Source organism: Coregonus clupeaformis, chromosome 31, assembly GCF_020615455.1.
Source record: "Coregonus clupeaformis isolate EN_2021a chromosome 31, ASM2061545v1, whole genome shotgun sequence".
Lineage (NCBI taxonomy): Eukaryota > Metazoa > Chordata > Actinopteri > Salmoniformes > Salmonidae > Coregonus > Coregonus clupeaformis.
Genome location: NC_059222.1, coordinates 33,053,900 through 33,125,988, shown reverse-complemented (window position 1 = coordinate 33,125,988; position 72,089 = coordinate 33,053,900).

The following is a 72,089-nucleotide window of genomic DNA, read 5'->3' as shown; positions in this document are numbered from 1 at the left end:
CACTACTGAGCCTCATTTTGACTTGTTGTAAGGACATTACATCAAAGTTGGATCAGCCTGTAGTGTGGTTTTCCACTTTAATTTTGAGGGTGACTCCAAATCCAGACCTCCATGGGTTGGTACATTTGATTTCCATTGATAATTTTTGTGTGATTTTGTTGTCAGCACATTCAACTATGTAAAGAAATAAGTATTTAATAAGATTATTTCATTCATTCAGATCTAGGATGTGTTATTTTAGTGTTCCCTTTATTTTTTTGAGCAGTGTATATTTTTACTGCTCTAGTTATGTTGATAACCAGTTTATAATAGCAATAAGACACTTAGGGAGTTTGTGCTATATGGCCAATATACCACTGCTAAGGGCTGTATCCAGGCACTTTGTGTTGCGTTGTGCATAAGAACAACACTTAGATTGGTATATTGGCCATATACCACACCCCCCACGGGCCTTACTGATTCATTATATATTACTTTGCCTTTCAACATCCCTAATGAGCCCTATTTGTATTGAGGGAAGCCAAGGCTTTGGTCTAAAGGCCCGAGGGCCCCCACTGGGCATTGGTCTAAAGGCCCGAGTGCCCCCACTGGGCATTCCCAGTCCAGTCATATCTACTTTACTGTAGGTGAAACACAATTGCCATGGCCAGTCCACTACTATGTGTTTTACTGACGAACAGACCCATGGGGTAGTTATATATTAACCATGGCCCCATGGCTAATAAAGGCCTTCCTATCTACTCCCCTATTCTACAGTGTCTGCCTGTCAGGTCCTACGGGACTAGTTTGGGAGAGTCAGTGGGGGAGTGAAGTAGGCCTTTTAGGTGATACATCTTAATTCACCGTCTCCCTGTCCTTAGCAGTTAAAGAGGCATTAAATGTGATTAGTTTGATTTTATTCTGCTGAGTCGGCTGAAGGTGTGTGCTTGTGCTTATCACAGTGTCAATATTGCCAGAATTACCAGAATTATGAATAATGAACACATGCCTTCACGGCAGGGAGCTTTTGTCTGAGGTGGTTATCCTATTTTTAAGGAAATGTAAAAGTAATACAGAATGTCAATACTACTTCTGATTTATTCTGATTAGGAACAATGTTGATACTCTCTCACTCTCACTCTCACATAAAGGCAGTCGGGCAGACAGATACAAAGGCAGACAGAAAGACAGAAGGACAGAACCAAAGACAGACAGAAAGTTTCAAGTTTCAAGTCAATCTAAAAACATTGAGACAAATATCCTCTTCTGAATACCCTTATTAGAAGTAATTCTGAAGAGAATATTGGTCACTTTTTTTTTATTGACTTGAAACTGTTAGCCTCCCTCTCTCTCTCTCTCTCTCTCTCTCTCTCTCTCTCTCTCTCTCTCTCTCTCTCTCTCTCTCTCTCTCTCTCTCTCTCTCTCTCTCTCTCTCTCTCTCTCTCTCTCTCTCTCTCTCTCTCTCTCTCTCTCTCTCTCTCTCTCTCTCTCTCTCTCTCTCTCTCTCTCTCTCTCTCTGTGTGTCTGTCTGCTTTCCTGTGTTTGTCTGCCCGCCTGCCTACCTGCCTGTCTGTGTCTGTCTGCCTGCCTGTCTATCTGTGTCCGCCCGTCCATCTGCCTGTCTGTTTGTCTGCCTGCCAGCCTGACAGCCTGTGTCTGAATGTCTGTCTGTCTGCCAACAATTTACCCATTGCAGCTATCACCAACTGTTTGCCTTTAATGCAATGTATCAACCTACTGTATGTATCAATGCCCTTGACTCATTTATGCATCAATATCTTGTCTGTGGAGGTGGGAGAGTGGAGGGAGAGGGACAGAGAGATGAGAAGAGGGGGAGGGAGGGAAAAAAGGAGGGAGAGAGAATGGAGTGGGCAGGAGGGAGAGAAAAGGGTACAAGAAGGGGGGAGTGGGTGAGGGGGAGAGAGAAAGGGAGAGGATGAAAGAGGGAGGGGAGAGAGATGAGGATGGGTAGAGAGAAAGTCAACAGACTGAGCCCTGTGTTAAGAGTCAGTGTAGAGGAGGTGTTGTTGCCAATCCTCACAGCCTGTGGTCTGCCCGTCAGAAGGTAGTTTCCAGACCCAGGGCTCTGAGCTTGGTGACGAGCTTAAAGGGAACAATAGTGTTGAGTGCTGAACTGTGGTCAATGAACAACATTCTCACATAGGTGTTCCTCTTGTCCAGATGTGTTACGGCCGTGTCAATAGCAATGGAAATGGCATCTTCTGTGGATCTGTTGGAGCGGTAGGCAAATTGGAGTGGGTCCAGTGTGCCTGGCCTCTCAAAGCACTTCATGATGACAGGAGTGAGTGCAAAGAGGAGATTGTCATTTGGGCATGTCACCTTGGTTTTCCTGGGCCCTGGGAGTTGCACCCCTCCTCAAAAAACCTACACTCGATCCCTCCGATGTCAACAACTACAGACCAGACCTTCTTTCTTTTCTCTCCAAAACTCTTGAGCGTGCAGTCTCTAGCCAACTCTCCTGCTATCTCTCTCAGAATTACCTTCTTGATCCAAACCAGTCAGGTTTCAAGACTGGTCATTCAACTGAGACTGCTCTTCTCTGTGTCACGGAGGCTCTCCGCACTGCTAAAGCTAACTCTCTCTCCTCTGCTCTTATCCTTCTAGACCTATATCCTGCCTTTGATACTGTGAACCATCAGATCCTCCCCTCCACCCTCTCCTCTCCACCCTCACCCATCTCCGGCGCTGCTCACTCTTGGATTGCGTCCTACCTAACAGGTCGCTCCTACCAGGTGGCGTGGCGAGAATCTGTCTCCGCACCACGTGCTCTCACCACTGGTGTCCCCCAGGGCTCAGTTCTAGGCCCTCTCATATTCTCTCTATACACCAAGTCACTTGGCTCTGTCATATCCTCACATGGTCTCTCCTATCAAGCAGATGACACACAATTAATTTTCTCGAATCACATATCTGCATGTCTGGCAGACATATCAGTGTGGATGTCGGATCACCACCTCAAGCTGAACCTCGGCAAGACGGAGCTGCTCTTCCTCCTGGGGAAGGACTGCCCGCTCCATGATCTCGCCATCACGGTTGACAACTCCATTGTGTCCTCCTCCCAGAGTGCAAAGGACCTTGGCGTGACCCTGGACAACACCCTGTCGTTCTCCGCTAACATCAAAGAGTACGACCCTACCTTACACAGAAAGCGGCACAGGTCCTAATCCAGGCACTTGTCATCTCCCGTCTGGATTACTGCAACTCACTGTTGGCTGGGCTCCCTGCCTGTGCCATTAAACCCCTACAACTTATCCCAGAACACTTCAGCCCGTCTGGTGTTCAACCTTCCCAAGTTCTCTCATGTCACCCCGGTGCTCCGCACACTCCACTGGCTTCCAGTTGAAGCTCGCATCTGCTACAAAACCATGGTGCTTGCCTACGGAGCTGTGAGGGGAACGGCACCTCCTTACCTTCAGGCTCTGATCAGACCCTACACCCAAACGAGGGCACTACGTTAATCTACCTCTGACCTGCTAGCCCCCCTACCTCTACGGAAGCACAGTTCCCGCTCAGCCCAGTCAAAACTATTCGCTGCTCTGGCACCCTGCTCTGGCACACTGACCACCTTCTGGAGACACTTGAAACCCTACCTCTTTAAGGAATACCTGGAATAGTATAAAAGTAATCATTCTACGCCCCCACCCCCCTCCCCCAACCTCCCCATAAAAAAATGAAAAAAAGTGGTTGTCCCACTGGCTATCATAAGTTGAATGAACCAATTTGTAAGTCGCTCTGGATAAGAGCGTCTGCTAAATGACGTAAACGTTAATGTAATGGTGGTCTCCTTGAAGCAAGTGGAGACTACAGCCTGGGACAGGGATAAGTTGAAGATGTAAGAGCAGTAGCCTTTGTGAATATTCACTATTTTTAAAGTTTTCCTCACGTCAGCCTTAGAGAGGTTGTCCTGATCAGCAACATCCTTCCTGGATGGCTCGGTACTGTCTGCCTCGAAGCAAGCATATAATGTGTTAAGCTCGTTTGGGAGGGTGGCTTCAGTGGGCACCACACAGCTGGATTTGCCTTTGGAGTCTTTGATAGCCTATAGTCCTTGCCCCATGCGCTGCGAGTCTGAGTTGTCAAACATTGATTCAAGTTTGAGTTTGTATTGTCTTTTTGCGTCCCTAATGGATTTGCAGAGCTCGTACCTGCTTGCCTTGTACGTGTTGCGCGCCACTGAGTTGTCGGGGTTCGTTCTGCTGACATTGAATGCTGTAGTATGGGCTCTAGAGCGTGGTATGTATTTCTCAGTTCATCTAGTGTTTTTGGTTGGAGTATGTACGGATTGTTATTATGGGTAAAACATCATCAACACATTTTCTAATGAAGCCTGTGACTGACGATGTGTTAATGGATGAGTCCTGGGTGGATGAGTCTTTGAACATATTCCAATCAGTATTCTCAAAACAGTCCTGCAGCATTGAGTCTACCTCCTCTGTCCAGTGCCTCACTATTCTCTGTGTTGTTGGCTCCTTCTTGAGTTGCTTCTTATAGGCGGGGAGTAGAAACAGAGAGACGTGATCAGATTGGCTAAAGTGGGGGCCAAGGATGGATTTGCACGCGTCAAAGTTGTTTGCGTACACATGGTCCCGCACATTGTTTCCTCTCATGGGGCAGGATACATTTACATTTTAGTCATTTAGCAGACGCTCTTATCCAGAGCAACTTACAGTTAGTGAATGCATACATGTTTTTTTTTTTTTTTTTCATACTGGCCCCCTGTGGGAAACAAACCCACATCCCTGCCGGCCAAACCCTCCCCTACCTTGGACGACGCTGGACCAATTGTGCGCCGCCCATGGGTCTCCCGGTCGCGGCCAGCTGCAACAGAGCCTGGACTCGAACCAGGATCTCTAGCGGCACAGCTAGCACTGCGATGCTGTTTCTTAGACCACTGCGCCACTCAGGAGTAGGATACATATTGATGATACTTTGAAAGAATTTGTTTTAAATTTGCTTGGTTAAAATCTCTTTCCACAATAAAGTCTGCTTCTCGGTGAGAGGATTCTTGCTCGCAAATGTTATTGTTCAGTTCGCTGAGTGCCTCCTTGATGTTTGCTTGTGGTGGTATGTACACAGCTGTGATAATAACACATGTGAAGTCCCTCGGCATGTAGTGGGGTACCCATATTAGCATCAGAAACTCCAGGTCGGGTCAAAAGGAGCTCAAGATGTTTTCAACTTCGGTACACCAGGAAATGTTGATGAGGAAGCATACACCCCCCCCCCACTCTTACCAGAAGCCACCGTACGATCCATACAGAAAATCGAAAAGCCATCTGGTTGAATAGCAGAGTCGAGTGAATTGTCTGTAAGCCATGTCTCTGTAAAAACAAAGACACAGCATTCCCTGATGTACCTCTGCGATTGAAGTCTTGCTCTGAGTTCACAAAGTTTATTTTCCAGCGATTGGACATTAGCCATCAGGATACAAGGAACAGGAGGCCGTGTAGCCGTCTTTTCAGCCTAGCTTGGAGTCCCCCTTTTCTTCGTCGCCAGCATTGATTTCGGTCATCTTGGCCAAGAGAAACAGGTAAGCCCACTGTGCGGGGAATAAAGGAGTGAATGCATTATTCCAGATCTGGGAGGCTGAGAGATAAGTGTGTAGCTTCCGATTCATGATCCAGAAGTGCTTGGCTGTCATAGGAAATTATTGCGCAAACATTCTGAGCAAACAAAGTAATAATTAACGCAAAAATAGTCGAGCAGGAATCGGGAAGACGTGCACCCTCCTCAGCGCCGCTATCTTATCCCGAGAGAGAGGGAGAGGGTGAAGGAGGGAGGGAGGGAGAGAGAGAGGAGGGAGGGGAGAGAGATAGAGAGGTGGGAGATAGGAAGGAGGGAGGGAGGGAGGGAGGGAGGGTAAGCGAGAAGAGGGAGAGAGAGGTGGAGAGGCTGGAGGAGGTCAAAGAAGAGGGGTGGAGAGAGAAGAGGAGGGGAGATAAAGAGGAGGTAGAGAGGAAGTGACAGGGGGAGATAAAGAGGAGAGAGACTGGAATGTATTGACATAAGTGCAAATTGGTTGACACTCATCTTTTCCCATTGAATGCAACATATTGACATACACATCAATTGGTTTACCCTTATCTTTTCCCATTGAATACAATGTATTGACAGAAGCATCATTTGGTTGATGTTTCTCTTTTCCCATTGACTGCAATGTATTGACTTAAGCATCAACCCTTTGACACTCATATTTTCCTATTGACTGCAATGTATTGACATAAGCCTCAACCTTGTGATACTCATCTATTCCCATTCAATGCAATTAATTGACATAACCATCAACAACGTGCTACTCATCATTTTCCACTGACTGGAAATGTATTGACATAAGCATCAACCCTGTGACACTCATCTTTTCCCATTGAATGCAATGTACTGTATCTACAGAAGCATCAATTGGTTGATGTTTTTCTTTTCCCATTGACTGTGATGTATTGGCATAAGCATAAACCCTGTGACACTATTATTTTCCCATTAAATGCAACATATTGACTTAAGCATCAATTGGTTGACACTCATATTTTACCATTGGCACCACAAAGCCTGCTGGGAGCACGACCAGTTGACATAAGCTTAAATTGCTTGACCCAAAGCTTTTTGCAAAAATGTGACAGGATGACGTTTTGAGGCTGATAATGGGCAAACGACAGTCAGATCATCGTGATCGAAACGGTCAACTGGAATTACATTATCCTTCCTTATTCAAATCTCTTCCTCACATTTCTCTGTGTGTATTTATTCAGGTCTTACCAGGATGCACCTATACAGCCTCCAAGCATCTCCAGCCCTCCCAGAGTCAACATGGGTGATTGTTGAGGGATTTAAACAGGCCTCCAAGCTATTTGTTTCCTAGGATTAAGTAATCTAATGAAAAGCACTGAGTCAATTAGTGCCTGCGCTGGGTTTCTTTGTCTTTCTCGATTGGCGGGCCGCAACCTAAATGCACACCTTGACAGGCCATGTCATTAAATGGCAAACGGCAGGGGAAAAGAGAGGGAATAAATAAGAATGGGGGACTTCTCTCTCTATGCACACGCCAGTGTTGTATTATTCTGTCGGGTCTGAAAAACAGATGACTGTGTCTGTATTATGGTGATTGATGGCTCACCCCTCACAGTTCTGGGTGCCTTTAACCTCCCTACGTCTGCCTTTGACTAATTTCTCTCTGCCTCCTTTCCACTCCTTTCCTCTTTTGACCTCACCCTCTCACCGCCCCCCCCTACTCACAAGGCAGGCAATACGCTTGACCTCATCTTTACTAGATGCTGTTCTTCTACTAATCTCATTGAAACTCCCGTCCATGTCTCCGACCACTACTTTGTATCCTTTTCTCTCTCGCTCTCCTCCAACACTACTCACTCTGCCCCTACTCAGATGGTATTGTGCCGTTGCAACCTTCGCTCTCTCTCTCCCGCTACTCTCTCCTCTTCCATCCTATCATCTCTTCCCTCTGCTAAATCCTTCTCCCTCCGATCTCCTGATTCTGCCTCCTCAACCCTCCCCTCCTCCCTTTCTGCATCTTTTGACTCTCTGTGTCCCCTATCCTCCCGGCCGGCTCGGTCCTCCCCTCCTGCTCCATGGCTTGATGACTCATTGAGAGCTCACAGAACAGGGCTCCGGGCATCCGAGCGGAAATGGAGGAAAACTAGACTCCCTGCGGACCTGTCATCTTTTCACTCCCTCCTCTCTACATTTTCTTCCTCTGTTTCTGCTGCTAAAGCCACTTTCTACCACTCTACATGTTAAGCCTCTGCCTCTAACCCTAGGAAGCTCTTTGCCACATTCTCCTCCTTGCTGAATCCTTCTCCTCCTCCCCCTCCCTCCTCCCTCTCTGTGGATGACTTCGTCAACCATTTTGAAAAGAAGGTTGACGACATCCGATCCTCATTTATTAAGTCAAATGACAAGAGAGCGAGAGTTGCACCCCTCCTCAAAAAACCTACACTCGATCCCTCCGATGTCAACAACTGCAGACCAGTATCCCTTCTTTCTTTTCTCTCTAAAACTCTTGAGCCTAATCTAGCCAACTCTCCTGCTACCTCTCTCAGAATGACCTTCTTGATCCAAACCAGTCAGGTTTCAAGACTGGTCATTCAACTGAGACTGCTCTTCTCTGTGTCACGGAGGCTCTCCACACTGCTAAAGCTAACTCTCTCTCCTCTGCTCTTATCCTTCTAGACCTATATCCTGCCTTTGATATTGTGAACCATCAGATCCTCCTCTCCACCCTCTCCGAGTTGGGCATCTCCGGCGCTGCTCACTCTTGGATTGCGTCCTAACTGACAGGTCACTCCTACCAGGTGGCGTGGCGAGAATCTGTCTCCGCACCACGTGCTCTCACCACTTGTTTCCCCCAGGGCTCAGTTCTAGGCCCTCTCCTATTCTCTCTATACACCAAGTCACTTGGCTCTGTCATATCCTCACATGGTTTCTCCTATCATTGCTAGACGACACTCAAATAATTTTTATCCTTTCCCCCTTCTGATAACCAGGTGGCGAATCGCATCTCTGCATGTCTGGCAGACATGGATGTTGGATCACCACCTCAAGCTGAATCTCGGCAAGACAGAGCAGCTCTTCCTCCCGGGGAAGGACTGCCCGCTCCATGATCTCGCCATCACGGTTGACAACTCCATTGTGTCCTCCTCCCAGAGTGCAAAGAACTTTGGCGTGACCCTGGACAACACCCTGTCGTTCTCCGCTAACATCAAAGCGGTGACACGATCCTGCAGGTTCATGCTTTACAACATTCGCAGAGTACGACCCTACCTTACACAGAAAGCGGCACAGGTCCTAATCCAGGCACTTGTCATCTCCCGTCTGGATTACTGCAACTCGCTGTTGGCTTGGCTCCCTGCCTGTGCCATTAAACCCCTACAACTTATCCAGAACGCTTCAGCCCGTCTGGTGTTCAACCTTCCCAAGTTCTCTCATGTCACCCCATTCCTCCGCACACTCCACTGGCTTCCAGTTGAGGCTTGCATGTACTACAAGACCATGGTGCTTGCCTACGGAGCTGTGAGGGGAACGGCACCTCCTTACCTTCAGGCTCTGATCAGACCCTACACCCAAACGAGGGCACTACGTTCATCCACCTCTGGCCTGCTAGCCCCCCTACCTCTACGGAAGCACAGTTCCCGCTCAGCCCAGTCAAAGCTATTCGCTACTCTGGCACCCCAATGGTGGAACAAGCTCCCCCACGACCTCAGGACAGCGGAGTCACTGACCACCTTCTGGAGACACTTGAAACCCTACCTCTTTAAGGAATACCTGGAATAGTATAACAGTAATCCTTCTACCCCCCCATAAAAAATAATAATAATAATACAAAAAAGGGAGTGGTTGTCCCACTGGCTATCCTAAGTTGAATGCACCAATTTGTAAGTCGCTCTGGATAAGAGTGTCTGCTAAATGACTTAAATGTAAATGTAATATGGGGCACAGAGAGAGAGAGAGAGAGAGACAGACACACAGAGAGAGAGAGAGAGAGAGAGAGAGGTCATACAGGGTGTGGAGGGACATACCACATAGATCCTCTCACTCATCTAGCCATGAGAGACGATAGACTAAACAGACCTCTGGCACCTCAATCACCTCCCTTGCTGCAATCCCGTGGATGGATCCAGACAGAGCCTCACAGAAAATTAGCTTGTCTTCCCATCCATTTATCCACATTTAGCTGGCAAAAGGAAAGGTTAGAGCTTCAGGTCAATAATTGAAATGTCCCACCATGGACCCGGTAGCAGTAACAGCTCCTAAAGCAGCTCCTATTGCGCGCAAATATGGTTGTATACTGCTGGTATAGCGGAGGTGGTTTAATGTATTATATATGTGTGGTGAGTCACCTTGCCTGAGACCTGAGTACTTCCAGACTAATGCAATCTGGAGTCGTGCGACAAAATCAGATAGAATTTGCTGGTGTTCGTGTGTGTGTGTTTCTGTGTGTGAGGGGGCACGTAGGGATCAGACAGGTGATCAGGCCAGGAATTTTGGTGGACTATTTATCATTAAAACAGTGAAATGGAACGACCCCGTAGCTACAGGCCCAGACTACGGGAGCGGAGAGACTTGACTATGATTGGTGCCAAGCTGAGAGCAGCTCTCAGAGCAATCTAGTGGAGCTGCATTGTTCCACAGTCTCCTTGTTTCAGGGGTTCGTTCTCTATTCCTCCCTCTTGCGTTCTTTTTCTCCCTTTCTATATTTCTCTCCCCCTCCCTCCCTCTTTCTCTCCCTCCACCTCTCTCACCCCCCTCTTTAGCTCAGTGATTGCCTGAGGCCCTGGCCTCTGTGTTGTACCGTAGCGGCAGTGGGGTAGCCACTTGCCTCAGTGTGTGTGTTTGGCCCCAGTACCGGTCCCCGGTACGCTGAGGCAGGCTGCTGGTGGTGCGGTGTGACCGATTTCACTGATAAACAGCCTGTTAGAGGAGCAGGGAGAGAGAGAGAGAGAGAGAGAGAGAGAGAGAGAGAGAGAGAGAGAGAGAGAGAGAGAGAGAGAGAGAGAGAGAGAGAGAGAGAGAGAGAGAGAGAGAGAGAGAGAGAGAGAGAGAGAGAGAGAGAGAGGGAGGATTAGGGAGGGTTGGGGAGAGAGGCGCAGAGAGATGGGAAAGGAAGGGCCGTGTCAGGGAAAGGCAGGGCAGGGAAGGTCTCAAAACAGCAGCTTATAGAAGTCAAAAGGGCAGACAGCTGCCTGTTCTTTAATGATATCTAAGTACAGTGAAGAACAAGGTCACTCATGTGTCCCTTATACAATCCATGCTGTTCACACCAGACCTTGGAATCATAGACTACTAACTCAAATGTATCCTACATATGATAAAATAACATCGTTCTAAGTTTAATACAATCCTGAAATGAAAAATGAAAATACTTTATAATACCAAACAAATTATAACTTAAATCAACCCAATATCTCAGAACCAGGGCGTTGTAAGAAAGAGCTCATTCATTTTAAGTTATAAAATGGTGATAGGTGTTTAGCAAAGTAATAAGGCCTGAGAGGCTGTGATATATGGTAAATATTGATGATACTCTATATCCACCAATACATCACTGCCTCATGTGACTCTATGCAGGGGCACAATTTTGGATTTAGAATTGTTTTGGCATCTAAAGCTAATTTACTGTATTTCTACAAAATCTATATGACCCTTTTGGGGTCAGTTTGGGGTCACTTTCATTGTAAATAAGAATAAAATATGTTTCTAAAAACTTTTACATGAATGTCGATGCTACCATGATTATGGATAATGAATAATGATGAGCAAGAAAGTTATAGACGCACAAATATCATACCCCCCCAAACATACTAACATCCCCTTTTAGTGTAATGGTGAGAGGTTAGCATGTCTTGGAAGTATGCTATTTGTGCGTCGGTAACTTTCTAACTCATCATTATTAATGATTCATTCAGGGTTATCCGTAATCATGGTAGCATCAACATTAATGTAGAAGTGTTTAGAAACATACTATATTCTTATTTACAATAAAAGTGACTCCAAAATGACACAATACATTATTTACCATTTATTTATATTGGACAGAAAATAATCTGAAACACAATCAAAACAAACAGCAAATGCATCCAACAAATTTGTAGAGTCACAAGCTTGATGTAGTCATTGCGTGCTATGAATATGGAACCAAATATTTAACGTTTTACTACTTTAATACACATATAAGTGAATTTGTCCCAATACTTTTGCTCCTCTAAAATGGGGGACTATGTACAAAAAGTGCTGTCATTTCTAAACGGTTCACCCAATATGGATGAAAATACCCTCAAATGAAAGCTGACAGTCTGCACTTTACCTTCACTGATTTCAAATCAAAGCTTTTGGAGTATAGAGCCAAGAGAATAAATAATGCTTCACTGTCTAAATAATTACAGAGGGCACTGTAATTCATATTATAAACCTAATAGTACTGTAGAGCTCTTTTTACTTGCACACGATATGGCTGGATCGCCCCATCCTGCCCCTAGGGGTCCACCACCTTGCAGCGCACCAACCCAACACACCCAACTCAGCTTTAGGATCTTAGTGAAACATGCATTATTGTTTTCGGGTGTGTTAGGCCAAGGCCAGAGTGACAACCAACCAGGAATGAGCAGCCCAGCAGCTAGGGATTGCCTAAATAGGTATCTACCTTGACATGGGCATGTTTTCATTACAGACTCCTTTTGTCGTACAGTATTCCATATATAAGGCATCCAGACCTTATGAAAGTTTCACAGTATACTCTTAATCTTGTAATAAATCAAATCCAGTGATACATAACTTGACATTTCTGCCATTCATTGGGAGGATAACCTACTTTCCAATGAATGGCAATGCATTTATTAGCCACTATAAATGCTAGGTTACACAGTTTATTCTGATAAGTCTCCAGTATCAACATTTCCAAGCAAATAAAAACAGGGAGAAGGGAGAATCTGTAGACATGCTGAGGTAAAGGAACATACTCCTTGCCAGAATTCAGCCAGCCTTCACAAGAGCATAAAATATGCAAATATGTCCCCTTTTGTGTTTTACACCTCCAGCAGAGGTATTACATTTCCGAGTGCATGATATTCAGTTTCACTGGCATATAGTAAGTTCTATGGATGGTCTTAAACTGCAGTAATTTATGTCTGATATTATATGAACATGACTGGGCATTCAAACATATCTGTATCCATTCATCATCATCATCAAAAGTGTCTCCCAGGTCTTCCTCACATTTTTGTTTTACATGTTTTGTCTCATCGGGTAAAGCCTCTATCAACCCTTGATATAGTTTGGAAATCAACTTTAGAGGTTTGTCAGACTGCCTTAAAATAGTTTCAATCTTTGAAGCATCTGGACTGATCTTCCCTGGTTGCCTGACCCTGCTGAGACCCCTGTCACCATCTGATCCTGCTCAGATGAGGCATGACAAAGAATTTCCTTGGTTTACATTTATACGTTATATTATCCAAGAATAGAATCAATGGTTCAATAATTAAAATGACCATTATTCCCAGATCCCAGACTGTAGCCTACCCATCAACTCAAGATGGAACTTTGTATCCATTCACTGATTCTTATAATACAGAATTCACTGGTCTTCCCTGGCTGTCTGACCCTGCTGGGACACCTGTCACCATCTGATCCTGTGTACTGACTGTGCACCATGACAGTGAAGCCTGTAGAGCTGTTTATACCGTGTCAATGTGAAAAGTAGGAAATTAGCTAGGGAAACGGACAAATCAATAACGTTACATTGCTATACTGACTCTAATAAAAACTCTAATTGCGCTGTCAAAAAATATCAGAATATCAGTATTCAATCGTTTGACCGCTGGTTTCATCATTTGATTCAGGTGTGTGTGATTGAGGCCCAAATAATAGCTAACGTTAGCCAACTTTTGGCTAGCTCTAATGGTACATTAACTGGCGAAAAAGAGCCAAGCTCATTTACTTCTGTTGAAACGGGAAAAAACAAAGGCTACAAAACATTTCCATACACACAACAGCTGTTAGATACTGCTACCTAACATACAGTGGGGAAAAAAGGTATTTAGTCAGCCACAAATTGTGCAAGTTATCCCACTTAAAAAGATGAGAGAGGCCTGTAATTTTCATCATAGGTACACGTCAACTATGACAGACAAAATGAGATTTTCTTTCCAGAAAATCACATTGTAGGATTTTTAATGAATTTATTGGTAAATTATGGTGGAAAATAAGTATTTGGTCAATAACAAAAGTTTCTCAATACTTTGTTATATACCCTTTGTTGGCAATGACACAGGTCAAACGTTTTCCGTAAGTCTTCACAAGGTTTTCACACACTGTTGCTGGTATTTTGGCCCATTCCTCCATGCAGATCTCCTCTAGAGCAGTGATGTTTTGGGGCTGTCGCTGGGCAACACGGACTTTCAACTCCCTCCAAAGATTTTCTATGGGGTTGAGATCTGGAGACTGGCTAGGCCACTCCAGGACCTTGAAATGCTTCTTACGAAGCCACTCCTTCTTTGCCCGGGCGGTGTGTTTGGGATCATTGTCATGCTGAAAGACCCAGCGACGTTTCATCTTCAATGCCCTTGCTGATGGAAGGAGGTTTTCAATCAAAATCTCACGATACATGGCCCCATTCATTCTTTCCTTTACACGGATCAGTCGTCCTGGTCCCTTTGCAGAAAAACAGCCCCAAAGCATGATGTTTCCACCCCCATGCTTCACAGTAGGTATGGTGTTCTTTGGATGCAACTCAACATTCTTTGTCCTCCAAACATGACGAGTTGAGTTTTTACCAAAAAGTTCTATTTTGGTTTCATCTGACCATATGACATTCTCCCAATCCTCTTCTGGATCATCCAAATGCACTCTAGCAAACTTCAGACGGGCCTGGACATGTACTGGCTTAAGCAGGGGGACACGTCTGGCACTGCAGAATTTGAGTCCCTGGCGGCGTAGTGTGTTACTGATGGTAGGCTTTGTTACTTTGGTCCCAGCTCTCTGCAGGTCATTCACTAGGTCCCCCCGTGTGGTTCTGGGATTTTTGCTCACCGTTCTTGTGATCATTTTGACCCCACGGGGTGAGATCTTGCGTGGAGCCCCAGATCGAGGGAGATTATCAGTGGTCTTGTATGTCTTCCATTTCCTAATAATTGCTCCCACAGTTGATTTCTTCAAACCAAGCTGTTTACCTATTGCAGATTCAGTCTTCCCAGCCTGGTGCAGGTCTACAATTTTGTTTCTGGTGTCCTTTGACAGCTCTTTGGTCTTGGCTATAGTGGAGTTTGGAGTGTGACTGTTTGAGGTTGTGGACAGGTGTCTTTTATACTGATAACAAGTTCAAACAGGTGCCATTAATACAGGTAACGAGTGGAGGACAGAGGAGCCTCTTAAAGAAGAAGTTACAGGTCTGTGAGAGCCAGAAATCTTGCTTGTTTGTAGGTGACCAAATACTTATTTTCCACCATAATTTGCAAATAAATTCATAAAAAATCCTACAATGTGATTTTCTGGATTTTTTTTCACAATTTGTCTGTCATAGTTGACGTGTACCTATGATGAAAATTACAGGCCTCTCTCATATTTTTAAGTGGGAGAACTTGCACAATTGTTGGCTGACTAAATACTTTTTTCCCCCACTGTATTCTAGAGCTGAACTGGCTGTGGTAGCTACTAGCTAGCTAGCTAGTTCATTCACTTCAGACCGAACTGCAGGTCGAGAGGAGATGGAACATTAGCTAACGTTACATGTCAGTTATACTACTAGCTTAGCACTGGGAATAAAACATTTTTTTTTCTGTTAAGTCAAACAGCAATTACAGTGCATTCGGAAAGTATTCAGACCCATTTACTTTTTCCACATTTTGTTACTTTACAGCTTGATTATAAAATTAATTTAAAAAAAAATTTTTTCATCATCACTCTACACACAATACCCCATAATGACAAAGCAAAAACAGGTTTTTAGACGTTTTTGCAAATCTATTATAAATAAACAACGGAAATACCACATTTACATACGTTTTCAGACCCTTTACTTAGTACTTTGTTGAAGCACCTTTGGCAGCGATTACAGCTTCAAGTCTTCTTGGGTGTGACACTACAAGCTAGGCACACCTGTATTTGGTGAGTTTCTCCCAATCTTCTCTGCAGATCCTCTCAAGCTCTGTCAGGTTGGATGGGGAGCATCGCTGCACAGCTATTTTTAGGTCTCTCCAGAGATGTTTGATCGGGTTCAAGTCCAGGCTTCGGCTGGGCCACTCAAGGACATTCAGAGACTTGTCCCGAAGCCACTCCTGCGTTGTCTTGGCTGTGTGCTTAGGGTCATTGTCCTGTTGGAAGGTGAACCTTCACCCCAGTCTGAGGGCCTGAGCGCTCTGGAGCACGTTTTCATCAAGGATCTCTCTGTACTTGTCACGGTTTACTACGCCAGAACCCAGAAGCAGACCAGGACAAGGTACTTAGAGAAAAAGGTGAGTGTTTATTAATTGACTCCCGAGTGAGGCTGAATAATCCAGGGACAGAGCGGGTGGCGTGGATGGGTTGTTGAGGGTGCAGTGGTAGGTCCAGACATGGCTCGGCAGCCGCCGACCATCAGGCAGAGGTTGGGTGAAGGTTCCGGGTGAGAGACTGCAGACAGAACAAAACGGAGGTGAGTACACAGCAAATCAACAAGGTGCAAAACAACAAAAACTAACGCTAGAACTCAAGGCTGATACGCTGACAAACATACTGTTCAAGGCTAACGATCCGGCAGGAACTGGATGTTAGGCCAGAGCCTAAGAAGGGTGATGATCAGGACCAGGTGTGCAGATTGCTGATGGGATGCAGGTGCGGAAAACAAGAGCGCTCCCGGAGCGTTCCCGAACCCTCGGGAAACTGGAGATTACGAACAGGAACACTAGTCACCAGCCAGGACCCGACTCAGACAGCCGGGATCGTTACAGTACCCCCCCTCCGACGAACGCCACCGGGCGGACTCCCGGAGCGCCAGGATGGAGGCGGTAGAAGTCACTGATGAGATCCGCATCTAGGACCTGTCGCCGCGGAATCCAACTCCTCTCTTCAGGGCCATACCCCTCCCAGTCCACGAGATACTGGGAAACCCCGGCCCCGCCCGTCTGGAATCCATGATGCGACGCACCGTGTAGGCAGGACCACCTCCGATCATCCGAGGAGGAGGAGGAGGAGGCGGAGGAGGCAACAGAGGACTGAGGAAGACAGGCTTGAGGCAGGAGACATGAAAGGTGGGATGGACTCTGAGCGTCCTCGGTAGTTTGAGTCGAACTGCCACTGGATTGATCACCTTCTCCACCACAAACGGACCAATGAACTTCGGTAACAACTTCCTGGACTCAGTCCGTAACGGAAGATCCCGTGTGGCCAACCAAACCCTATCTCCGATGGTATAGGTGGGAGCGGGGATCCGGCGACGATTCGCCTGGAGCTGATACCGGTCCGAAACTCTAAGGAGTGCCTTTCTGGCCCGATGCCAGGTCCGGTGGCAACGACGAATATGGGCCTGAACAGAAGGCACAGAGAGCTCCTTCTCCTGAGAAGGAAACAGGGGAGGTTGGTAGCCATACAGGCACTGGAAGGGAGACATCCCAGTGGCAGATGTAGGAAGAGTATTGTGGGCATACTCAACCCAAGGCAACTGAGAGACCCAGGAGGTGGGGTTGGAAGAGACCAGACAGCGTAGCGTGGATTCCATCTTCTGGTTGGCTCTCTCCGCCTGACCATTGGATTGGGGGTGAAAACCAGATGTGAGACTGACTGTAGCTCCAATGGCCAAACAGAAGGACTTCCAGACAGCAGAGGTAAACTGAGGACCACGGTCGGAAACGATATCACTGGGCAAACCGTGGACCCTGGAAACCTCCCTAACCAGGATCTCGGACGTCTCCGAGGCAGAGGGAAGCTTGGCAATAGGCACAAAGTGGGCGAACTTGCTGAATCTGTCCACGATAGTCAGAACGACCGTGTTCCCCTCAGAAGCGGGCAACCCAGTGACGAAGTCCAGGGCCAGATGCGACCATGGTCGCCGGGGAATAGGAAGGGGGTGAAGTAGTCCAGAGCTGGGCCGATTGGTACTCTTATTCTGCGCACACACTGGACAGGCAGCAACAAAACCCCGAGTATCCTCGGCCATGGCAGGCCACCAAAAACGTCTGCGAAGAAACGCCATTGTCCGAGCCACGCCAGGGTGACAAGCCATCTTGCTGGCGTGGGACCATTTGAGGACAGCAGGACGAACCGCCTCAGGCACAAACAACCGACCGGGTGGACCGTTACCGGGACCGGGCTGAGTCCGAAGGGCCGCCAGCACCTCCTCCTCAATCTTCCACATAACTGCTCCCACGACGCAGTTCCGGGGAAGGATTGTCTCGGTCTTGGACCCACTCTCCTCCGTCTTGGAGAACATCCGGGACAAGGCGTCCGCCTTGCCGTTCTTAGATCCAGGTCGGAACGTCAGGGCAAACTTGAATCGTCCGAAAAACAACGCCCACCTGGCCTGACGGGAGTTGAGACGTTTAGCCGATTGCACGTAAGCAAGATTCTTGTGGTCAGTCCAGACAATAAACGGTTGCTCCGCCCCCCTCCAACCAGTGGCGCCACTCCTCCAAGGCAAGTCTCACCGCGAGAAGCTCCCGGTTACCCACATCGTAATTCCTCTCCGCAGGCGAAAGGCGACGAGAGTAGTAGGCGCAGGGATGGAGTTTACTGTCCGTGGAGCATCGCTGCGACAGGATGGCGCCAACTCCCACATCAGACGCGTCCACTTCAACGACCGAACTGACGGGCCGTGTCCGGTTGAGAGAGAATCGGTGCGTTGGTGAATCGCCTCTTCAAATCCAGAAACGCTCGATCCGCCTCCGGATTCCACTTGAAGGTCCTGATACTGGAAGTCAAGGCAGTTAACGGAGCGGCCACACGGCTGTAATCCCGGATGAATCTGCGGTAGAAATTCGCAAACCCCAAAAATCTCTGGAGCTGCAATCTCGTACCGGGCTGGGCCCATTCCAGAACCGCTCTAACCTTCTCCTGGTCCATCCTAATCTCTCCCCTGGAGATGATGTACCCGAGAAAGGATGTCGTGTGGGGCGTGAAACTCGCACTTCTCGGCCTTCACGAACAGGCGATTCTCCAACAATCGCTGCAGAACCTGCCGGACATGCTGGACGTGGTCGGAAGGTTCCTTCGAGAAGATCAGAATGTCATCCAGGTAAACAAACACAAAGAGACCGATCATATCTCTCAGGACGTCGTTCACCATACTCTGGAATACCGCTGGAGCATTGGTCAGTCCAAACGGCATCACCTGACACTCGAGTGACCCATCGGTGTATTGAAACCCGTCAACCACTCGTCCCCCTCTCTGATCCGGACCAGGTGATACGCATTGCGTAGGTCTAGCTTGGTGAACACCGTAGCACCCTGTAAGGAGTCGAAGGCAGAACTCATCAAGGGCAGGGGATACTTGTTCTTGACCGTGATGTCATTCAACCCCCGATAATCAATACACGGTCGAAGAGAGCCATCCTTCTTACCCACAAAGAAGAATCCTGCCCCCAGGGGTGATGACGAGGGACGAACGAGACCAGCAGCTAGGGACTCCTTGATGTAGGTCTCCAACGCCTCACGTTCAGGTCGGGAGATACTGTATAACCTTCCCTTGGGGTAGACCGCTCCAGGGACCAGGTTGATGGCACAATCATATGGTCGGTGGGGAGGGGAGTGACAGAGCCTTCTGCTTACTGAAAACTTCCCCCAAATCGTGATATGTCTCGGGAACCAGGGACAAATCTGGGGGGTTTAGCCTCAATCACCTGACTGGGAACCGCATGGGGGCAGGCAGTCTTGAGACAGTTAGCATGACAATCAAGGCTCCAACTTCGTTACCTTGCCCGTCACCCAATCGAACGTGGGATTGTGTTCCTTCAGCCAGGGGTATCCAAGGACCAGAGGAACATGGGAAGACGGCAGAATGAAGAATGAAATCATCTCAGAATGATTCCCCGACAACCGCATCTTAACCGGTTCAGTCCTCATCGTGATACGTGCCAGACTACTGCCGTTCAGAGTGGTCGCTTCAATGGCTTCCGGCAATTGCTCCTTGGAAAGCCCCAGCTGTTCCACCAACTCGGCATCAAGAAAGCTTCCATCGGCACCTGAATCGATAAAAGCGTTAAGCGCTAAGCTCTGATTCCTGTTCACAAGGGTAGCCGGGAAACGGGGTCTGACAGAGGTACTGAGAGGTTGAAACTGGCTCGCTAAAAGTCCTCCCAACTTTAGCGAGCCGGGCAGTTTGACGACCGCCGGGAACAGGTGGAGATGTAATGTCCCGAGCTACCACAGTAGAGGCAGCAGTTGGTCTGACGTCTATGTTGACGCTCCTCCTTGGTTAACCCGTGCCGCCCCACTTGCATGGGTTCAGAATCGGGAGAGAGGACCTCTCCACTAATCCATTGTGGTGGAGAATGATCGACGTGTTCTGGTCCACCACCCGACCCGACTGGGAACTGAGAAGCTGATCGATTGGACGGACCCCATTGCTTCTCCCTCCTTCGCTCTCGGACTCGATTATCCACCCGAATAGACAAGGCTACCAAGCTGTCCAGGTCACTAGGCTCCGGATAGGAGATCAACTCATCCTTGAGCTGCTCCGACAGACCCTGGTAAAAGGCCGCTTGCAGAGACTCCTCGTTCCACCCACTCTCCACAGCCAACGTCTTGAACTCGATCACGAAGTCGGCCACGCTGCGAGTTCCTTGGTGAAGCGAAAACAGGCGCCTAGCTGCGTCCCCTCCCTCGGACGGAATGGTCGAAGAGCTTCCTCATCTCGGCCGTGAACCCCTGGTATGAAGCCATGCAGGGGTCTTGTCGTTCCCAAACGGCTGAAGCCCACTCCAGCGCTCGACCACGCAGCAACGCAATCACAAAGGCTATCCTAGCCTTGTCTGTGGCATAAGAGTAGGGCTGTAGATCGAACACTAATCCACACTGCATAAGGAAGGAACGGCATCTTCCCAGCTCCCCTCATATCTATCCGGCGTCGGAACCTCGGGCTCACGGAAGGACACCGCTCCCGAAGCGGCAGGCGAGATGGGTGAAACCGGTAGTGGATCCTCCACCGGAAACTTGCGTTGGTTCTGGACCTCCGTCAGACCGGTAGAAAGGTTCCGAACTGACAACGCGATCTCCTGTAGTACCGTGCTATGATGGCCCAACATCTTCTCCTGATGGGTAATGGCATGGCGAACAGAGTCCAGGTCCGCTGGGTTCATTACTGGCCGGATCGTTCTGTCACGGTTTACTACGCCAGAACCCAGAAGCAGACCAGGACAAGGTACTTAGAGAAAAAGGTGAGTGTTTATTAATTGACTCCCGAGTGAGGCTGAATAATCCAGGGACAGAGCGGGTGGCGTGGATGGGTTGTTGAGGGTGCAGTGGTAGGTCCAGACATGGCTCGGCAGCCGCCGACCATCAGGCAGAGGTTGGGTGAAGGTTCCGGGTGAGAGACTGCAGACAGAACAAAACGGAGGTGAGTACACAGCAAATCAACAAGGTGCAAAACAACAAAAACTAACGCTAGAACTCAAGGCTGATACGCTGACAAACATACTGTTCAAGGCTAACGATCCGGCAGGAACTGGATGTTAGGCCAGAGCCTAAGAAGGGTGATGATCAGGACCAGGTGTGCAGATTGCTGATGGGATGCAGGTGCGGAAAACAAGAGCGCTCCCCGGAGCGTTCCCGAACCCTCGGGAAACTGGAGATTACGAACAGGAACACTAGTCACCAGCCAGGACCCGACTCAGACAGCCGGGATCGTTACAGTACTTTACTCTGTTCATGTTTCCCTAGATCCTGACTAGTCTCCCAGTCCATGCTGCTTAAAAACATTCCCACAGCATGATGCTGCCACCACCATGCTTCACCATAGTGATGGTGCCAGGTTTCCTCCAGACGTGATGCTTGGCATTCAGGCCAAAATAGTAAAATCTTGGTTTCATCAGATCAGAGAATCTTGTTTCTCATGGTCTGAGAGTCCTTTAGGTGCCTTTTGGCAAACTCCGAGCGGGCTGTCAAGTGCCTTTTTCTGAGGAGTGGCTTCCGTCTGGCCACTCTACCATAAAGGCCTGATTGGTGGAGCGCTGTAGAGATGGTTGTCCTTCTGGAAGGTTCTCCCATCTCCACAGAGCAACTCTGGAGCTCTGTCAGAGTTCCTTTGACCTCATGGTCTGACATGCACCGTCAACTGTGGGACCTTATATAGACAGGTGTGTGCCTTTCCAAATAATGTCCAATCAATTTAATTTACCACAGGTGGACTCCAATCAAGATGTAGAAACATCTCAAGGCTGATCAATGGATACAGGATGCACCTGAGCTCAATTTCGAGTCTAAGAGCAAAGTTACTGCATACTTATGTGCAAAAATTTATAAAGAACTGTTTTCGCTTTGTCATTATGGGGTATTGTGTGTAGATTGATGAGGATAAAAAAAAAATACATTTTAGAATAAGGCTGTAATGTAACAAAATGTGGGAAAAGGGAAGGGGTCTGAATACGTTCCGAATGCGCTGTACCTTGCCAGCTATATCAGTCAAATAAAGAGTAGGCAGTTTCTGCCCTGCTTGCTTTTACAACTCGGAGAAAAAGCACAACACACACAGACAACAGCTGCCTCTAAGTCTGAAACCAGCTGAAATCAATAAACAGCCTAGCTGACCGCTTTGATGTGTCCACATGGTCCTAAAGCACACCGATACCGCTTTTGTATCACAGTGCAATGATAAAACTGGGGGGGGGGTCATGTCCCCCCCATTCCCAGTGAAAGTTGCGCCCCTGATTATGTTTAATCAACACAGGAGAGGTACAATAGCATTCTCCTTGAGGGCTGTGTACTGTATAGCCCTATGAATAGGCTGCTATGCTCCAATACGCTCCAATAGGATTCACAAAGAGGAAGCAATAAAAGCAACTCTAATTCAGAGTCAAAATGAGAGATTAAAAATTATTAAGAGGAAAACATGATGTGAATGATGGAGGCTGTATTGCCATATTGGGAAGAGATATTTTAAAATGTCAATGTGTGTGTGGATGGAAAAAAATGATTTTCTCTGCTCTCCTTGTTGTCTCCCTCAGGGTGTGTGTGTGTGTGTGTGTGTGTGTGTGTGTGTGTGTGTGTGTGTGTGAGTGCGTGTGCGTGTTTACCCCCAGAGTATGCATAATGCTGTTGATTAGCATAGAACAGACTACTTCTTGGCGGTGACTGATATCCCCATACTGACATTGGAAAATATTGCCAGAACCTTCCCAAAGCCTACAAATCTGGAACTTTGCACATATATATATTATTTTCTTTATATTATATTGAGCCTGACTTACTTAGCTTGGGGCTAGTTTTGTATTTGACTCTCACAGCAGGGAATTTTATTCTGTCCCCAAGTCTGTGTGAGTGCATGCGTGTTTATCGTCAATCGTATTCAGCACAATACCCAGGTAGAGTTCACAGGTTATAGTCTGAAGTAAAATTTTATTCAGAAAGTGGAACTCTGAGTTCATAGAAACAACTGAGTTACATTGACTCCAGAGTCTACTTCACAGCATTTTGTGTCTGGTCTTTAATGATATCTGAGTACAGTGAAGATCAAGGTTACAGTAACATGTGTCCCTTATACAAGCCATGCTGTTCACACCAGACCTTGGAATCACAGACTACTAACTCAAATCTATCCTACATATGATAAAGTAACATTGTTGTAAGTTGAATACAAACCTGAGATGAAAAATTCAAATACATTATAATACCAAACCAATTGGAACTTAAATCAACCCAATATCTTAGAACCAGGTCATTGTAAGAAATAGCTAATTAATTTTAAGTTTTTGAATGGTGATAGGTGTTTAGCAAAGTAATAAGTCCTGAGAGGCTGTGATATATGGTAAATATTGATGATACTGTATATCCACCAACACATCACTGCCTCATGTGACTGTATGTTTCATCAACACAGGAGAGGTTATGTAGCATTCTCCTTGAGGGCTGTGTACTGTATTACCCTGTGAATATACTGCTATGCTCCAATATGCTCATATAGGATTTACAAAGAGGAAGCAATAAAAGCAAAATCTCTAAATCTGTTTTGGAAAACAGCGAGTCAAAATGAGAGATTCAAAATTATAACGAGATAAAGACGTGATGTGAACGATGGAGTCTGTATTGCCGTATTGGGAAGAGATATTTGAAAATGTCAATGTGTGTGTGTGTGCATGCGTGTTTATTGTCAATGGCATTCAGCACAATACCCAGGTAGAGTTCACAGGATATACCACTGAAGTAAAATGGAATTCAGAAAGTGGAATTGAGTTACATTGATTACAGAGTCCATTTCACAGAATTTACGTGTGACATTTTTGTTTAAGTCACATACATTGTGTGGAATATGTAAGCCTTAGACTTGATCCACTGCAAACTTTCATAGCAAGTTAGTTTACTTTACAATGTCATCATTGTCAGAGAGCACTATCACCCTTACGAAAAAAAGATTGCAGTCAGAGTGCAGTATAACTGCAGTATGCTGAAAATTGTCACGATCGTTTACAGACGGGACGGACCAAGGCACAGCGTGATATGCATACATGTTTATTTATATTGAATAAACACCACGACAAAACAACAAACGAAACGTGAAGTCCAAGGTAGTCAAACAACATACCTCACACGGAACAAGATCCCACAACTAACTAGTGCCAAAAGGCTGCCTAAGTATGGTCCCCAATCAGAGACAACGAGCGACAGCTGCCTCTGATTGGGAACCACACCGGCCAACATAGAAATAGACATACTAGAACATCAACATAGAAATATACAACATAGAACATACACACCCTGACTCAACATATACGAGTCCCTTGAGTCAGGGCGTGACAAAAATACTGCGCCCAAAATAATACTGTTTTTTTTACTGCAGTAATTTTGCAGTATAACTGCATTTCAAGTGCATTATAATTGCAGTTCAACTGCAGTACACCGCAGTTATTCTGCAATTACGGCGTCCAAAATAACACTGTCGACTGCCGCTACTGAACTATTACCGCAGTTTCAAAACTGCAATATTTTCTTGTAAGGGCATCTATTGATTTTGATTTCATTAGCCTGAAGAAATCGCGAATGGAAGTTTTTTTTACATTTTAGTCTTTTAGCAGACGCTCTTATCCAGAGCGACTTACAGGAGCAATTAGGGTTAAGTGCCTTGCTCAAGGGCACAGACAGATTTTTCACATAGTCGGCTCTGGGATTAGAACCAGCGACCTTTCGGTTACTGGCACAACGCTCTTAACCACTAAGCTACCTGCCACCCATAGTGAACTGTACATGTTTCTATGTTCAAAACATGATACCTGAGTAGACCCAAAAAATTATAATGTGGTAATGCTGACTAATCTTTTAATAACAAAAATGACCACCATCACATAGTAAACGTTATTAACTATCAATACATTTTTTATAAATACTTATCAGCTCGAAACTATATGCTAACTCAAGTCCACAGATGGTTTCCAACAACATAAGATAACATTTAAAAACCTTACTAAAACCACTGATTTTAAATACCCTCTTTATTATTGAACTACTCCAGTCCTGTCAGCACGCTTGCATCGACTTGTTTTTCAAATGGGTTACCAGTAAATTTCTTAGTCACGCCAAGGCGCTGCTGAAATCCTAGTGTAGCCTACTGACTGACTGGCTGTCAGGATAAGTTTGGGTGAGAAAAGCAAAGCAAGTCAACCCTTTTTCAGGCCCTGTTATTACACATACAAACAAACACACACAAACATGCACGCATGCATGCACACACAAAATTGCCCTGTGGTTTCATGCCAGGGCTGGCCAACTTTGTCATTTAGCCAGTAAACAGAGAGGGGATAAGTTGTGCCACAGAGCACTGAAGCTGTGTGTGTTTGTGTGTGTGTGTGTTTGTTCGTTTGAGAAAAGGAACACAATAGATGGCCAAGTGCCGGATGATGGTGGAGGGTGTGTATGTCTGGTTGGAGTGTGGCAGTTTCCCGAGCCCATTATTCATCCAGCGGCCAGTGTAGTTGCGGGGTTAAAATGTTTCCAACTTTGTTAAACTAGCTCTGAACTTCAACACTCCACCACCAGACATTGGTCAAATGCCTGCCGACTGGAGGCTGCATCCTTGTGTCCTGCCTCTCTATAAAGTTGTTAGTGTGTGTCAACAGCCTTTAGAATGCAGAAGATTAAGTACTGTGAGTAAGTAATGGTGGAAGTTGACCTCCAGAGTCTACAGTCCCTTGCAAAAGTATTCATCCCCCTTGGTGTTTTTTCTATTTTGTTGCATTACAACCTGTAATTTAAATTGATTTTTATTTGGATTTCATGTAATGGACATACACAAAATAGTCCAAATTGGTGAAGTGAAATGAAAAAAATTACCTTCAGAAGTCACATAATTAGATAAATAAAGTCCTTCTGTGTGCAATCTAAGTGTCACATGATCTGTCACATGATCTCAGTATAAATACAAAAGGTCTGAAAGGCCCCAGAGTCTGCAACACCACTAAGCAAGGGGCACCACCAAGCAAGCGGCACCATGAAGACCAAGGAGCTCTCCAAACAGGTCAGAGACAAAGTTGTGGAGTAGTACAGATCAGGGCTGGGTTATAAAAAAATATCTGAAACTTTGAACATCCCACGGAGCACCATCAAATCCATTATTAAAAAATGGAAAGAATATGGCACCACAACAAACCTGCCAAGAGAGGGCCGCCCACCAAAACTCACGGACCAGGCAAGGAGGGCATTAATCAGAGAGGCAACAAAGAGACCAAAGAGAACCCTGAAGGAGCTGCAAAGCTCCACAGCGGAGATTGGAGTATCTGTCCATAGGACCACTTTAAGCCGTACACTCCACAGAGCTGGGCTTTACGGAAGAGTGGCCAGAAAAAAGCCATTGCTTAAAGAAATAAATAAGCAAACACTTTTTGTGTTCACCAAAAGGCATGTGGGAGACTCCCCAAACAAATGGAAGAAGGTACTCTGGTCAGATGAAACTAAAATTGAGCTTTTTTGCCATCAAGACAGGGAAACTGGTCAGAATTGAAGGAATGATGGATGGCGCAAAATACAGGGAAACCTGTTTCAGTCTTCCAGAGATTTGAGACTGGAACGGAGGTTCACCTTCCAGCAGGACAATGACCCTAAGCATCCTGCTAAAGCAACATTTGAGTGGTTTAAGGGGAAACATTTAAATGTCTTGGAATGGCCTAGTCAAAACCCAGACCTCAATCCAATTGAGAATCTGTGGTATGACTTAAAGATTGCTGTACAACAGTGGAACGCATCCAACTTGAAGGAGCTGGAGCAGTTTCACCTTGATATATAATACTGTATATGTCACGGTTCCCTCAGACAGAACCCAGAAGCAGACCAGGACAAGGAGAGTTGAACGAAGGTGAGGGTTTATTACAGATTCAAAAAAGGTGCAGAATAATCCAGGGACAGAGCGGGCGGCGTGGATGAGTTGTTGAGGGTGCAGTTGTTGGTCCAGTGATGGCTCGGCAGCCGCCGACCATCAGGCAGAGGTAGGGTGAAGGTTCCGGACGAGTGACTGCAGATGGGACAAAAACGGAGGTAAGTAAACCAAAACCCAACAAGGTACAAAACAACAAAACTAACGCTAGACGCTCTAGGACTGATACTCTGACAAAACCTACTGTTCATGGCTAACGATCCGGCAGGAACTGGATGTTCGGCCAGAGCCTAAGAAGGGTGATGATCAGGACCAGGTGTGCAGATTGCTGATGGGATGCAGGTGCGGAAAACAAGAGCGCTCCCCGGAGCGTTCCCGAACCCTCGGGAAACTGGAGATTACGAACAGGAAAAACTAGTCACCAGACAGGACCCGACTCAGACAGCCGGGATCGTTACAGTACCCTCCCTCCGACGAACGCCACCGGGCGGACTCCCCGGAGCGCCAGGATGGAGGCGGTAGAAGTCACTGATGAGGTCCGCATCTAGGACCTGTCGCCGCGGAATCCAACTCCTCTCCTCAGGGCCATACCCCTCCCAGTCCACGAGATACTGGAAACCCCGGCCCCGCCGTCTGGAATCCATGATGCGACGCACCGTGTAGGCAGGACCACCTCCGATCATCCGAGGAGGAGGAGGAGGAGGCGGAGGAGGCAACAGAGGACTGAGGAAGACAGGCTTGAGGCAGGAGACATGAAAGGTGGGATGGACTCTGAGCGTCCTCGGTAGTTTGAGTCGAACTGCCACTGGATTGATCACCTTCTCCACCACAAACGGACCAATGAACTTCGGTAACAACTTCCTAGACTCAGTCCGTAACGGAAGATCCCGTGTAGCCAACCAAACCCTATCTCCGATGGTATAGGTGGGAGCGGGGATCCGGCGACGATTCGCCTGGAGCTGATACCGGTCCGAAACTCTAAGGAATGCCTTTCTGGCCCGATGCCAGGTCCGGTGGCAACGACGAATATGGGCCTGAACAGAAGGCACTGAGAGCTCCTTCTCCTGAGAAGGAAACAGGGGAGGTTGGTAGCCATACAGGCACTGGAAGGGAGACATCCCAGTGGCAGATGTAGGAAGAGTATTGTGGGCATACTCAACCCAAGGCAACTGAGAGACCCAGGAGGTGGGGTTGGAAGAGACCAGACAGCGTAGCGTGGATTCCATCTTCTGGTTGGCTCTCTCCGCCTGACCATTGGATTGGGGGTGAAAACCAGATGTGAGACTGACTGTAGCTCCAATGGCCAAACAGAAGGACTTCCAGACAGCAGAGGTAAACTGAGGGCCACGGTCGGAAACGATATCATTGGGCAAACCGTGGACCCTGAAAACCTCCCTAACCAGGATCTCGGACGTCTCCGAGGCAGAGGGAAGCTTGGCAATTGGCACAAAGTGGGCGAACTTGCTGAATCTGTCCACGATAGTCAGAACGACCGTGTTCCCCTCAGAAGCGGGCAACCCAGTGACGAAGTCCAGGGCCAGATGCGACCATGGTCGCCGGGGAATAGGAAGGGGTGAAGTAGTCCAGAGCTGGGCCGATTGGTACTCTTATTCTGCGCACACACTGGACAGGCAGCAACAAACCCCCGAGTATCCTCGGCCATGGCAGGCCACCAAAAACGTCTGCGAAGAAACGCCATAGTCCGAGCCACGCCAGGGTGACAAGCCATCTTGCTGGCGTGGGACCATTTGAGGACAGCCGGACGAACCGACTCAGGCACAAACAACCGACCGGGTGGACCGTTACCGGGACCGGGCTGAGTCCGAAGGGCCGCCAGCACCTCCTCCTCAATCTTCCACATAACTGCTCCCACGACGCAGTTCCGGGGGAGAATTGTCTCGGTCTTGGACCCACTCTCCTCCGTCTTGGAGAACATCCGGGACAAGGCGTCCGCCTTGCCGTTCTTAGATCCAGGTCGGAACGTCAGGGAAAACTTGAATCGTCCGAAAAACAACGCCCACCTGGCCTGACGGGAGTTGAGACGTTTAGCCGATTGCACGTAAGCAAGATTCTTGTGGTCAGTCCAGACAATAAACGGTTGCTCCGCCCCCTCCAACCAGTGGCGCCACTCCTCCAAGGCAAGTCTCACCGCGAGAAGCTCCCGGTTACCCACATCGTAATTCCTCTCCGCAGGCGAAAGGCGACGAGAGTAGTAGGCGCAGGGATGGAGTTTACTGTCCGTGGAGCATCGCTGCGACAGGATGGCGCCAACTCCCACATCAGACGCGTCCCACTTCAACGACGAACTGACGGGCCGTGTCCGGTTGAGAGAGAATCGGTGCGTTGGTGAATCGCCTCTTCAAATCCAGAAACGCACGATCCGCCTCCGGATTCCACTTGAAGGTCCTGATACTGGAAGTCAAGGCAGTTAATGGAGCGGCCACACGGCTGTAATCCCGGATGAATCTGCGGTAGAAATTCGCAAACCCCAAAAATCTCTGGAGCTGCAATCTCGTACCGGGCTGGGCCCATTCCAGAACCGCTCTAACCTTCTCCTGGTCCATCCTAATCTCTCCCCTGGAGATGATGTACCCGAGAAAGGATGTCGTGTGGGCGTGAAACTCGCACTTCTCGGCCTTCACGAACAGGCGATTCTCCAACAATCGCTGCAGAACCTGCCGGACATGCTGGACGTGGTCGGAAGGTTCCTTCGAGAAGATCAGAATGTCATCCAGGTAAACAAACACAAAGAGACCGATCATATCTCTCAGGACGTCGTTCACCATACTCTGGAATACCGCTGGAGCATTGGTCAGTCCAAACGGCATCACCTGATACTCGAGTGACCCATCGGTGTATTGAAACCCGTCAACCACTCGTCCCCTCTCTGATCCGGACCAGGTGATACGCATTGCGTAGGTCTAGCTTGGTGAACACCGTAGCACCCTGTAAGGAGTCGAAGGCAGAACTCATCAAGGGCAGGGGATACTTGTTCTTGACCGTGATGTCATTCAACCCCCGATAATCAATACACGGTCGAAGAGAGCCATCCTTCTTACCCACAAAGAAGAATCCTGCCCCCAGGGGTGATGACGAGGGACGAACGAGACCAGCAGCTAGGGACTCCTTGATGTAGGTCTCCAACGCCTCACGTTCAGGTCGGGAGATACTGTATAACCTTCCCTTGGGGTAGACAGCTCCAGGGACCAGGTTGATGGCACAATCATATGGTCGGTGGGGAGGAAGTGACAGAGCCTTCTGCTTACTGAAAACTTCCCCCAAATCGTGATATGTCTCGGGAACCAGGGACAAATCTGGGGGTTTAGCCTCAATCACCTGACTGGGAACCGAATGGGGGCAGGCAGTCTTGAGACAGTTAGCATGACAATCAAGGCTCCAACTCGTTACCTTGCCCGTCACCCAATCGAACGTGGGATTGTGTTCCTTCAGCCAGGGGTATCCAAGGACCAGAGGAACATGGGAAGACGGCAGAATGAAGAATGAAATCATCTCAGAATGATTCCCCGACAACCGCATCTTAACCGGTTCAGTCCTCATCGTGATACGTGCCAGACTACTGCCGTTCAGAGTGGTCGCTTCAATGGCTTCCGGCAATTGCTCCTTGGAAAGCCCCAGCTGTTCCACCAACTCGGCATCAAGAAAGCTTCCATCGGCACCTGAATCGATAAAAGCGTTAAGCGCTAAGCTCTGATTCCTGTTCACAAGGGTAGCCGGGAAACGGGGTCTGACAGAGGTACTGAGAGGTTGAAACTGGCTCGCTAACAGTCCTCCCAACTTTAGCGAGCCGGGCAGTTTGACGACCGCCGGGAACAAGTGGAGATGTAATGTCCCGAGCGACCACAGTAGAGGCAGCAGTTGGTCTTACGTCTATGTTGACGCTCCTCCTTGGTTAACCCGTGCCGCCCCACTTGCATGGGTTCAGAATCGGAAGAGAGGTCCTCTCCACTACTCCTTTGTGGTGGAGAATGATCGACGTGTTCTGGTCCACCACCCGACCCGACTGGGAACTGAGAAGCTGATCGATTGGACGGACCCCATTGCTTCTCCCTCCTTCGCTCTCGGACTCGATTATCCACCCGAATAGACAAGGCTACCAAGCTGTCCAGGTCACTAGGCTCCGGATAAGAGATCAACTCATCCTTGAGCTGCTCCGACAGACCCTGGTAAAAGGCCGCTTGCAAAGACTCCTCGTTCCACCCACTCTCCACAGCCAACGTCTTGAACTCGATCACGAAGTCGGCCACGCTATGCGAGTTCCTTGGTGAAGAGAAAACAGGCGCCTAGCTGCGTCCCTCCCTCGGACGGAATGGTCGAAGAGCTTCCTCATCTCGGCCGTGAACCCCCTGGTATGAAGCCATGCAGGGATCCTGTCGTTCCCAAACGGCTGAAGCCCACTCCAGCGCTCGACCACGCAGCAACTCAATCACAAAGGCTATCCTAGCCTTGTCTGTGGCATAAGAGTAGGGCTGTAGATCGAACACTAATCCACACTGCATAAGGAAGGAACGGCACCTTCCCAGCTCCCCCTCATATTTATCCGGCGCCGGAACCTTGGGCTCACGGAGGGACACAACTTCAGAAGCGGCAGGCGAGATGGGTGAAACCGGTAGTGGGTCCTCCACCGGACACTGGCGTTGGTTCTGGACCTCCGTCAGACCGGAAGAAAGGTTCCGAACTGACAACGCGATCTCCTGTAGTACCCGTGCTATGATGGCCCAACATCTTCTCCTGCTGGGTAATGGCATGGCGAACAGAGTCCAGGTCCGCTGGGTTCATTACTGGCCGGATCGTTCTGTCACGGTTCCCTCAGACAGAACCCAGAAGCAGACCAGGACAAGGAGAGTTGAACGAAGGTGAGGGTTTATTACAGATTCAAAAAAGGTGCAGAATAATCCAGGGACAGAGCGGGCGGCGTGGATGAGTTGTTGAGGGTGCAGTTGTTGGTCCAGTGATGGCTCGGCAGCCGCCGACCATCAGGCAGAGGTAGGGTGAAGGTTCCGGACGAGTGACTGCAGATGGGACAAAAACGGAGGTAAGTAAACCAAAACCCAACAAGGTACAAAACAACAAAACTAACGCTAGACGCTCTAGGACTGATACTCTGACAAAACCTACTGTTCATGGCTAACGATCCGGCAGGAACTGGATGTTCGGCCAGAGCCTAAGAAGGGTGATGATCAGGACCAGGTGTGCAGATTGCTGATGGGATGCAGGTGCGGAAAACAAGAGCGCTCCCCGGAGCGTTCCCGAACCCTCGGGAAACTGGAGATTACGAACAGGAAAAACTAGTCACCAGACAGGACCCGACTCAGACAGCCGGGATCGTTACAGTATATTATGAAAAATAAAAGACTGTCGTGATGTGGCTTATTATGAATGTTATTTATCGAATCAACTAACTATGTTTAATTATTACTTGATTCAATTAATCCTGTAACAATTAACTCATTAGGATTTGGGCACCACTGAATACGTTTTTTATAGAGTTACCATCTCCCGAATTAAAATCTAAAAGGTCTTTACCTATCACTATGTATAAAAGAGTCAACGTATCAATCATTACCTCTTATCAGTCGTCATTCCTAATGGTCGCAGAATTCTTGGCTCCGCAAGAACCCCAGCTTTACTTATGATTCAGCATGACACAAATTGGCTTAATGATTTATTTACTAGCAAACTAAATAATAACACACAATACATACATACTTAATTCATGAGAAAAAGTCCCTAGCAGACTAACAACAGCATGACTGCTTGGTTATCAAAAGAGGGAGGGGTAAAGGAAGAAGGAGGGAGAGAGGGACAAAGTGTCACAGTGACGTGTATGCGGTAGGCGAAGTCAAGAGCAGGACACCGAGCTACTGGCAGAAACTTTACTGGATGCAGTGCAAATTACAAAGTACACAGGCAACCTCAAACGGCGAGGAAATAATAAGACCCGCACACATGGGCAACTGCCGCAAAGACCAAAACAATAATGCACAATACACAATGAGAAACAGAGGGTTATAAAGGGAACACAATAAAACATAATGGGAAACAGGTGAAAACAATAAAGACAAAACAAGACAAACACCGAAACATCGATCGGCAGCAGCTAGTACTCCGGGGACGATGAACGCCGAAGCCTGCCCGAGCAAGGAGGAGGAGCAGCCTCGGCTGAATCCGTGACAGTACCCCCCCCTTGACGCGCGGCTCCAGCTGTGCGCCGACCCCGGCCTCTGGGACGGCCAGGAGGACGCGGAGCATGGCGAGTCGGATGACTCCGGTGGAAATCACTCAACATGGAGGGATCTAGGATGTCCCTCCTAGGGACCCAGCACCGTTCCTCCGGACCGTACCCTCCCACTCCACGAGATACTGCAGGCCCCCCATCCGACGCCTCGAATCCAAGATGGAACGGACTGAGTACGCCGGAGCCCCCTCGATGTCCAGCGTCGTACCTCACTCTCCTGGAGTGGACCAGCTACTACCGGCCTGAGGAGAGACACATGGAACGAGGGGTTAATGTGGTAATTAATGGGCAGTTGTAACCTATAACATACCTCGTTCAATCTCCTCAGGACTTTCAATGGCCCCACAAACCGCCGACCCAGCTTCCGGCAGGGCAGGCGAAGGGGCAGGTTTCGGGTCGAGAGCCAGACCCGATCTCCCAGTGCATACACCAGAGCCTCACTGCGATGGCGATCGGCGCTCGCCTTTTTCCGCCTGATCGCTCGCTGTAGATGGACATGCGCAGCGTTCCAGGTTTCCTCAGAGCGCCGAAACCACTCGTCCACTGCAGGGGCTTCGTTCTGGCTCTGATGCCAAGGTGCCAGGACTGGCTGATAACCTAGCACACACTGGAAAGCTGTAAGGTTAGTTGAGGAGTGGCGAAGTGAGTTTTGGGCTATTTCTGCCCAGGGGATATATTCTAACCACTCCCCTTGCTGGTCCTGGCAATAGGACCTCAGAAACATACCCACATCCTGGTTCACTCTCTCCACCTGCCCGTTACTCTCGGGGTGAAACCCTGAGGTAAGGCTAATCGAGACCCCCAGACATTCCATAAACGCCCTCCAGACTCTAGAGGTGAACTGGGGACCCCGATCAGACACTATATCCTCAGGTACCACGTAGTGCCGGAAGACGTGTGTAAACAGGGCGTCAGCAGTTTGTAGGGCTGTAGGGAGACCTGGCATAGGAATGAGACAGCAGGCCTTTGAAAACCGATCCACAACGACCAAGATCGTCGTATTCCCCTGGGAGTGGGGAAGGTCCGTGAGACCACGGTCGTTGTGGAACGGGTAGGGGTTGTAATTTCCCTCTGGGTAGGTGTCTAGGCGCCTTACACTGAGCGCACACCGAGCAGGAGGAAACATAAACCCTCACGTCCTTAGCCAAAGTGGGCCACCAGTACTTTCCACTAAGGCAGTGCACTGTCCGTCCAATACCAGGATGGCCAGTGGAAGGTGACATGTGAGCCCAATATATTAATCTATCACGAACCTCGAGTGGCACGTACTTCCAACCCTCTGGACACTGTGGGGGAGTAGGATCGGTACGTAACGCCCGCTCGATGTCCGCATCAACCTCCCATACCACCGGTGCCACCAGACAAGACTCCGGAAGTATGGGAGTAGGCTCAATGGACCTCTCCTCTGTGTCATATAGTCGGGACAGGGCGTCTGCCTTAGCGTTCTGTGACCCTGGTCTATAGGTGAGCGTAAATACAAATCGGGTGTGCCATATAGCTCACATAACCGTGGTTACATACGTAACCTTTGTTATGTTTCACTATATTGGATCACTCCAATATATTGGTATACCCGTCCCAGATTTAGTTGGTGCTAGAGGGACCTGGCCAGCCAGCGGCAAAGTCCCAGCGTGGAACTGAGACGCAGGGGCCGTCAATGTGGAAGGGGGGTCCCGGCACAGTCCCCGGAAGGGGAGGTGACGCCCAGGACCGCTGAACCAACCGCAGAGGGAGGTGCCACATTTACCCGATAGTACCTAGCAAAGGTGCAAGAGGAAGCCCAGCTGACCGCAGCACAGATATCAGCTAGGGGCACTCCTCTCAGTAGAGCCCAGGATGCAGCCACAACTTGTGTTGAATGTGCCGCTACAGATCCCAGCACTGGCCTGCCAGCCAGGCGGTATGCTGTTGTAATCGTGTCCACGATCCATTTAGAGAGCCTCTGCTTTGATAGCCCAGCCCCCAGGACTCTCTCACCATAGCAAACAAAGAGCTGGTCTGTTGTTCTCACTGACCGTGTCCGCTCCACATAGGCAGCCAGTGCCCGCACATGGCACAGCATGCCGGATGGAGGCCCAGACTCCCCCGCCACTGCCGGGGGGGTCATAAGCAGGCAGGATAAAAGGGATGTTCACATGCCTGTCTGACAGAACCTTCGGGAGGAATGAAGGTTTGGGGCTGAGAGATATACTCCTACCACCTGGGTCCATCCGGTAGCACTCAGAACCTACCAAAAAAGCATGGAGCTCACCCACCCTCTTCATGGAAGTAATCGCTACCAAGAAAACCACATCATAGAGAGGTGTTTCAAGTAGGCAGACTCCAACGGTTCGAAAGGCGGCTTTGCCAAAGCTGCCAAGACCACATCCAGATCCCAGCTCGCCATTAAGTGGGTCCTAGCTGGATGCAGGCGATGAACCCCCTTCATAAACCTGGAGACCAAGGGATGGCGCCCCACTGGCCTGTCCATCCACCCCACATGGCAGGCAGCCAAAGTGGTCAAATACCCTCTCAGTGAAGAGGCTGCCAAGCCCTCATCCAAGCGAGACTGCAGGTATTGGAGGACATACTGCATCCCGCATGACTCGGGCACAACCTCAATACCAGTGCACCAAGAGCAGAACAACCGCTAGCGCAACTGTTATACCGTGGTTGTAGCTGGTGCCCTTGTGCTCTGCATGGTGTTCATTACGTCCTCCTGTAGTCCTAACATGGACCACTGGTGCCATTCAGTGGCCAAGCCCACAGACTGAGGCAGTGCGGTCTCGGATGCCACAGAGTTCCCCCAGCCTGAGACAGCAGGTTGGGTCTCAGGGGCAGTTGCCAAGGTGTCCCAGACAACAGGGACAGGAGAAGGCTGAACCAGGGTCGTCTGGGCCAGTATGGGGCTACCAGCAGCAGACGATACTCTGCCAGCCTGGATCAGGGGAAAGGGGGGAATGCGTAAACCTTCAGCCCTGGCCAATCGTGAGCCAGAGCATCCAAGCCCATGTCCACCTGCACCCTCCCGAACTTGTCCAACAGGTGCTGCACCACCTGAAAATGTAGGCTCCAGTCCCAAGGCGGCGGGCCCTCCCTCGAGAGCATATCCGCTGCCACATTCAGTATGACAGGCACGTGCGCTGCTCGTAGAGATGCTAGACGTCCCTGAGCCCAAAGAAGGAGCTCCCGTACCATAAGATGGAGAAGGTGGGACCTCTGTGGTGTTGTCCATTCTCACAAGGACATGTCTTCCCTTCAGATGTGGAAGGAAAGACTGCAGGGCCAGCAGTACAGCTCAGAGCTCTAGTGTATTGATGTGCCTGCCGCTCCAAAGGGGTAGCCAACAGCCGCTGGCCGACCTGCCCTTGGTCACACCCTCACAGCCGATCTGGGAGGAGTCTGTGCTGACCAGCTCCCGGTCGCACATCCTCAGCATCTCCACCCCACCTGAGAGAAAGGAGTGACAGCGCCACCTCAATAATGCCCTGGGGCACTGTGCGGTCACCTGCAGCTGGCGGTGATGGTGGCGCTCCGGGTGCAGCCGGTGGGAGTTTAACCACCATTGAAGAAGCCGGAGATGGAGCAGGCCCAGATTACTCTTCTTGTCGTTTCCAGTAATGCCCAGCCCTCCGATGTGGGTCAGGAGCGTGTCTCTGTCTGACAGAACCTGGGTCCTGGTCAGGCACAAATCAGCCAATCGTACACGTAATTGAGGATCAACAATCCTCGGGACGTGAGAGGTGCCAGGACAGCATCCATGCACTTTGTGAAAGTGCAGGTGTCAAGGAGAGGCCGAAGGGAAGAACCATACATTTGTAAGCCGTCCCTCCGAAAGCAAATCGGAGGTACTACCAATGAGCTGGGTGAACAGGAACATGGAAGTACGCATCCCTCAGGTCCAGCATCACAAACCACTGGTCCCTGAACACGGCCTGCAACACATGGGCTGGCAACAGCATGTGGAACCTCAGTACCTTCATGTACCCATTGAGGTTGCGGAGGTCCAGAATCGGTCGAAACCCTCCGTCTCTTTTTGGGACCACAAAATAAGTGTAGTAGAACCCACCTAGCCATTTTAATGTCTCGATCCTGCAGATGGCACCCTTGTCTAGGAGTGAGGATATCTCCAGCTGCAGGGTTATCTTCAGGGGGTCGGCCACCGCGGTGACACGAAGGCCCCTGAACGACGGGGGCCGGCACTGGAATTGGAGTCGGTACCCCTCGAGCATTGTGGACAACACCAAGGGGGACTCCACATCCTCCTCCCGCTTTGCCCCTTTAAGACCGGGAGAAGCGGCCGAGGCCGGGGAAGGGTATGTCAAGGGTCCTGCCGGGGCCCACCTCTCCTCTGGCGCCCCGAGTGCCTGGTTCCCCCAGGCATGTCCCTATGGTGGTGACAGCTGACAGGTTGTTGCTTCACCTTATGCTGTGCCCCTCCCCGCTGTCGTCCCTCAGCACAAGGCGATGGGGCAGGAGAGGGACCCCCACGTCGTTCGGGTGCAGGTGGGTGGCGACGGTCCGTCTGCCTTGGATCCGGGGCCTGAGGAGGCAGCATGAACCGTCTCAGGGTCTCCCATCCCTATTTACCTTATCGGTCTGCTCCAGAATGTCATAAATCCCTGGGCCAAACGTCAGCCCTGGGGTGATGGGGAGAGTGACAAATGTGCTCTGGAGAGCAGCTGACAGATGGGATTGGGCCAGCCAGAGATGGCGCAGGGAGGTATGGCCCATCTTTGGCCATTGGAACTCGGCCATTCCAATACATTTAAATGTTTCCCCATAAACCACTTGAGTGTTGCTTTAGCAGTATGCTTAGGGTGAACCTCCGTCCCAGTCTCAAATCTCTGGAAGACTGAAACAGGTTTCCCTCAAGAATTTCCCTGTATTTAACGCCATCCATCATTCCTTCAATTCTGACCAGTTTCCCATTCCCTGCCAATGAAAAACATCCCCACAGCATGATGTTGCCAACAAAATGAATCACTGTGGGGATGGTGATCTCTGGGTGATGAGAGGTGTTGGGTTTGCGCCAGACATAGCGTTTTCCTTGATGGCCAAAAAGCTCAATTTTTGTCTCATCTGACCAGAGTACCTTCTTCCATATGTTTGGGGAGTCTCCAACATGCCTTTTGGCGAACACAAAATGTGTTTGCTTATTTATTTATTTAAGCAATGGCTTTTTTTCTGGCCACTCTTCCGTAAAGCCCAGCTCTGTGGAGTGTACGGCTTAAAGTGGTCCTATGGACAGATACTCCAATCTCCGCTGTGGAGCTTTGCAGCTCCTTCAGGGTTATCTTTGGTCTCTTTGTTGCCTCTCTCCTTGCCTGGTCCTTGAGTTTTGGTGGGCGGCCCTCTCTTGGCAGGTTTGTTGTGGTGCCATATTCTTTCATTTTTTAATAATGGATTTAATGGTGCTCCGTGGGATGTTCAAAGTTTCTGATATTTTTTTAGAACCCAACCCTGATCTGTACTTATCCACAACTTTGTCCCTGACCTGTTTGGAGAGCTCCTTGATGGTGCCACTTGCTTGGTGGTGCCCCTTGCTTAGTGGTGTTATAGACACTAGGTCCCACTAGAACAGGTGTATATATACTGAGATCATGTGACAGATCATGTGACACTTAGATTGCACACAGATGGACTTTATTTAACACATTATGTGACTTCTGAAGGTAATTGGTTGCACCAGATCTTATTTAGAGGCTTCATAGCAAAGGGGTTGAATATATATGCACGCACCACTTTTCCCTTATTTATTTTTTTGAATTTTTTGAAAAAGATAAAAAATGTCACTTCACTTCACCAATTTGGACTATTTTATGTATGTCCATTACATGAAATCCAAATAAAAATCCATTTAATTTACAGGTTGTAATGCAACAAAATAGGAAAAACACCAAGGGGGATGAATACTTTTGCAAGGCACTGTAATTAGCAGCATGTTTAAAGCAATTCACAAGACAAACATAGAACAAGCCAGTTGGCAAGTAGTCTAAGGTAAATTACAGTTTATGCAGTAACAGCCACCATACTAATGGAAGCACACGGAGTCGTAGTGTAAAGCTAACGAAACACAAGTACGACAAACCACGGGCGGAAGATACAGATAAACCGCGCACAGCGAGTGGCGCACTCAAAAGGAGGGGCTGGCCATGTGCTCCAGGCTGCAACAGCCAGTGAGTATACTTCCACGCAAGATATTACACTTAACAGTGACTTACCAAGCGAACTTCAGAAAGTTTGTGCCTCAAAACATATGGATGTCCGCCGAGAAAAGGAAAGAGAACGTGTGTTGCGGCCATGGGTCTATATATAGGTGCGGATCCCAGCCGTGACACAGGTGTACACGGGAGTAAATCTGTAAATCATCACCTCGGATGTATCCTTCCACCACGGAGTGATCCAATATAGTGAAACAACAGATACTCAGATGCACCTGTGATTGTCTGAGATGGGATCTTATTCTTCCCACCTCGTGTGGCTAGTCAAAGTTCTAGATCACTTTACATGCACAGCTGCAGACTGTCAATGTTCTGGTTTAGTGAGTTTGTCTTCTTCACCTCATGTTGAGATTCAAAGTTCTAACCATTTTCAGCCGTGTAGCAACTACACGCTCTCTGGTCTCACCATTTTTTACATTTTTACATTTTCGTCATTTAGCAGACACTCTTATCCAGAGCAACTTACAAATTGGTGCATTCACCTTATGATAGCCAGTGGGACAACCACTTTACAATTTCTTTTTTTTGTCTTCTTCTTTGGGGTGGGGTAAGGGGGGGTATAAGGATTACTTTATCCTATCCCAGGTGTTCCTTAAAGAGGTGGGGTTTCAAGTGTCTCCGGAAGGTGGTGAGTGACTCCGCTGTCCTGGCGTCGTGAGGGAGCTTGTTCCACCATTGGGGTGCCAGAGCAGCGAACAGTTTTGACTGGGCTGAGCGGGAACTGTGCTTCCGCAGAGGTAGGGGGGCCAGCAGGCCAGAGGTGGATGAACGCAATGCCTTCGTTTGGGTGTAGGGACTGATCAGAGCCTGAAGGTACGGAGGTGCCGTTCCCCTCACAGCTCCGTAGGCAAGCACCATGGTCTTGTAGCAGATGCGAGCTTCAACTGGAAGCCAGTGGAGTGTGCAGAGGAGCGGGGTAACGTCAGACGGGCTGCGGCATTCTGGATGAGTTGTAGGGGTTTAACGGCACAGGCAGGGATCCCAGCCAACAGCGAGTTGCAGTAATCCAGACGTCTCACGTTTTCTGGTCTTTCTGGTCTAACCATTTTAAGCCGTGTAGCCACAGCTTCACACTTTCTGGTCTGATGTCATGACAACACTAATACAGTATATATTGATTAGATAAGAAATCAACCCTCTGAGTCAATACATGTTAGAATCACCTTTGGCTTTAATTACAACTATAAGAGCTTTGCACACCTGGATTGTTAAAATTCAAGCTTTGTCAAGTTGGTTGTTGACCATTGCTAGACAGCCATTTTCATTTCTTTCAAGCCATAGATTTTCAAGCCGATTTAAGTCAAAATTGTAACTAGGCCACTCAGGAACATTTCATGTATACTTGGCCTTGTGTTCTAGGTTATTGTCCTTCTGAAAGGTGAATTTGTCTCCCAGTGTCTGATGGAAAGCATCCTTGCTGATGACAAGCATACCCATAACATGATGCAGCCACCACCATGCTTGAAAATATGAAGAGTGGTACTCAGTGATGTGTTGGATTTGCCCCAAACATAACGCATTGTATTCATGACATAAAGTTCATTTCTTTGCCAAATTTTTTGCAGTTTTACTTTAGTGCCTTTTTGCAAAAAGGATGCATGTTGTGGAATATTTATATTCTGTACAGGCTTCCTTCTTTTCACTCTGTCATTTAGGTTAGTATTGTGGAGTAACTACAATGTTGTTGATCCATCCTTAATTTTCTCCTATCACAGCCATTAAACTCTACAACTCTTTTAAAGTCACCATTGGCCTCATGGTGAAATCCCTGAGGGGTTTCCTTCCTCTCTGGCAACTGAGTTAGGAAGGATGCCTGTATCTTTGTAGTGACTGGGTGTATTGATACACCATCCAAAGTGTAATTAATAACTTCACTATTCTCAAAGGGATTTTCAATATCTTTTTTTTTTCTCTCCCCTATCTACCAATAGATGCCCTTCTTTGCGATGCATTGGAAAACCTCCCTGGTCTTTGTGGTTGAATATGTGTTTGAAATTCACTGCTCAACTGAGGGACCTTACAGATAATTGTATGTGTGCGGTACAGAGATGAGGTAGTCATTCAAAAATCACGTTAAACACTATTATTGCACACAGACTGAGTCCATGCAACGTATTATGTGACTTGTTAAGCAAATGTAATCCATTTAAAATTCAGGCTGTAACACTACAGATTTTGGAAAACGTTAGAGGTTGTGAATACTTTCTGAAGGCACTGTAGGTAGACATCTAGGCCTATTATGAGGTGATTACGATAAGCTAGCAAGAAGGAAATATAATACTGTCGCTACCTTGCTTTCCAACCAAGGTGCATGAAAAGAAGAGCAAACTGAATGTTTGATCGTCCTTCAGGAGATGCTGGAGACTTTTCTCATCTTCAGTAAGCCTAGTCTCAAGTGGGCATCACTGAGAGTTAGGAAAGTTCAGCCAATTTAGGATAGGAGACATAACAGCATGATTGGATTTCTGTTGAAAACAATAATGGAAAACAATACATTTTGACACTAGTTCCAGCACCATGAAAAACTAAAAGTGTCAACATCTCAACTCAAGTCTGTGCACGCACAAACTTTAACGATCGGTCCATGGCATGTACTGTAATGGTAATAAAGACAAGGTTCTTGGTTGTTCTTTCTTTATGTTGAGATGACCAGGTTATTATCTAAAATTGATGCCAGGGCTCCAGTGGGCATTACGACTTTGAAGTGAGAAAATGTAGTCAAAATACCCTGAGGCATCTGTTTTCATGGGACTATGACTTAGCTACCCTTTTTGCGATGCTAACTACTCCTCTCTGCTACATCAGCAAGAGGTGGAGGGTGGTGAATCTTCCCCTCACTAGAGCAAGTGCATCACAAAAAGTGTTTCTGGAGAACAATAACGATGATGACGACCTGTGCGTGTGCGTTTAGCATTTCACTTGTTTATTAGTGGTATATCATTCATTAAAATGCTTGTTTGACAAATGAAAAATGTAAGGTATTTCCTTTTTCCATTTGAACGGCAGAACTTACTCATTGAGCTAATTTTATTGTTAGCACATTCAGCTTGTTTATATGCACCGCCCCTAAAGGCAACAACTCTCAGATTTCCATTTTATCCAGATTGCATTATTTTCTCTCTCATTTTGGAGCTTAGGTACCTGGCAACAAACAACACATAGCTGTACCTCGGGCTACAATTGGGGACGAATTCTGTTGGAAAAGGAACAGGGTATTGTTAAATTAATTACGTTTCTCAGGCGTTGTCGCTGCAAATAAAATCTTGGCCCGGGGCTCGATCGCTCCCTTCCAAAACACACCTACCTGAGACTGATTTTAGGCCTATTTACAGGCTGGCAGGTTTTCCTCACAGTGTGAGCATTCTATTTTCCTCTGCCGTCAGTGGTTGTGCTAATACATATATACTTTTTGGCATGAGACAATTATAGGCTATTGTCTTTATCGATGGGAGATGATTGCTACAGTGAATAGCTGCTGTGCTACAGAGCAGGGGGTTGTGAGTGTGATGATTCGGTAACACTTTATTTGACACCAAGCGGCATAGCATTCTACTTGTAAATATGTTATATAACATTTCCTAAAATGTGCCATTTTATTTATATTAGAATGTAAATACACTTAATACACATTGATGTCAAACGTGCCTAGGGGAAGACATTCTAACTGTTAGACGCAGGTGGCGCGCCTCATACACTGGAAGAAGAGAAGAAGAAAGAGAAGCCCAGTGGAAAAATGTCAATTGTCTGTGTCTCCTTATTCATCCTGTTTTGAGACAAGATGGCATCTCGGATTAAATGTATTTTCATTTTAAAGGTTTTGGCTATTAAATTGTTTTATGTAAAAAAAGAGGGCTCGTATTAAGTGTATTTACATGAGTGCATATGAACCACGCTAATGATATGTACAGTGGGGAAAAAAAGTATTTAGTCAGCCACCAATTGTGCAAGTTCTCCCACTTAAAAAGATGAGAGAGGCCTGCAATTTTCATCATAGGTACACGACAACTATGACAGACAAAATGAGAATCTTTTTCTCCAGAAAATCACATTGTAGGATTTTTAATGAATTTATTTGCAAATTATGGTGGAAAATAAGTATTTGGTCAATACAAAAGTTTCTCAATACTTTGTTATATACCCTTTGTTGGCAATGACACAGGTCAAACGTTTTCTGTAAGTCTTCACAAGGTTTTCACACACTGTTGCTGGTATTTTGGCCCATTCATCCATGCAGATCTCCTCTAGAGCAGTGATGTTTTGGGGCTGTCGCTGGGCAACACAGATTTTCTATGGGGTTGAGATCTGGAGACTGGCTAGGCCACTCCAGGACCTTGAAATGCTTCTTACGAAGCCACTCCTTCGTTGCCCGGGCGGTGTGTTTGGGATCATTGTCATACTGAAAGACCCAGCCACGTTTAATCTTTAATGCCCTTGCTGATGGAAGGAGGTTTTCACTCAAAATCTCACGATACATGGACCCATTCATTCTTTCCCTTACACGGATCAGTCGTCCTAGTCCCTTTGCAGAAAAATAGCCCCAAAGCATGATGTTTCCACCCCCATGCTTCACAGTAGGTATGGTGTTCTTTGGATGCAACTCAGCATTCTTTGTCCTCCAAACACGACGAGTTGAGTTTTTACCAAAAAAGTTCTATTTTGGTTTCATCTGACCATATGACATTCTCCCAATCCTCTTCTGGATCATCCAAATGCACTCTAGCAAACTTCAGACGGGCCTGGACATGTACTGGCTTAAGCAGGGGGACACGTCTGGCACTGCAGGATTTGAGTCCCTGGCAGCGTAGTGTGTTACTGATGGTAGGCTTTGTTACTTTGGTCCCAGCTCTCTGCAGGTCATTCACTAGGTCCCCCCGTGTGGTTCTGGGATTTTTGCTCACCGTTCTTGTGATCATTTTGACCCCCACGGGGTGAGATCTTGCGTAGAGCCCCAGATCGAGGGAGATTATTAGTGGTCTTGTATGTCTTCCATTTCCTAATAATTGCTCCCACAGTTGATTTCTTCAAACCAAGCTGCTTACCTATTGCAGATTCAGTCTTCCCAGCCTGGTGCAGGTCTACAATTTTGTTTCTGGTGTCCTTTGACAGCTCTTTGGTCTTGGCCATAGTGGAGTTTGGATTGTGACTGTTTGAGGTTGTGGACAGGTGTCTTTTATACTGATAACAAGTTCAAACAGGTGCCATTAATACAGGTAACGAGTGGAGGACAGAGGAGCCTCTTCAAGAAGAAGTTAAAGGTCTGTGAGAGCCAGAAATCTTGCTTGTTTGTAGGTGACCAAATACTTATTTTCCACCGTAATTTGCAAATAAATTCATTAAAAATCCTACGATGTGATTTTCTGGATTTTTTTCTCTCAATTTTTTCTGTCATAGTTGACGTGTACCTATGATGAAAATTACAGGCCTCTCTCATCTTTTTAAGTGGGAGAACTTGCACAATTGGTGGCTGACTAAATACTTTTTTTCCCCACTGTACTTTAGGTAAATTTTTATGAGATCTGTATGTAACGGTCACATGCTAACCTCTAACGTTAGCTAACTCAGCGCTAGGCACTAGCTAGCCTACCATAGCTAGCTAGCCAGTTGCTGTTAGCTGTCAATGGGTTTTGGTTACATTTAATACACAGGCCTCTTCTATGATTCATTTGTAAGACTAGCACTCTATATAGTGCATTCAGAAAGTATTTAGACCCCTTCCCTTTTTCCACATTTTGTTACGTTACAGCATAATTCTAAAATTGATTCAGTTAAATGTTTTCTTATCAATCTACACACAATACCCCATAATGACAAAGCAAAAACTGGTTTTTAGGAATTTTTGCAAATGTATAAAACAAAAACAGAAATACCTTATTTACATAAGTATTCAGACCCTTTGCTATGAGACTCGAAATTGAGCTCAGGTGCATCCTGTTTCCATTGATCATCCTTCAGATATTTCTACAACTTGATTGGAGTCCACTTGTGGTAAATTCAATTGATTGGATATGATTTGGACAGGCACACACCTGTCTATATAAGGTCCCACAGTTGACAGTGCATGTTAGAGCAAAAACCAAGCCATGAGGTCGAAGGAATTGTCCGTAGAGCTCCAAGACAGGATTGTGTGAAGGCACAGATCTGGGACAGGGTACCAAAACATTTCTGCAGTATTGATGGTCCCCAAGAACACAGTGGCTTCCGTCATTCTTAAATGGAAGAAGTTTGGAACCACCAAGACTCTTCCTAGAGCTGGCTGCCCAGCCAAACTGAACAATCGGGGGAGAAGGGCCTTGGTCAGGGAGGTGACCAAGAACCCGATGGTCACTCTGACAGAGCTCCAGAGTTCCTCTGTGGAGATGGGAGAACCTTCCATAAGGACAACAATCTCTGCAGCACTCCACGAATCAGGCCTTTATGGTAGAAAGGCCAGACAGAAGCCACTCCTCAGTAAAAGGCACATGACAGCCCGCTTGGAGTTTGCCAAAAGGCAAAGGACTCTCAGACCATGAGAAACAAGATTCTCTGTTCTGATGTAACTAAGATTGAACTCTTTGGCCTGAATGTCAAGCGTCACATCTGGAGGAAACCTGGCACCATCCCTACGGTGAACCATGGTGGTGGCAGCATCATGCTGTGGGGAGCTTGAGAGGATCTGCAGAGAAGAATGGGAGAAACTTGGTTTGCCAAGCTTGTAGTTTCAAAGCCAAGACGACTCGAGGCTGTAATCACTGCCAAAGGTGCTTCAACAATGTACTGAGTAAAGCGTCTGAATACTTATGTAAATGTGATATTTCATTTTCTTTATTTTGTTAAATACATTTGCAAAATTTTATAAAAACCTGTTTTTGCTTTGTCATTAAGGGGTATTGTGCGTAGATTGATGAGGGGGAAAACCCCCAATTTAATCCACTTTAGAATAAGGCTGTAACGTAACAAAATGTGGAAAAAGTAAAGGGGTCTGAATACTTTCCGAATGCACTGTCTCTACCTCACTTACAAAGTACCTCTGCACATTGATCTGGTACCGGTACTCCCTGTATATAGCTCCATTATTGTCTAATTTATTTTTTTATATTATTTTTTAACTCTGCATCTTTGGGAAGGGCTCGTAAGCAAGCATTTCACGGTAAAGACTACACCTGTTTTATTCGGCCATGTGACAAATACAAATACAATTTCATTTGATTATAATGATTATATAATGAAAATAAATGACGGTACTTTAAACATTTTGAACAGGAATTTCAATTTACAGTTGAAGTCTGAAGTTTACATACACCTTAGCCAAAAACATTTCAACTCAATTTTTCACAATTCCTGACATTTAATCCTAGTAGAAATCCAATGTCTTATGTCAGTTAGGATCACCACTTTATTTTAAGAATGTGAAATGTCAGAATAATAGTAGAGAGAATGATTTATTTCAGCTTTTATTTCTTTCATCACATTCCCAGTGATTCAGAAGTTTACATACACTCAATTAGAATTTGGTAGCATTGCCTTTAAATTGTTTAACTTGGGTCAAAGGTTTCAGGTAGCCTTCCACAAGCTTCCCACAATAAGTTGGGTGAATTTTGGCCCATTCCTCCTGACAGAGCTGGTGTAACTGAGTCAGGTTTGTAGGACTCCTTGCTCGCACACGCTTTTTCAGTTCTGCCCACAAATGTTCAGGGCTTTCTGATGGCCACTCCAATACCTTGACTTTGTTGTCCATAGCCATTTTGCCACAACTTTGGAAGTCTGCTATGGGTTATTGTCCATTTGGACCAAGCTTTAACTTCCTGACTGATGTCTTGAGATGTTGCTTCAATATATCCACATAATTTTCCTTCCTCATGATGCCATCTATTTTGTGAAGTGCACCAGTCCCTCCTGCAGCAAAGCACCCCCACCGCATGATGCTGCCACCCCCGTGAATCACGGTTGGGATGGTGTTCTTCGGCTTGCAAGTACTCCCCTTTTTCCTCCAAACATAACGATAGTCATTATGGCCAAACAGTTCTATTTTTGTTTCATCAGACCAGAGGACATTTCTCCAAAAAGTATGATCTTTGTCCCCATGTGCAGTTGCAAGTCGTAGTCAGGCTTTTTTATGGCGGTTTTGGAGCAGTGGCTTCTTCCTTGCTGAGCGGCCTTTCAGGTTATGTCGATATAGGACTTGTTTTACTGTGGATATAGATACATTTGTACCTGTTTCCTCCAGCATCTTCACAAGGTTCTTTGCTGTTGTTCTGGGATTGATTTGCACTTTACACACCAAAGTACATTCATCTCTAGGAGACAGAATGCGTCTACTTCCTGAGCAGTATGACAGCTGCGTGGTCCCATGGTGTTTATACTTGCGTACTATTGTTTGAGCAGATGAACGAGGTATCTTCAGGCGTTTGGAAATCTGTAAGGTATTTATCAAAAAATCAGTAATGGAATTACTGCAACTGAATTGGATACAATGGGACATCAAAACAGTCACAAACCACAGTTGGGTCACCTGCTACTGTCCTCCCTTTCACTGGCATTCTGTTATGTTCAGATTATAACTGTTTTCTTTGTCTTTCTGTTGCCTGGTGGTCAAATCAAGTGTGTTACAATATACAGTGAGGGAAAAAAGTATTTGATCCCCTGCTGATTTTGTACGTTTTCCCACTGACTAATAAATGATCAGTCTATAATTGTAATGGTAGGTTTATTTGAACAGTGAGAGACAGAATAACAACAAAAAAATCCAGAAAACACATGTCAAAAATGTTATAAATTGATTTGCATTTTAATTAGGGAAATAAGTATTTGACCCACTCTCAATCAGAAAGATTTCTGGCTCCCAGGTGTCTTTTATACAGGTAACGAGCTGAGATTAGGAGCACACTCTTAAAGGGAGTGCTCCTAATCTCAGCTTGTTACCTGTATAAAAGACACCTGTCCACAGAAGCAATCAATCAATCAGATTCCAAACTCTCCACCATGGTCAAGACCAAAGAGCTCTCCAAGGATGTCAGGGACAAGATTGTAGACCTACACAAGGCTGGAATGGGCTACAAGACCATCGCCAAGCAGCTTGGTGAGAAGGTGACAACAGTTGGTGGGATTATTCGCAAATGGAAGAAACACAAAAGAACTGTCAATCTCCCTCGGCCTGGGGCTCCATGCAAGATCTCACCTCGTGGAGTTGCAATGATCATGAGAACGGTGAGGAATCAACCCAGAACTACACGGGAGGATCTTGTCAATGATCTCAAGGCAGCTGGGACCATAGTCACAAGAAAACAATTGGTAACACACTACGTCGTGAAGGACTGAAATCCTGCAGCGCCCGCAAGGTCCCCCTGCTCAAGAAAGCACATATACAGGGCCGTCTGAAGTTTGCCAATGAAGATCTGAATGATTCAGAGGAGAACTGGGTGAAAGTGTTGTGGTCAGATGAGACCAAAATCGAGCTCTTTGGCATCAACTCAACTCACCGTGTTTGGAGGAGGAGGAGGAATGCTGCCTATGACCCCAAGAACACCATCCCCACCAGCAAAAATGGAGGTGGAAACATTATGCTTTGGGGGTGTTTTTCTGCTAAGGGGACAGGACAACTTCACCGCATCAAGGAGACGATGGACGGGGCCATGTACCATCAAATCTTGGGTGAGAACCTCCTTCCTTCAGCAAGGGCATTGAAAATGGGTCGTGGATGGGTATTCCAGCATGACAATGACCCAAAACACACGGCCAAGGCAACAAAGGAGTAGCTCAAGAAGAAGCACATTAAGGTCCTGGAGTGGCCTAGCCAGTCTCCAGACCTTAATCCCATAGAAAATCTGTGGAGGGAGTTGAAGTTTCGCGTTGCCAAACGTCAGCTTTGAAACGTTAATGACTAGGGGAAGATCTGCAAAGAGGAGTGGGACAAAATCCCTCCTGAGATGTGTGCAAACCTGGTGGCCAACTACAAGAAACGTCTGACCTCTGTGATTGCCAACAAGGGTTTTGCCACCAAGTACTAAGTAATGTTTTGCAGAGGGGTCAAATACTTATTTCCCTCATTAAAATGCAAATCAATTTATAACATTTTTGACATGCGTTTTTCTGGATTTTTTTGTTGTTATTCTGTCTCTCACTGTTCAAATAAACCTACCATTAAAATTATAGACTGATCATTTCTTTGTCGTGGGCAAACGTACAAAATCAGCAGGGGATCAAATACTTTTTTCCCTCACTATAGTCTGTACAACCTCTCTCTCTTTCTCCATCTCTGCCTCTCTCGCTCTACCAGCTCTTGCTGACACCTATCCATGAGCCCCCTCTTTCCATTTACTGTAACCAGCATCTTCACCCACTGAGCACCGAACTACACTGGATGTCCATGGATGTTGAATAGTAAAACATTTGGTCAATCCACCCTGGCCTTGACGTGAACGTCCACAGACGTACCAAACTGGACCAACTCTGAACCAATCATAGATGTACACTGACTGTACAGAACATTAAGAACACCTGCTCTTTCCATGACATAGACTGACCAGGTGAATCCAGGTGAAAGCTATGATCCCCTAGTGGTGTTCTGCAGAGTTGGTAGAATCTTATTTTAAATGATTTACAGCTGTAATGGCTGTCAAAGGTGGGACATCTGTGCAAGGAATGTGTAGACTTTTACTAGACATTGTATATCAATACAGTATGATCTGTGATTAATTAAAATAGCTGGTCCTAATTTAGCCTGGTATCAGGCAGGTAGCAGTGGTTGGGTGACAGTGCAGGGGAGGAGATGTCTGTTCTGCATGGCTGACTCTTCTGACAGCTTCCCTTCCTCTGGGGACAGAGACCTCTACACCTATGTCTGTCCGTCTGTCCGTCTCCCAATCTCTCTCTCTCTCCCCCCGCGTCCTCTCCCTTCTTCAAGTAGAATCATATCACAATGCCCCCCCTCTCTCCCTCCCTCCTTTTCCCATTCCTCTCTCCTCTCCTCAGTGGGAGTCATGTCACGGTCTGGCCACCTTGACCCCTCTCAGCACCACAGCAGAGCCACAGCATAGCCACATTGGACCCGCTGGCTCTGTTACTGTGTGTTTATACGGAGCAAATTGAGGTCCAGTCCCCTGCTGACTGCTGTTGTGGTAGTACAGCACATCATTGTATTTGTGTGGGGAGAGAGAAAGAGAATGAATATGATGGTAGTAGGCCTAGGGGAGTTGTCGATGCTGTGTTTGAAACAGTCCTCTCCATTGTGTGGTTTTTGGCTCGCTGGGTTAGATATTATGCAAGGTCTCTCACTGAGCATGAATGTATTCAGCTTTGTTCAATGTCCTTTTTTGGCGTGATAAACATTCTGTAAATATACAGTGCGAATCATAAGTATTCCCCTCCCCCTGATTTTTTCACGTTATGTTACATTACAAAATGGGATTGAAATAGATTTTATTGTGATTTTATTTCATTGATCACCTACACAAAATACTCCCTAATGTCAAAGTGAAAAGAAAATTCTACAAATAGCCGTCGCATAAATACTCAACCCCTTTGTTTAGCCAAGCCTAAATTAGTTCAGGAGTAAAATTTGGCTAAACAAATCACATAACAATTTACATGGACTCACTCTGTGTGAAATAATACAGGTTGACATGATTTTTGAATGACTAACCATTCCTCTGTACCCCGTACCTTCAGAGAGTATTCACACCCTTTGACTTTTTCCACACTTTGTTGTGTTACAGCCTGAATTTAAAATGGATACAATTGAGATGTTTTGTCACTGGCCTACACACAATACCCCATCATGTCAAAGTGGAATTATGTTTGTAGAAATGTTTACTCAATTAATAAAAAATGAAAAGCTGACATGTCTTGAGTCCATAAGTATTCAACCACTTTCTGATGGCAAGCCTAAACAAGTTCAGGAGTAAAAATGTGCTTAACAAGTCACATAATAAGTTGCATGGTCAACCACAAAGACCAGGAAGGTTTTCCAAAGACAAAAAAAAAAAAAAAAGCTGCAATTGAATATCCCTTTGAGAATGGTGAAGTTATTAATTACACCTTGGATAGTGTATCAATACACCCAGTCACTACAAAGATACAGGCTTCCTTCCTAACTCAGTTGCCGGAGAAGAAGGAAACCGAGAGTTTAACGGCTGTGATAGGAGAAACTGAGGATGGATCAACAACATTTTAGTTACTCCACATTACTAACCTAAATGACAGAGTGAAAAAAAGGAAGACTGTACATAATACAAATATTCCACAACATGCATCCTGTTTGCAATAAGGCTCTAAAGAAAAAATGCAAAAATATGGCAAAGAAATTCACTTTATGTCCTGAATACAAAGCGTTATGTTTGGGGCAAATCCAACAACACATCACTGAGTACCACTCTTCATATTTTCAATCATGGTGGTGGCTGCATCATGTTATGGGTATGCTTGTCATCGGCAAGTACTAGGGAGACTTTAGGATAAAAATTTAAAGAAATGGAATAGAGCTAAGCACAGGCAAATTCCTAGAGGAAAACCAGGTTCAGACACTGGGAGACAAAATAATCTTTCAGTAGGACAATAACCTAACACACAAGGACAAATATACAGTGGAGTTGCTTACCAAGATGACATTAAATATTCCTGAGTGGCCTAGTTACAGTTTTGACTTAAATCGGCTTAAAAATATATGTCAAGACTTGAAAATGGCTGTCTAGCCATAGTCAACAACCAACTTGACAGAGCTTGAATAATTTGTAAAATAATAATGTGCACATTGTACAATCCAGGTGTGTAAAGCTCTTAGAGACTTACCCAGAAAGACTCACAGCTGTAATCACTGCCAACGGTGCGTCTACAAAGTATTGACTCAGGGGTGTGAATACTTATGTAAATGAGATTCACTAGCCCATGGAAATGGCTGGAGCGGAATAAGTGGAACGGTATCAAATACATCAAACACATGGTTTCCATGTGTTTGATGCCATTCCATTCGCTCCTTTCCAACTAATATAATGAGCCATCCTCCCCTCAGCAGCCTCCACTGATATATATATATATACACTGTATAGATAATAAAACTATATCATATTTTTTTCTATGTGTACATGTTCTGTAGTGTAACCTAATGTATATTATTCTGTTATTTTCTTGTCATTACAGAGGTGAAGTGAAATGGTCAAACAAAGGATGTTCTCCGCGTTTCTCTCCCTCTAACAGGATGCTTGACCTGACCTTACCTGGTGCAACCTGGTGTTCAACCTGGAATGGGACATACTGTTCTCACTCACCAGGCAATCCCAAATTGTCCCCTAAACCCTATGCACTTGTGGAGATCTGAGATTATTTGATTGGTATAAGCAATATGGTGGAACTTCTATGTGTGACAAAGTGTTTATTTGGAAATTTGATAGCACATACAGTACCAGTCAAAAGTTTGGACTCACCTACTCATTCAAGGGTTTTTCTTAATTTTTACTATTTTCTACATTGTAGAATAATAGTGAAGACATCAAAACAATGAACTAACACATATGGAATCACTTAGTAACCAAAGAAGTGTTAAACAAATAAAAATATATTTTATATTTGAGATTCTTCAAAGTAGCCACCGTTTGCCTTGATGACAGCTTTGCACACTCTTGGCATTTGTACTATGTAAATAAAACTATGCACACACATAGTGTATGGCATACAGTGGCTTGCGAAAGTATTCACCCCACTTGGCATTTTTCCTATTTTGTTGCCTTACAACCTGGAATTAAAATTGATTTTTTTGGGGTTTGTATAATTTGATTCACACATATTTTGTATTGTGAAACAGACAATAAATAATACCCCCAAAAAACAGAAAACTTGAGCGTGCATAACTATCCACCCCCCCAAATTCAATACTTAGTAGAGCAACCTTTTGCAGCAATTACAGCTGCAAGTCTCTTGGGGTATGTCTCTATAAGCTTGGCACATCTAGCCACTGGGATATTTGCCCATTCTTCAAGGCAAAACTGCTCCAGCTCCTTCAAGTTGAATGGGTTCCGCTGGTGTACAGCAATCTTTAAATCATACCACAGATTATCAATTGGATTGAGGTCTGGGCTTTGACTAGGCCATTCCAAGACATTTAAATGTTTCCCCTTAAACCACTTAAGTGTTGCATTAGCAGTATGCTTACGGTCATTGTCCTGCTGGAAGGTGAACCTCCGTCCCAGTCTCAAATCTCTGGAAGACTGAAACAGGTTTCCCTCAAGAATATCCCTGTATTTAGCACCATCCATCATTCCTTCAATTCTGACCAGTTTCCCAGTCCCTGCCGATTAAAAACATCCCCACAGCATGACGCTGCCACCACCATGCTTCATTGTGGGGATGGTGTTCTCGGGGTGATGAGAGGTGTTGGGGTTGCGCCAAACATAGTGTTTTCCTTGATGGCCAAAAAGCTCAATTTTAGTCTCATCTGACCAGAGTACCTTCTTCCATATGTTTGGGGTGTCTCCCACATGCCTTTTGGCGAACCCCAAATGTGTTTGCTTATTTTTTTCTTTAAGCAATGGCTTTTTTCTGGCACTCTTCCGTAAAGCCCAGCTCTGTGGAGTGTACGGCTTAAAGTGGGCCTATGGACAGATACCCCAATCTCTGCTGTGGAGCTTTGTAGCTCTTTCAGGGTTATCTTTGGCCTCTTTGTTGCCTCTCTGATGAATGCCCTCCTTGCCTGGTCCATGAGTTTTGGTGGGCGGCCCTCTCTTGGAAGGTTTGTTGTGGTGCCATATTCTTTCCATTTTTAAATAATGGATTCAATGGTGCTCCGTGGGATGTTCAAAGTTTCTGATATTTTTTTATAACCCAACCCTGATCTGTACTTCTCCACAACTTTGTCCCTGACCTATTTGGAGAGCTCCTTGGTCTTCATGGTGCCGCTTGCTTGGTGGTGCCCCTTGCTTAGTGGTGTTGCAGACTCTGGGGCCTTTCAGAACAGGTGTATATATACTGAGATCATGTGACAGATCATGTGACACTTAAATAAAGTCCACCTGTGTGCAATCTAACTAATTATGTGACTTATGAAGGTAATTGGTTGCACCAGATCTTATTTAGGGGCTTCATAGCAAAGGGGGTGAATACATATGCACGCACCACTTTTCTGTTATTTATTTTTTAGATTTTTTTTCATTTCACTTCACCAATTTGGACTATTTTGTGTATGTCCATTACATGACATCCAAATAAAAATCCATTTAAATTACAGGTTGTAATGCAACAAAATAGGAAAAACGCCAAGGGGGATGAATACTTTTGCAAGGCACTGTAGTCTATTGTATGTGTGGCAGGGACAAACTATACCAATTTGTATATGTTTTGGAATTAAGTGCACTATTCATGTAATGGATGAATAACTGACACAAACACAGAAACAACTTTAATGGAATATTTTTGCTAATGTTTTTTATAGCAGTGGGTGGCCCTAAAAAGAGCCTTTTGGGGTGGCACTGTGGAAGAGGATAGTCATGGATGGATCAAACCACCGCGTGCTGCCATGGGACTGACTGCACCAGCTGGAGAGAAGAAGTAGGTGGTCAGGGTCTCCCTCACTTGATTTGGCTCCCTGGTGCCATTGTTGGCTCCAGCAAGAGTGACCTCTCACAATCCGCTGCTTGGAACGCCCACCTCCATCTGTGTCAACCCCTGGGATCTCAGGGACCCCTGGGATGTTCTGAGAAAGTTGTGGAGGACGCAGGTAGCCTTCACACAGATCTCAACGTTTTCCGACTTCAGTGCAAGCACCCGCCAGTACATCCGCCACCGGGCAGAGGGTGCCAAAGGCACACTCCACCACCAACCTGGGCGAGACAGCTGGTAGTTGAAGATCCTTCGAGGACTCCCTGGCTCCTGCATAGGGGGCTGATCCCAAGTGGTCTGCATCTGGGAGTGTGTCTGCTGGTGGGATCCCCAGAGTGCCATCTTGGAGAGCTTGGCTTAAGGCAGACTCCCTGAGTGTCCCTCCATCACTTGCCCTACCATAGGTGCCAACGTCGATGACTCTGAAGCAGTACTTTGCATCAACCACTGCCAAGAGGACGATGGAATAGGTCCCATTGTACAGTTGAAGTCGGAAGTTTACATACACCTTAGCCAAATACATTTAAACTCATTTTTTCTTAATTCCTGACATTTAATCCTAGTAAAAAAATCCCTGTCTTAGGTCAGTTATGATCACCATTTTTTTTAAGAATGTGAATTGTCAGAATAATAGTAGAGAGAATGATTTATTTCAGCTTTTATTTCTTTCATCACATTCCCAGTGGGTCAGAAGTTTACATACACTCAATTAGTATTTGGTAGCATTGCCTTTAAATTGTTTAACTTGGGTCAAACGTTTCGGGTAGCTTTCCACAAGCTTCCCACAATAAGTTGGGTGAATTTTGGCCCATTCCTTCTGACAGAGCTAATGTAACTGAGTCAGGTTCGTAGGCCTCCTTGCTCGCACACGCTTTTTCAGTTCTGCCCACAAATGTTCTATAGGATTGAGGTCAGAGCTTTGTGATGACCACTCCAATACCTTGACTTTGTTGTCCTTAAGCCATTTTTCCACAACTTTGGAAGTATGCTTGGGGTCATTGTCCATTTGATAGACCCATTTGCGACCAAGCTTTAACTTCCTGATTGATGTCTTGAGAGGTCACTTCAATATATCCACATAATTTTCCTTCCTCATGATGCAATCTATTTTGTGAAGTGCACCAGTCCCTCCTGCAGCAAAGCACCCCCACAGCATGATGCTGCCACCCCCGTGCTTCACGGTTGGGATAATGTTCTTCGGCTTGCAAGCAACCCCCTTTTTCCTCCAAATATAACGATGGTCATTATGGCCAAACAGTTCTATTTTTGTTTAATCAGACCAGAGGACATTTCTCCAAAAAGTACGATCTTTGTCCCCATGTGCAGTTGCAAACCGTAGTCTGGCTTTTTTATGGAGGTTTTGGAGTAGTGGCTTCTTCCTTGCTGAGCGGCCTTTCAGGTTACAGTGGGGAAAAAAAGTATTTAGTCAGCCACCAATTGTGCAAGTTCTCCCACTTAAAAAGATGAGAGAGGCCTGTAATTTTCATCATAGGTACACGTCAAATATGACAGACAAAATGAGAATAAATAATCCAGAAAATCACATTGTAGGATTTTTAATGAATTTATTTGCAAATTATGGTGGAAAATAAGTATTTGGTCAATAACAAAAGTTTCTCAATACTTTGTTATATACCCTTTGTTGGCAATGACACAGGTCAAACGTTTTCTGTAAGTCTTCACAAGGTTTTCACACACTGTTGCTGGTATTTTGGCCCATTCCTCCATGCAGATCTCCTCTAGAGCAGTGATGTTTTGGGGCTGTCGCTGGGCAACACAGACTTTCAACTCCCCTCCAAAGATTTTCTATGGGGTTGAGATCTGGAGACTGGCTAGGCCACTCCAGGACCTTTGAAATGCTTCTTACGAAGCCACTCCCTTTGTTGCCTGGGCGGTGTGTTTGGGATCATTGTCATGCTGAAAGCCAGCCACGTTTCATCTTCAATGCCCTTGCTGATGGAAGGAGGTTTTCACTCAAAATCTCACGATACATGGCCCCATTCATTCTTTCCTTTACACGGATCAGTCGTCCCTTGTCCCTTTGCAGAAAAACAGCCCCAAAGCATGATGTTTCCACCCCCATGCTTCAAAGTAGGTATGGTGTTCTTTGGATGCAACTCAGCATTCTTTGTCCTCCAAACACGACGAGTTGAGTTTTTACCAAAAAGTTCTATTTTGGTTTCATCTGACCATATGACATTCTCCCAATCCTCTTCTGGATCATCCAAATGCACTCTAGCAAACTTCAGACGGGCCTGGACATGTACTGGCTTAAGCAGGGGGACACGTCTGGCACTGCAGGATTTGAGTCCCTAGTGTGTTACTGATGGTAGGCTTTGTTACTTTGGTCCCAGCTCTCTGCAGGTCATTCACTATGTCCCCCCGTGTCGTTCTGGGATTTTTGCTCACCGTTCTTGTGATCATTTTGACCCCACGGGGTGAGATCTTGCGTGGAGCCCCAGATCGAGGGAGATTTTCAGTGGTCTTGTATGTCTTCCATTTCCTAATAATTGCTCCCACAGTGGATTTCTTCAAACCAAGCTGCTTACCTATTGCAGATTCAGTCTTCCCAGCCTGGTGCAGGTCTACAATTTTGTTTCTGGTGTCCTTTGACAGCTCTTTGGTCTTGGCCATAGTGGAGTTTGGAGTGTGACTGTTTGAGGTTGTGGACAGGTGTATTTTATACTGATAACAAGTTCGAACAGGTGCCATTAATACAGGTAACGAGTGGAGGACAGAGGAGCCTCTTAAAGAAGAAGTTACATGTCTGTGAGAGCCAGAAATCTTGCTTGTTTGTAGGTGACCAAATACTTATTTTCCACCATAATTTGCAAATAAATTCATAAAAAATCCTACAATGTGATTTTCTGGAAAAAAAAATCTCAATTTGTCTGTCATAGTTGACGTGTACCTATGATGAAAATTACAGGCCCCTCTCATCTTTTTAAGTGGGACAACTTGCACAATTGGTGGCTGACTAAATACTTTTTTTCCCCACTATATGTCGATATAGGACTCGTTTTACTGTGGATATAGATACTTTTGTACCTGTTTCCTCGAGCATCTTCACAAGGTCCTTTGCTGTTGTTCTGGGATTGATTTGCACTTTTCGCACCAAAGTACATTAATCTCTAGGAGACAGAATGCGTCTCCTTCCTGAGCGGTATGACGGCTGCGTGGTCCCATGGTGTTTATACTTGCATACTATTGTTTGTACAGATGAACGTGGTACCTTCAGGCGTTTGGAAATTGCTCCCAAGGATGAACCAGACTTGTGGAGGTGTACAATTTTTTATTTCCCCCCATGATTTCAAGCAAAGAGGCACTGATTTTGAAGTTAGGCCTTGAAATACATCCACAGATACACCTCCAATTAACTCAAATGATGTCAATTAGCCTATCAGAAGCTTCTAAAGCCATGACATAATTTTCTGGAATTTTCTAAGCTGTTTAAAGGCACAGTCAACTTAATATATGTAAACTTCTGACGCACTGGATTTGTGATACAGTGAATTATAAGTTAAATAATCTGTCTGTAAACAATTGTTGGAAAATGTACTTGTGTCATGCACAAAGGAGATGTCCTAACCGACTTGCGAAAACTATAGGTTGTTAACAAGAAATTTGTGGATTGACTCCAACCTAAGTGTATGTAAACTTCCGACTTCAACTGTAGTTATAAAACTGGGAACCAGAACACAGAGGTGCCTGCATAACCACATGCTTTCCATACATTGATCCAAGGCAGAGAAAGTTCCTCTTCTTCCACAATGGACCTCCGGTCTTCCTCCTTGGGGGCAGGCATGTACTCCTTAACCAGGTCATCCCAAATGGCTTACTTCACTGTGGACACAATGTTTGCCACTGTGGACCAGCCCACACTGTAGCTGAATGCAATGGTCCGGAACGAGTCACCAGTTGCAAGGAATCTGCTAATAAAGAAACAATGAATGTTGATATTATGTTATTATTTAGCCTACCCCCTGCTACGTACATTCAAGCTAATCAGTAGGCCTAGTCTATTCACCATTGCCTCGTTATAAATTAATTATAATCTGGCAAACTTTTGTTTCATCCATGTTGTATTGTATTGTAAGCTATACCAAATTGAGACGCAGGGAGTCAGGAAGCTGGTGTTGAGTTTAATATAAACAAACATGGTGCAATACAAAACAAGATGAGCGTCTGACATGAAAACAAAACCAACACTGCATGGTGAGAAATGCTACAGAGTCCTAGATATAGGGGAAGTAATCAGGGTAGTGATGAAGTCCAGGTGTGCCTAATGATGGGGCGCAGGTGTGCGTAATAATGGTTAGTAAACCGGCAACGTCGAGCGCTGGAGCGGGGGAGCGGGTGTAGACATGACACAAACTCATTATAGGCTAGTTGTCACATCCTGATCTGTTTCACCTGTCTTTGTGATTGTCTCCACCCCCCTCCAGGCGTCACCCATCTTCCCCAATATCCCCAGTGTATTTATACCTGTGTTCTCTGTTTGTCTGTTGCCAGTTCGTTTAGTTTTGTCAAGGCTACCAGTGGGTTTCCTCTTGTTCCTGGCGTTTCTCAAGTTCCTGGTTTCCCGGTTTTGACCATTCTGCCTGCCCTGACCCTGAGACTGCCTGCCGTTCTGTACCTTTTGGACTCTGACCTGGATTACTGACCTCTGCCTGCCATTGACCTGTCCTTTGCCTGCCCCCTGTTTTTGTAATAAACCTTTGTTACTTCGCCTCTGTCTGCATCTGGGTCTTCTCCTGAAACGTGATACTAGTACATTTTAGCTTACAATGTCGATAGTCTCATTTACCATGAGCAATTTTGTGCCAACTATTAATTAAGTATATACATAATGTGGGTACACAAATGAACAGAGACAAATTACGAGTCGTTCAGCGGGACTGATGGGCTCGCGGTAGTTGGTCTTCATCCTCGCGACGCTTGCTCCTATCTTGGTGAGTAGGAGGTCAAACTGGCCCCGGTCAAGTCGAAAGTAGCGTCGGAACTCAGTCCGAATTCCATGACCAGCCGATGGTACTCCCCGTGCTGATTTTCTGGTCTGTAGCAGTGGGTGGACCCAGAAAACCTAGGGCGCCTCTGGGCCCTACTGTACTAGGGAATGAGCAGGAGCTTCCTCAACTAGTAAAACTAAATGCATGCTTTTCAATCGAACGCTGCTGGCACCCGCCCACCCGACTAGAATCACTACTCTCGACGGGTCTGACCTAGAGTATGTGGACAACTACAAATAACTAGGTGTCTGGTTAGACTGTAAACTCTCCTTCCAGACTCACATTAAGCATCTCCAATCCAAAGTTAAATCTAGAATCAGCTTCCTATTTCGCAACAAAGCCTCCTTCACTCATGCTGCCAAAAATGCCCTCGTAAAACAAACTATCCTACCGATTCTTGACTTCGGCGATGTCATTTACAAAATAGCCTCCAACACTCCACTCAGCAAATTGGATGTAGTCTATCACAGTGCCATCCGTTTTGTCACCAAGCCCCATATACTACCCACCACTGTGACCTGTACGCTCTTGTTGGCTGGTCCTCACTACATATTCGTCGCCAAACCCACTGGCTCCAGGCCATCTATAAATCACACCTAGGCAAATCTCCGCCTTATCTTAGCTCATTGGTCACCATAGCAACACCCACCCGTAGTATGCGCTCCAGCAGGTATATCTCACTGGTCAACCCCAAAGCCAATACCTCCTTTGGCCACCATTCCTTCCAGTTCTCTGCTGCCAATGACTGGAACGAACTGCAAAAACCTCTGAAGCTGGAGACTCTTATCTCCCTCACTAACTTTAAGTATCAGTTGTCAGAGCACCTTACCGATCACTGCACCTTTACACAGCCCTTCTGAAATTAGCCCACTCAACTACCTCATCCCCATATTGTTATTTATTTTGCTCATTTGCATATTTTCTGTGGTATTTTTGACTTTATGTTTTGTTTTACCCCATATGTAACTCTGTGTTGTTGTTTTTATCGCACTGCTTTGCTTTATCTTGGCCAGGTTGCAGTTGTAAATGAGAACTTGTTCTCAACTGGTTTACCTGGTTAAATAAAGGTAAAACATTTTTTTTTAACTACTTTGATCTCATTGTAGTAGATGAATGAAAACTTTTCAGTGAGCTAGCCTATATATACCAAAATGTCCCCCCAATTTTTTTCTTAAAAATACCCTAAATACCGTGCAAATTTCACTAGCAAATAATGAATATATATATTTTTAATCTTGTTGCTATCCCATAGCTGACAGCTACACACAAGCACCTTCTTCGGTGGTTTCTCTACTTCGGTGGTTTCTACACTACTTCTGAAATCCAATGCATGCGATACACTGCACGCAAGGCAGATGAATTGCAGCGGTGTGGACTGTATCCCATTGAAATGAATGGACTTCAGCTGGAATGCATATAACTTGATGCAAGCTGTGTGCACGCGGTGTGAGACGAGGCAATTGTAATTGCTGCTGACCTTAGGCATAAAGGCGGGGTTGGGTAACAACATTACCTTGGAAAACCCCGGGGCAAACTGTAGGAACTAATGGTGGACTGAGTGCATGCAGCTCACTCACTTACTCGGCGGATATAAGGGCAATTAGCAGGAGAGATATTTTATCTGCACGCTTTCCAGCGGCTCAAAGGGTTGCTGAGAAATTGCCTCAAGCACAATAGATGGGGCTTAAGGTTTGAAGACTGGGCGTAAGTGATGTGCACAGCGCACACTCATGAAACAACACAACAGCGGGTGTTTCGCAACTGTGTTTTGACAAAGCCTATATGACAGGTCGAGATAGCGGCTAAATAGACCTTAACAGTGGAAAACGCCTTCCCTCTGTCCAAAAGGTCCTTAAAAGAAGCATACGACCTAGGATACAGAGCATTGGTAGGGAATTAACTGTTTTAAGTCATACTACTTCTAAAAAATGCACCACATTTTTCCAAACAGTAAGCGTGTAGAAGGGGCTCTTGTGCTCTCGATAGTCTCAATGACTCCGAGAGGCAAGCCTGTCGCATTCAGATTTATCCTCTCACAGGCATTCAGATTGATCCTCTCACGAGCAAGGCCAGGGGGTTTCCAGGTCATGGTGGAAAATCTCTCCATTCGCCTGGGTCCCAACAGATCCCTGCGTAACGGAAAGTGCCAGGGCTCGTCGTAAAGCAGGAGAATGATCTCCGCTAACCAGTCTGCCTGGCCATCGAGGGGCTGTTCAGAGTGGGAAGAATCAAGCATAGAGGAGGAAATGCGAAGAGCATCACTCTTGGCCAAGGGTGTGCCCCAGTGGTGCATATCTCACTATAGCAAAGAACAATGGCCAGTGCGTGTCTTTGAGCAATGCAGGATATCTACGGTGGCGAGACCTTATCTCTCCCAGATCTGGTTCACCACCTGGGGATGGTCTCCAGTCATATAGCAGTGGTGGTAGGTGCCATTTAATATTAGGGAGGACAATTTTGTAGCAGTGATAGATAGCCAGCTAGCTAACAAAAATAGCATTCCTCTCTGTTTGAGTCAGGTTGTTGAGTAGGCTAAAGTAGCTGCACTAGCTAAGTAAGTATGACATCAACTAAGAAGAAAAAATACATAGAAATATAGCTAGCTCTCTCTCTGCTGCTTCTCCTTAATTTTTGAAGAAATTAGTTTATTTAAAACTGTTCAACTATTGTCTTTCTCTCTCTGAGTCAACTACTCACCACACTTTATGCACTGCAGTGCTAGCAAGCTGTAGCGTATGCTTGCATTCTCTGATCCTTTGATTTGATGGACAATGTCAGTTCATACTGCATGAGCTCTGATAGGTTGGAGGACGTCCTCCAGAAGTCATCATAATTACTGTCTAAGTCTATGGAGGGGGGTGAGAACCATGAGCCTCCTAGGTTTTGTATTGGTTATTGTACCCAGAGGAGAACATAAAATAGCTGTCCTCCAGCTATACCATGGTGCTACCATAGAGGGTGTTGTTGAGGCTACAGTAGACTTTCATTACAAAACAGTGTGTTTTAATCAGTTATTTGGCTACATATTTAGTATAGTTTTATCTGAAAATGATAACTTTTTTTATTTTGTTATTTCACTGAGTAGGATGGTCCTCCCCTTCCTCCTCTGAGGCGCATCCACTGCCGTATAGGGAATTCCCTCTGGACAACAAGTCTGCTCCCACATTCCATACGCCTGGGACATGAGTTGTGCATAGTGAAAGTAGGTGTGCGCTGCTCCACAGAAAAATCTTGAAAGATAGTCTGTGTAGATGCAGAAAGCTTGTACCACCCAGGCAGTTGATGTATGCCACCATAGTCATATTGTCTGTCCTGACAAGGACGTGACAATTCCGAAAGAAGGGCAGAAAGTGCATCAATGCATGAAGCACTGTCAGCAGTTCAAGGTAATTTATATGAGCGTGGCGGAGCTGTGGGGACCATAATCAGTTTATTGCTCTACCATTGTGAACTGCGCCCCACCCTGTGAGTGACGCATCTGTCGTCACTAACTTCCTCGATGACACTACCCCTTGGGGAATGCCAGAGACGAAGATCGAGGGGCTCCTCCAGTGACGCAGTGCTGAGAGAAAGTTTTGGGTCACCGCTATGGGTGTGGGCTTTACCAAGCCTGGCCTCTGCCTGTTTACAGACATTGATAATCCAGAAAGTTTCATCGGGTGCCGATGCTGCACTGAGATTGGAGGAGGGCCTCGAGTCGCGGGCTTGAGTCTCCCCTTCCTCCTCTCCCTCATCAATTTTGAGTATTTCTTCCTCATCGATATCGACGTGCTCGTTTTCCTCGTCCACTATTTCGGTGTGATACAGCGATTCGAGGACCCTGTATTCCATTTCCTCCTCCCTACTATCATAGCCCCGCACGGGTGTGCCGGTTCTGGGGCTGGGGCAGGCGGCCTGCCAGGTTCTCCCTGAGCAGGGGCAGCAAGCTCCATTGCTCTGAGAAATAGTTTTCCTTGTGCAGTGTAAGCTAGCTAGCGTTCGCCTCGTGGATTATAGCCTAGCTGGTTAGAACACCGCTAGCCGGAAAAAGTGCATACTTTCTTTGTTGTAGCTAGCCTTGTGGCGAGTTACACAGGTTAGCTTATGCCTTGCGGCAAGAGCTAGCCCTTTGTGTGGTTAGCTAGCCTTGCATCTAGTTAGCCAAGTTAGCCAAATCCTTGCGGCAATGGCTAACCAAATCTCAACAGCTAACTTTGTGATTGGTTACTTTGAGCTTATGGACACACCCAGGCGTATCCCATAGTGAGACATCGAAATGAGTATTTGAAACAGTACACTACGTCCTAAATATCCAACAATGTATAATGCACAACTACCTTTTCAAAACATGTAGTGTTCTCTTCAGCCTTAAAAGCTATATTGATTAATAATATTGTCCTTGTACACAGGAACCTCAGGGGCCTCTCTCTCACAGTTTTACACTGGAACCTCAGGGGTCTCTCTCTCTCTCTGTTCTACTTCCAGCCAAGACATTTAACTCTGTCTGTCCCGCAGGACACCAACTCTTCAGCTCCTGAGTGTGAGTGTGAGTGTGAGAGAGAGAGAGAGAGAGAGAGAGAGAGAGAGAGAGAGAGAGAGAGAGAGAGAGAGAGAGAGAGAGAGAGAGAGAGAGAGAGAGAGAGAGAGAGAGAGAGAGAGAGAGAGAGAGAGAGAGAGAGAGAGGGGGGCGCGTTCTGAAGCCATTCGAATGTGTGACCTAGTGGCTAATACAAGAGCTAATCCCAGAGGCCTCTGATTTACAGAGGACAACCTACTGGCCCCTCCACAGTATGGGAAATTAAATGTACCCAACCTTTGGCTGATAGGCACAGCACAGAGTACATAATGTCTCATCTTGAAACACAGGCACCGACACAGAAACAGGCATAGGCATGGGCAGAGGTACAGGCACACACCACAGGCATAGACATAGACCACAGGCAGAGACACGCATGCTGGCATGCATGCACGCACACCGCATGGAAAGATGCAGGGACGCACGCACGCTCTCTCTCTTTGAATATAGAAAGCCACTTTCTACACATAACATACACGTCAAACTCAATCCCTGCATTGATAATGCACAACATTTATATTTTCTCAGCATCCACGCAACTCCACCACGAGCAACGATTTACACCAATTTAATAGGTTCTGCCTTATCAACTACACGACTGCTGAGGAAGGCAAAATGCCAGCAAACGAAGTGTGTCTCATTTCAAATATAAATGTGTGAGGGCTACAAGTGAGCTGATAATAGAAGGCAAAGTCTATTTTATTTATTCATTACAGAATGGAGAGAGAAATAGGAAGAGGAAGAGAGAGAGAGAGAGAGAGAGAGAGAGCGAGAGAGCGAGAGAGAGAGAAAGAGAAAGAGAGAGACTCCCATCTGAACTGATCATGATAAGTCATTATATACAATACTGTATATATACAAAAGTATGTGGACACCCCTTCAAATTAGTGGAGTCGGCTATTTCAGCCACACCCATTGATGACAGGTTTATAAAATCGAGCACACCGCCATGCAATCTCCATAGACAAACATTGGCAGTATAATGGCCTTACTGAAGAGCTCAGTGACACCGTCATAGGATGCCACCTTTCCAACAAGTCATTTCGTCAAATTTCTGCCCCGCTAGAGCTGCCCCTGTCAATTGTAAGTGCTGTTATTGTGAAGTGGAAATGTCTAGGAGCAACAACGGCTCAGCCGTGAAGTGGTAGGCCACAAAAGCTCTCATAACGGGACAGCCGAGTGCTAAAGCACGTAGCGCATAAAAATTGTCTGTCCTCGGTTGCAACACTCACTACCGAGTTCCAAACTGCCTCTGGAAGCAACATCAGCACAAGAACTGTTCGTCGGGAGCTTCATGAAATGTGTTTCCATGGCCGAGCAGCCGCACACAAGCCTAAGATCACCATGCACAATGCCATGCGTCGGTTTGAGTGGTGTAAAGCTCACCGCCATTGGACTATGGAGCAGTGGAAACGCATTCTCTGGAGTGATGAATCACGCTTCATAATCTGTCAGTCCGACGAACAAATCTGGGTTTGGCGGACAACAGGAGAATGCTACCTGCCCGAATGCATTCTGCCAACTGTAAAGTTTGGTGGAGGAGAAATAATTGTCTAGGGCTGTTTTTCATGGTTTGTGCTAGGCCCCTTAGTTCCAGTTGTCGTGATGTGACTTTCATTAATATGATGACTGTTATTTATAGAATCAACTAACTACATTTAATTGTTACTCGATTAAATTCATCATGTAACAATTAACTCATTAGGATTTGGGGCACCACGGAAGAAGTTGTTTCTATAGTTACCATCTCCCAAATTAAACTCTAAAGGTCTTTACCTATCAATATGTACAGTACCAGTCAAAGGTTTGGATAAACCTATTCATTCAAAGGTTTTTCTTTATTTTTACTATTTTTTACATTGTAGAGTAATAGTGAAGACATCAAAACTATGAAATAACACATATGGAATCATGAAGTAACCAAAAAAGTGTTAAACAATTTAAAAAATATATTATATTTCAGATTCTTCAAATAGCCACTATTTGCCTTGATGAAAGCTTTACACACTCTTGGCATTCACTCAACCAGCTTCATGAGTTAGTCACCTGGAATGCATTTCAATTAACAGGTGTGTCTTCTTAAAAGTTAATTTGTGGAATTTCTTTCCTTCTTAATGCGTTTGAGCCAATCAGCTGTGTTGAGACAAGGTGGGGGGTATACAGAAGATAGCCCTATTCGGTAAAAGACCAAGTCCATATTATCGCAAGAACAGCTCAAATAAGCAAAGAGAAACGACAGTCCATCATTACTTTAAGACATGAAGGTCAGTCAAAACTGAACATTTCAAGAACTTTTAAAGTTTCTTCAAGTGCAGTCACAGAAACCATCAAGCGCTATGATGAAACTGGCTCTCATGAGGACCACCACAGGAATGGAAGACCCAGAGTTACCTCTGCTGCAGGGGATAAGTTCATTAGAGTTTCCAGCCTAAGAAATTGCAGCCCAAATAAACGCTTCACAGTTGAAGTCACAGACACATCTCAACATCAACTGTTCAGAGGGGACTGTGTGAATCAGGCCTTCAGGGTCGAATTGCTGCAAAGAAACGACTACTAGACACCAATAAAAAGAAGAGACCTGCTGAAACAGGAGCAATGGACATTAGACCGGTGGAAATGTGTCCTTTGGTCTGGAGTCCAAATTTGAGATTTTTGGTTCCAACTGCTGTGTCTTTGTGAGACGCAGTGTGGGTGAACGGATGATCTCCGCATGTGTATTTCCCACCGTAAAGCATGGAGGAGGAGATGTTATGGTGTGGGGGTGCTTTGCTGGTGACACTGTCTGTGATTTATTTAAATTCAAGGCACACTTAACCAGCATGGCTACCACAGCATTCTGCAGCGATACGCCATCACATCTAGTTTGGGCTTAGTGGGACTATCATTTGTTTTTCAACAGGACAATGACCCAACACACCTCCAGGCTGTTTAAGGGCTATTTTACCAAGAAGGAGAGTGATGGAGTGCTGCATCAGATGACCTGGCCTCCACAATCACCCGACCTCAACCCAATTGAGATGGTTTGGGATGAGTCGGACGGCAGAGTGAAGGAAAATCAGCCAAGAAGTGCTCAGCAAATGTGGGAACTCCTTCAAGACCATTGGAAAAGCATTCCTCCTGAAGCTGGTTGTGACAATGCCAAAAGTGTGGAAAGCTGTCATCAAGGCAAAGGATGGGTACTTTGAAGAATCTCAAATATCAAATATATTTTATTTAGTTTAACACTTTTTTGGTTATTACATGATTCCATATGTGTTATTTCATAGTTTTGATGTCTTCACTATTATTCTACAATGTAGAAAATAGTAAAAATAAAGAAGAACCCTGGAATGAGTAGGTGTGTCCAAACTTTTGATTGGTACTCTATGTGCGTGACTAGTTTCGGGAAACTAGGCGTATGTTGCATGTCACTACTTCACAGGAGAGCCATTTGAACGTATAGTGGCTTGCAAAAGCATTCATCCCCTTTGGCATTTTAACCAATTTTGTTGAATTACAACGTGTAATTTAAATGGATTTTTATTTGGATTTCATGTAATGGAAACACAAAATTGTACAAATTGGTTAAGTGAAATAAACCAATTACCTTCAGAAGTCACATAATTAGTTAAATAAAGTCCACCTGTGTGCAATCTAAGTGTCACATGACACATGTGACAATGCCAAGAGTGTGCAAAGCTGTCATCAAGGCAAAGGGTGGCTACTTTGAAGAATCTCAAATATATAATATATTTTGATTTGTTAAACACTTTTTTGGTTACTACATGATTCCACATGTGTTCATTCATAGTTTTGATGTCTTCATTATTATTCTACAATGTAGAAAATAGTAAAACTGAAGAAAAACCCTGGAATGAGTAGGTGTGTCCAAACTTTTGACTTGTACAGTATTTTATAAATACACTGCATTCGGAAAGTATTCAGACCCCTTCCCTTTCGCCACATTTTGTCACGTTACAGCGTTATTCTAAAATGGATTAAATAAAACATTTTCCTTATCAATCTACACACAATACCCCATAATGACAAAGCGAAAACAGGTTTTTGGAATTTTTGCAAATGTTTTAAAAATTAAAAACAGAAATACCTTATTTACTTAAGTATGCAGACTCTTTGCTATGAAAGTCGAAATTGAGCTCAGCTGCATCCTGTTTCCAATGATGATTCTTGAGATGTTTCTACAACTTTATTGGAGTCCACCTGTTGTATATTCAATTGATTAGACATGATTTGGAAAGGCACACACCTGTCTATATAAGGTCCCACAGTTGACATTGCATGTCAGAGCAAAAACCAAGCCTTGAGGTCGAAGGAATTGTCCGTAGAGCTCTGAGTCAGGATTGTGTCGGGGCACAGATCATGGGAAGGGTACCAAAAAATGTCTGCAGCATTGAACATCTCCAAGAACACAGTGGACTCCATCATTCTTAAATGGAAGAAGTTTAGAACCACCAAGACTCTTCCTAGAGTTGGCCGCCCGGCCAAACTGAGCAATCGGGGGAGAAGTGCCTCAGTCAAGGAGAGGACCAAGAATCCGATAGTCACTCTGACAGAGCTCCAGAGTTCCTCTGTAGATATGGGAGAACCTTCCAGAAGTACAACCATCTCTGCAGCACTCCACCAATTAGGCCTTTATGGTAGAGTGACCAGACAGAAGCCACTCCTCAGTTTCCCAAAAGGCACCTAAAGGACTCTCAGACCATGAGAAATAAGCTTTTATGGTCTGATGAAACCAAGATTGTACTCTTTGGCCTGAATGCCAAGCGCCATGTCTGGAGGAAACCTGGCACTATCCATACTGTGAAGCATGGTGGTAGCATCATGCTGTGGGGATGTTTTTCAGTGGCAGGGAATGGGAGACTAGTCAGGATTGAGGGAAAGATTAATAGAGCAAAGTACAGAGAGATCCTTGATGAAAACTTGCTCCAGAGCACTCAGGATCTCAGACTGGGGTTAATGTTCATCTTCCAACATGACAACGACCCTAAGCACAAAGCCAAAACAACACAAGAGTGGCTTCGGGACAAGTCTCTGAATGTCCTTGAGTGTCCCAGACAGAGCCCGGACTTGAACCCGGTCGAACATCTCAGGAGAGACCTGGAAATAGCTGTGCAGCGACACTCCCCATCCAACCTGAACGAGATTGAGGTGATCTGCAGAGAAGAATGGGAGAAACTCCCCAAATACAGGTGTGCCAAGCTTGTAGCGTCATACCAAAGAAGACTCTAGGCTGTATTCGCTGCCATTGGTGTTTCAACAAAGTACTGAGTAAAGGGTCTGAAAACTTATGTAAATGTGATATTTCCATTTATTTATTTTATAAATGTGCAAACATTTCTAAAAACCAGTTTTTGCTTTGTCATTATGGGGTATTTTGTGTAGATTGATGAGAAAAAACAACAACAATTGAATCAATTTTAGAATAAGGCTGTAACGTAACAAAATGTGAAAAAAGTCAAGGGGTCTGAATCCTTTCCGAATGCACTGTATATACAGTGAGGTAAAAAATTATTTGATCCCTTGCTGATTTTGTACGTTTGCCCACTGTCAATGTTAGGCTATGGTTCAACCCAGCACTCAGAGAAACAAACACGACAAAGGGAGTGGAAGAAACAAAAATACTTTAATAAAAGTTCAAATTGTCTTAGTCCAAAAACAACTGAAGTAAAGGAACAGAGTGGGCTAGTCGGCTCCGGAGGAAGGAGAGGCTGAGGCAGGCAGGCAGGCAGGCAGACCGGCAGGCAGGAAGGCAGGCAGGTTGGGAGGTATGTCTGAACTGAAGACAAAACAAACGACAGGTTAAGGAGAGTGGAGAGCCAGGCTGAAGACAAAGACAAAATAACTTTACTGGTGAGCCAAGTTACCGCTCTGGTAAGAACAACGATCTGGCGCCGGTGGAGAGCCATGCCCCGGAATTAGTAGTGCAGGTTGATGAGAGAATAGGATGCAGCTGCGTAGGCAGGAATCACTGGAAACAACCCGCAGCTGCACAGGAGAGGCAGATCCTGAGCACGCCCCTGATCCACTCCAGACACACCCACATAAAGGGGACAAACACACATACAGATACAACAGACAGAGGGGACAAAACAAGGAGGAAGGGAAACAGAAAAGGGAGAGACAAGCTGCCCACATAACAGTACCCCCTCAATGGTCGCCACCTGGCGACCCACCAGGCCTGTCAGGGTTGCCGTGATGGAAGTCCGTGATCAGCTGAGGATCCAACACAAACGCTTAGGGACCCAAGACCTCTCCTCTGGTCCATAACCTTCCCAATCGACTAGGTATTGGAGACCCCTACCCCGCCTCCGAGAGTCCAGGAGCCTACTGACGGTGTAGGCCGGATGGTCGTCAATGAGGCGAACAGGTGGAGGTGGATCAGCCGGCGGACACAAAAGGCTGGAGGACACAGGTTTCAGTTGGGAGACGTGGAAAGTAGGGTGTATCTTCATGGCTGAAGGCAACTTCAAACGAACCGCAGCGGGGTTGATGATGGACTCCACCACAAACGGACCCAGGTACCGAGGAGACAGCTTGCGTGATTTGGTACGAAGAGGTACGTTCTTAGACGACAGCCAAACCTCTTGACCAGGATGAAACACAGGTGCGGGAGTCCTGCTCCTATCCGCTGTCATCTTGTTCCTGTCGGTGGTCCGAAGCAACGCTTCCCGAGCGTCGCGCCACACTCTCTGGCAGCGGCGGAGGTTCTCCTGAACCGAAGGAACAGCCAATTCCTTCTCCTGAGCAGGAAACAGAGGGGGGTTGATAACCCATGGTAACTTCGAAGGGTGAAAGACCAGTGGCAGAGGTGGTGAGGGAGTTGTGGGCGTACTCTATCCAAGGCAGATGTTTGGCCCAGGATGATGGATGTTGAGCAGCCACACAACGAAGGGTTGCTTCGAGGTCTTGATTGGCTCTTTCTGTTTGACCGTTGGTCTGGGGATGAAACCCTAAGGATAGACTAACGGAAGCACCCAAAGCAGAACAGAAAACCTTCCAAACCCGGGAAGTAAACTGTGGGCCTCTATCAGATACGATGTCCACAGGTATTCCATGGGGACGGAATACATGTTGGACTAGGAGGTCCGCTGTCTCACTGGCAGACGGTAATTTTGGTAATGCTATATAGTGAACAGATTTAGAGAATCTGTCCACAATGGTAAGTATAGTATCATTACCTTCAGACTTGGGTAGGCCGGTGACAAAATCCATGGCTATGTGGGACCAGGGACGGCTGGGAACTGGGAGGGGTAGCAGCAGCCCCGAAGGGGACTGATGGGAGGCTTTGCCCCGAGCACAGGTTGAACAGGCTGCCACAAAAGCCCGAACGTCAGTTTCCATTGAAGGCCACCAAAAATGTCTCCTAAGCAGCGTCAACGTGCGTCTCATCCCAGGGTGACCAGCAAAACGGAGGTGTGAATCCACTGCAACACCTGAGACCGGACCGTCTCGGGAACAAAGAGTAGGTTGGGAGGTCCATCACCCGGTCCCGGGTCCGTGGCAAGTGCAGTCTTCACAAGAG